Source organism: Delphinapterus leucas, chromosome 1 (assembly GCF_059928025.1).
Source record: "Delphinapterus leucas isolate spDelLeu-1000000601 "Yukka" chromosome 1, BTC_Dleu_Yukka2, whole genome shotgun sequence".
In the NCBI taxonomy this organism is placed as follows: Eukaryota; Metazoa; Chordata; class Mammalia; order Artiodactyla; family Monodontidae; genus Delphinapterus; species Delphinapterus leucas.
The window spans coordinates 2,225,149-2,297,237 of NC_143129.1; positions in this window are offsets into that span (position 1 = coordinate 2,225,149).

Sequence of the window (72,089 nt, forward strand, 5' to 3'; positions counted from 1 at the left end):
AAAAAGTGTAAAATCCAGAAAGGCAGCACAAGCCATGGAGAACAGGGAGCCTTGTTATGCTGATGGGCGGGATGTAAATTGCCAACAGCCAGTCTGGAAAAATGTATGGTGTTTCCCGGAACATCTAAAAAACAAAGCAACGGAGCCTACGGCAATTCCCCTTATGTTCCTATAGCTTAGGAAAATTAAAATCAAAAACACACAGCCACCCAAAAGTCTCGGGCGGCTCTGTTTACAAGAACCTCGTCTACGGTACAAGTTAAATATCCCAGAATGTGAAAAATGGATAAAGAAGTTGTGGTACGTACGTACAATGGAATATCACTCAGCAATGAAATCTATGTCATCAGGCCTGTCACGGCATAATGAGTGGATTCAGGTACGATGATTGTAAGTGAAATAAGTCACACAGAAAATGAAACATCATAAGATATCACTAATACATGGAATGTAAACTTGGCTACACATGAACTGAATTACAAAACAGAACAGGGTCTCAAATTTAGAAAACCAACTTATGCTTGCTTAAGGGGAAAGGTGAGTTGGGGTGCTGCATAAAACCAGAGATAGAAATTAGCACAGATACCTTTCCATAAGCCAAATATGTAATACTCAAGACCTATCCCTTGCTCAACGAAATGGACTAAACACCCCATATTCAATGCCTAGGAATACACCTGACTAGTAAGAATCTTCAAACCGATGGATTTATATGTCTCCATAAGAGAATCAAGCGTGTGTACAGCTGCATGAAGGCAGCAGAGAAAATCCGATAAATCCTATTATCAAAATGAATTACAAAAACAAAACACAATGACAGTGAAATAGTGAGCAATTCTTAAATAATTCATTCAGGGCTTGTGATGCAACCTGGATTTACCTCATCTAAACCCAGAGCTGAGTGAGACATAAAGTTGGACACTTCGGGCTGATAGCATTGGTGAGGTTCGATGAGCAAATGCAGACCATTTGAAGTCATACTGTATGGTACCCATTCCATGGGTCCCAACTCTCCAGGTTTAAGGGATTCTTCCTTCAGCTAAAACATGCATGGGAAACCCACAGTATGGTGCACCGTGTGACCGGGAAACGTTTTCAAATGCATCTCAGTTTTCGTCCCCTTTAACTCGGGTTCACAATTCCAGACCTTTTACTAACACTCTCCCCACTTGGAGAGTCAGTGCCTTTAACCTGCTGTTTGGCACAGTTTGCAATTTCTGCGCAAGATGAACAGGAATAGGGAGAACCAATGAGAGACTAGCTGTAGGTGTCTGCACGGGCAAATTTAACGCTCATTTCCCACCAGGAAGAGGAATTAACCAAACGCTCAGCATGCCATGCCGGAACCAGATTAGGGCCTGAAGCAACCCTGCGAGTTTGCGGACAGCTCACAAGAAAGCGATTTGAAGAAAGGAGCTCCGGGGCACTCTAATTCACAAACCTGCAGAGTTATAAATGACAGCTATCGTCCAAAAATATATTGAAGGTAGCCTGCGAAGAGGACTTGAAAGCGGGGCAGAATTGCAGGAAAACGATTTCAGGGGGTAGACTGGAATTGCATTTAAAGCATAGGAAAAGAGGCAGAACGTCGACAATGAGGCTCTTGGCCAAAAAGGGCGTATGCGTTTTTTCCTGAATATATTCAGGAAAAAACGCATACGCCCTTTTTGGCCAACCAAGCAAGCATGTTAAAGAAATCTGCACTACAATGAAGTCTCACTGCCCCCCGGTCAAAAGGGCCATCTGAAAAAAGTGTAAAATCCAGAAATGTAGCACAGGCCATGGAGAACAGGGAGCCTTGTTATGCTGATGGGTGGGATGTAAATTGCCAACAGCCACTCTGGAGAAGTGTATGGTGTTTCCTGAAACACCTAAAAAACAAAGCAACGGAGCCTACGGCACTTCCACTTATGGTCCTATAGCTTAGGGAAATTAAAATCAAAAACACACAGCCACCTCAAAGTTTCAGACGGCTCTGTTTACAAAACCCCGTCTACGGTACAAGTTAAATATCCCAGAAAGCGAAAAATCGATAAAGAAGTTGTGGTACGTATGTACAAAGGAATATCACTCACCAATGAAATCTATGTCACCTGGCCCGTCGTGGCATAATGAGTGGATTCAGGTACGATGATTCTAAGAGAAATAAGTCACACAGAAAATGAAACATCATAAGATATCTCTAATACACCGAATGTAATCTTGGCTACACAATAACTGAATTACAAAACAGAACAGGGTCTCAAATTTAGAAAACCAACTTATGTTTGCTTAAGGGGAAAGTTGAGTTGGGGTGCTGCATAAAACCAGAGATAGAAATTAGCACAGATACCATTCCATACGTCAAATATGTAATAGTCAAGACCTACACCTTGCTCAACGAAATGGGCTAAACACCCTATATTCAACGCCTAGGAATACACCTGACTAGTAAGAATCTTCAAACCCATGGATTTATATGTCTCCATAAGAGAATCAAACGTGTGTACAGCTGCATGAAGGCAGCAGAGAAAATCCGATAAATCCCATTATCAAAATCAATTACAAAAACAAAACACAATGACAGTGAAATAGAGAGCAATTCTTAAATAATTCATTCAGGACTTGTGATGCAACCTGGATTTACCTCATCTAAACCCAGAGCTGAGTGAGACATAAGGTTGGACACTTCGGGCTGATAGCATTGGTGACGTTCGATGAGCAAATGCAGACCATTTGAAGTCATGCTACATGGTACCCATTCCATGGGTCCCAAATCTCCAGGTTTAAGCGATTCTTCCTTCAGCTAAAGCATGCATGGGAATCCCACAATATGGTGCACCGTGTGACCGGGAAACGTTTTCAAATGCATCTCAGGTTTTGTCCCCTTTTACTCGGGTTCACAATTCCAGACCGTTTACTAACACTCTCCCCACTTTGAGAGTCAGTGCCTTTAACCTGCTGATTGGCACAGTTTGCAATTTCTGCGCAAGATGAACAGGATTAGGGAGAACCAATGAGAGACTAGCTGTAGGTGTCTGCACGGGCAAATTTAACGCTCATTTCCAACAACGAAGAGGAATTAACCAAAGGCTCAGCATGCCGTGCCGGAACCAGATTAGGGCCTGAAGCAATCCTGCAGGTTTGCGGCCAGCTCACAAGAAAGCGATTTGAAGAAAGGAGCTCTGGGGCACTCTAATTCACAAACCTGCAGAGTTATAAATGACAGCTATCGTCCAAAAATATATTGAAGGAAGGCTGCGAAGAGGACTTGAAAGCGGGGCAGAATTGCAGGAAAACGATTTCATGGGGTAGACTGGAATTGCATTTAAAGCATAGGAAAAGAGGCAGAACGTCGACAATGATGCACTTGGCCAAAAAGGGCGTATGCGTTTTTTCCTGAATATATTCAGGAAAAAACGCATACGCCCTTTTTGGCCAACCAAGCAAGCATGTTAAAGAAATCTGCACTACAATGAAGTCTCACTGCCCCCCGGTCAAAAGGGCCATCTGAAAAAAGTGTAAAATCCAGAAATGCAGCACAGGCCATGGAGAACAGGGAGCCTTGTTATACTGATGGGTAGGATGTAAATTGCCAGCAGCCACTCTGGAGAAGTGTATTGTGTTTCCTGAAACACCGAAAAAACAAAGCAACAGAGCCTACGGCACATCCACTTATGGTCCTATAGCATAGGGAAATTAAAATCAAAAACACACAGCCACCCCAAAGTTTCAGACGGCTCTGTTTACAAGGACCTCGTCTACGGTACAAGTTAAATATCCCAGAAAGCGAAAAATGGTGAAAGAAGTTGTGGTACGTACGTACAATGGAATATCACTCACCAATGAAATCTATGTCATCTGGCCCGTCGTGGCATAATGAGTGGATTCAGGTACGATGATTCTAAGAGAAATAAGTCACACAGAAAATGAAACATCATAAGTTATCTCTAATACACCGAATATAATCTTGGCTACACATGAACTGAATTACAAAACAGAACAGTGTCTCAAATTTAGAAAACCAACTTATGTTTGCTTAAGGGGAATGGTGAGTTGGGGTGCTGCATAAAACCAGAGATAGAAATTAGCACAGATACCATTCCATACGTCAAATATGTAAGAGTCAAGACCTACCCCTTGCTCAACGAAATGGGCTAAACACCCTATATTCAACGCCTAGGAATACACCTGACTAGTAAGAATCTTCAAACCCATGGATTTATATGTCTCCATAAGAGAAACAAGCGTGTGTACAGCTGCATGAAGGCAGCAGAGAAAATCCGATAAATCCCATTATCAAAATGAATTACAAAAACAAAACACAATGACAGTGAAATAGAGAGCAATTCTTAAATAATTCATTCAGGACTTGTGATGCAACCTGGATTTACCTCATCTAACCCAGAGCTGAGTGAGACATAAGGTTGGACACTTCGGACTGATAGCATTGGTGAGGTTCGATGAGCAAATGCAGACCATTTGAAGTCATACTACATGGTACACATTCCATGGGTCCCAACTCTCCAGGTTTAAGCGATTCTTCCTTCAGCTAAAGCATGCATGGGAAACCCACAGTATGGTGCACCGTGTGACCGGGAAAAGTTTTCAAAAGCATCTCAGTTTTCGTCCCCTTTTACTCGGGTTCACAATTCCAGACCCTTTACTAACACTCTCCCCACTTGGAGAGTCAGTGCCTTTAACCTCCTGTTTGGCACAGTTTGCAATTTCTGCGCAAGATGAACAGGAATACGGAGAACAAATGAGAGACTAGCTGTAGGTGTCTGCACGGGCAAATTTAACGCTCATTTCCCACCAGAAAGAGGAATTAACCAGAGGCTCAGCATGCTGTGCCGGAACCAGATTAGGGCCTGAAGCAATCCTGCGGGTTTCTGGCCAGCTCACAAGAAAGCGATTTGAAGAAAGGAGCTCAGGGGCACTGTAATTCACAAACCTGCAGAGCTATAAATGACAGCTATCGTCCAAAAATATATTGAAGGAAGGTTGCGAAGAGGACTTGAAAGCGGAGCCGAATTGCAGGAAAACGATTTCAGGGGGTAGACTGGAATTGCATTTAAAGCATAGGAAAAGAGGCAGAACGTCGACAATGATGCACTTGGCCAAAAAGGGCGTATGAGTTTTTTCCTGAATATACGCATACGCACTTTTTGGCCAACCAAGCAAGCATGTTAAAGAAATCTGCACCACAATGAAGTCTCACTGCCCCCCGGTCAAAAGGGCCATCTGAAAAATGTGTAAAATCCAGAAATGCAGCACAGGGCATGGAGAACAGGGAGCCTTGTTATACTGATGGGTGGGATGTAAATTGCCAGCAGCCACTCTGGAGAAGTGTATTGTGTTTCCTGAAACACCTAAAAAACAAAGCAACAGAGCCTACGGCACTTCCACTTATGGTCCTATAGCATAGGGAAATTAAAATCAAAAACACACAGCCACCCCAAAGTTTCAGACGGCTCTGTTTACAAGAACCTCGTCTACGGTACAAGTTAAATATCCCAGAAAGCGAAAAATGGAGAAAGAAGTTGTGGTACGTATGTACAATGGAATATCACTCACCAATGAAATCTATGTCATCTGGCCCGTCGTGGCATAATGAGTGGATTCAGGTACGATGATTCTAAGAGAAATAAGTCATACAGAAAATGAAACATCATAAGTTATCTCTAATACACCGAATATAATCTTGGCTACACATGAACTGAATTACAAAACAGAACAGTGTCTCAAATTTAGAAAACCAACTTATGTTTGCTTAAGGGGAAAGGTGAGTTGGGGTGCTGCATAAAACCAGAGATAGAAATTAGCACAGATACCATTCCATACATCAAATATGTAATAGTCAAGACCTACCCCTTGCTCAACGAAATTGGCTAAACACCCTATATTAAACGCCTAGGAATACACCTGACTAGTAAGAATCTTCAAACCCATGGATTTATATGTCTCCATAAGAGAATCAAGCGTGTGTACAGCTGCATGAAGGCAGTAGAGAAAATCCGATAAATCCCATTATCAAAATGAATTACAAAAACAAAACACAATGACAGTGAAATAGAGAGCAATTCTTAAATAATTCATTCAGGGCTTGTGATGCAACATGGATTTACCTCATCTACACCCAGAGCTGAGTGAGACATAAAGTTGGACACTTCGGGCTGATAGCATTGGTGAGATTCGATGAGCAAATGCAGACCATTTGAAGTCATGCTACATGGTACCCATTTCATGGGTCCCAAATCTCCAGGTTTAAGCGATTCTTCCTTCAGCTAAAGCATGCATGGTAAACCCACAATATGGTGCACCGTGTGACCGGGAAACGTTTTCAAATGCATCTCAGGTTTTGTCCCCTTTTACTCGGGTTCACAATTCCAGACCGTTTACTAACACTCTCCCCACTTGGAGAGTCAGTGCCTTTAACCTCCTGTTTGGCACAGTTTGCAATTTCTGCGCAAGATGAACAGGAATAGGGAGAACCAATGAGAGACTAGCTGTAGGTGTCTGCACAGGCAGATTTAATGCTCATTTCCAACCAGGAAGAGGAATTAACCAAACGCTCAGGATGCCGTGCCGGAACCAGATTAGGGCCTGAAGCAATCCTGCGGGTTTGCGGCCAGCTCACAAGAAAACGATTTGAAGAAAGGAGCTCCGGGTCACTCTAATTCAAAACCTGCAGAGTTATAAATGACAGCTATTGTCCAAAAATATATTGAAGGAAGGCTGCGAAGAGGACTTGAAAGCGGGGCAGAATTGCAGGAAAACGATTTCAGGGGGTAGACTGGAATTGCATTTAAAGCATAGGAAAAGAGGCAGAACGTCGACAATGATGCACTTCGCCAAAAAGGGCGTATGCGTTTTTTCCTGAATATATTCAGGAAAAAACGCATACGCACTTTTTGGCCAACCAAGCAAGCATGTTAAAGAAATCTGCACTACAATGAAGTCTCACTGCCCCCCGGTCAAAAGGGCCATCTGAAAAAAGTGTAAAATCCAGAAATGCAGCACAGCCATGGAGAACAGGGAGCCTTGTTATACTGATGGGTGGGATGTAAATTGCCAGCAGCCACTCTGGAGAAGTGTATGGTGTTTCCTGAAACACCTAAAAAACAAAGCAACGGAGCCTACGGCACTTCCACTTATGGTCCTATAGCTTAGGGAAATAAAAATCCACAATACACATCCACCCCAAAGTTTCAGACGGCTCTGTTTACAAGAACCTCGTCTACGGTACAAGTTAAATATCCCAGAAAGCGAAAAATGGATAAAGAAGTTGTGGTACGTACGTACAATGGAATATCACTCACCAATGAAATCTATGTCACCTGGCCCGTCGTGGCATAATGAGTGGATTCAGGTACAATGATTCTAAGAGAAAAAGTCACACAGAAAATGAAACATCATAAGATATCACTAATACACCGAATGTAATCTTGGCTACACATGAACTGAATTACAAAACAGAACAGGGTCTCAAATTTAGAAAACCAACTTATGTTTGCTTAAGGGGAAAGGTGAGTTGGGGTGCTGCATAAAACCAGAGATAGAAATTAGCACAGATACCATTCCATACGTCAAATATGTAATAGTCAAGACCTACCCCTTGCTCAACGAAATGGGCTAAACACCCTATATTCAACGCCTAGGAATACACCTGACTAGTAAGAATCTTCAAACCCATGGATTTATATGTCTCCATAAGAGAATCAAGCGTGTGTATAGCTGCATGAAGGCAGCAGAGAAAATCCGATAAATCCTATTATCAAAATGAATTACGAAAAAAACACAATGACAGTGAAATAGAGAGCAATTCTTAAATAATTCATTCAGGGCTTGTGATGCCACCTGGATTTACCTCATCTACGACCAGAGCTGAGTGAGACATAAGGTTGGACACTTCGGGCTGATAGCATTGGTGACGTTCGATGAGCAAATGCAGACCATTTGAAGTCATGCTACATGGTACCCATTCTTGGGTCCCAAATCTCCAGGTTTAAGCGATTCTTCCTTCAGCTAAAGCATGCATGGGAAACCCACAATATGGTGCACCGTGTGACCGGGAAACGTTTTCAAATGCATCTCAGGTTTTGTCCCCTTTTACTCGGGTTCACAATTCCAGACCGTTTACTAACACTCTCCCCACTTTGAGAGTCAGTGCCTTTAACCTGCTGATTGGCACAGTTTGCAATTTCTGCGCAAGATGAACAGGATTAGGGAGAACCAATGAGAGACTAGCTGTAGGTGTCTGCACGGGCAAATTTAATGCTCATTTCCAACAACGAAGAGGAATTAACCAAAGGCTCAGCATGCCGTGCCGGAACCAGATTAGGGCCTGAAGCAATCCTGTGGGTTTGCGGCCAGCTCACAAGAAAGCGATTTGAAGAAAGGAGCTCCGGGGCACTCTAATTCACAAACCTGCAGAGTTATAAATGACAGCTATCGTCCAAAAATATATTGAAGGAAGGCTGCGAAGAGGACTTGAAAGCGGGGCAGAATTGCAGGAAAACGATTTCATGGGGTAGACTGGAATTGCATTTAAACCATAGGAAAAGAGGCAGAACGTCGACAATGATGCACTTGGCCAAAAAGGGCGTATGCGTTTTTTCCTGAATATATTCAGGAAAAAACGCATACGCCCTTTTTGGCCAACAAAGCAAGCATGTTAAAGAAATCTGCACTACAATGAAGTCTCACTGCCCCCCGGTCAAAAGGGCCATCTGAAAAAAGTGTAAAATCCAGAAATGCAGCACAGGCCATGGAGAACAGGGAGCCTTCTTATACTGATGGGTGGGATGTAAATTGCCAGCAGCCACTCTGGAGAAGTGTATTGTGTTTCCTGAAACACCGAAAAAACAAAGCAACAGAGCCTACGGCACATCCACTTATGGTCCTATAGCATAGGGAAATTAAAATCAAAAACACACAGCCACCCCAAAGTTTCAGACGGCTCTGTTTACAAGGACCTCGTCTACGGTACAAGTTAAATATCCCAGAAAGCGAAAAATGGTGAAAGAAGTTGTGGTATGTACGTACAATGGAATATCACTCACCAATGAAGTCTATGTCATCTGGCCCATCGTGGCATAATGAGTGGATTCAGGTACGATGATTCTAAGAGAAATAAGTCACACAGAAAATGAAACATCATAAGTTATCTCTAATACACCGAATATAATCTTGGCTACACATGAACTGAATTACAAAACAGAACAGTGTCTCAAATTTAGAAAACCAACTTATGTTTGCTTAAGGGGAATGGTGAGTTGGGGTGCTGCATAAAACCAGAGATAGAAATTAGCACAGATACCATTCCATACGTCAAATATGTAATAGTCAAGACCTACCCCTTGCTCAACGAAATGGGCTAAACACCCTATATTGAACGCCTAGGAATACACTTGACTGGTAAGAAACTTCAAACCCATGGATTTATATGTCTCCATAAGAGAATCAATCATGTGTACAGCTGCATGAAGGCAGCAGAGAAAATCCGATAAACCCCATTATCAAAATGAATTACAAAAACAAAACACAATGACAGTGAAATAGAGAGCAATTCTTAAATAATTCATTCAGGGCTTGTGATGCAACCTGGATTTACCTCATCTAAACCCAGAGCTGAGTGAGATATAAGGTTGGACACTTCGGGCTGATAGCATTGGTGAGGTTCGATGAGCAAATGCAGACCATTTGAAGTCATACTGCATGGTACGTATTCCATGGGTCCCAACTCTCCAGGTTTAAGCGATTCTTCCTTCAGCTAAAGCATGCATGGGAAACCCACAGTATGGTGCACCGTGTGACCGGGAAACATTTTCAAATGCATCTCAGGTTTTGTCCCCGTTTACTCGGGTTCACAATTCCAGACCCTTTACTAACACTCTCCCCACTTGGAGAGTCAGTGCCTTTAACCTCCTGTTTGGCACAGTTTGCAATTTCTGCGCAAGATGAACAGGAATAGGGAGAACCAATGAGAGACTAGCTGTAGGTGTCTGCACGGGAAAATTTAACGCTCATTTCCCACCAGGAACAGGAATTAACCGAACGCTCAGCATGCCGTGCCGGAACCAGATTAGGGCCTGAAGCAATCCTGCGGGTTTGCAGCCAGCTCACAAGAAAGCGATTTGAAGAAAGGAGCTCAGGGGCACTGTAATTCACAAACCTGCAGAGTTATAAATGACAGCTATCGTCCAAAAATATATTGAAGGAAGGCTGCGAAGAGGACTTGAATGCGGGGCAGAATTGCAGGAAAACGATTTCAGGGGGTAGACTGGAATTGCATTTAAAGCATAGGAAAAGAGGCAGAACGTCGACAATGATGCACTTGGCCTAAAAGGGCGTATGCGTTTTTTCCTGAATATATTCAGGAAAAAACGCATATGCCCTTTTTGGCCAACCAAGCAAGCATGTTAAAGAAATCTGCACTACAATGAAGTCTCACTGCCCCCCGGTCAAAAGGGCCATCTGAAAAAAGTGTAAAATCCAGAAAGGCAGCACAGGCCATGGAGAACAGGGAGCCTTGTTATGCTCATGGGTGGGATGTAAATTGCCAACAGCCACTCTGGAGAAGTGTATGGTGTTTCCTGAAACACCTAAAAAACAAAGTAACGTAGCCTACGGCACTTCCACTTATAGTCCTATGGATTAGGGAAATTAAAATCAAAAACACACAGCCACCCCAAAGTTTCAGAAGGCTCTGTTTACAAGAACCTCATCTAAGGTACAAGTTAAATATCCCAGAAAGCGAAAAATGGATAAAGAAGTTGCGGTACGTACGTACAATGGAATATCAGTCACCAATGAAATCTATGTCATCTGGCCCGTCGTGGCATAATGAGTGGATTCAGGTACGATGATTCTAAGTGAAATAAGTCACACAGAAAATGAAACATCATAAGATATCACTAATACACCGAATGTAATCTTGGCTACACATGAACTGAATTACAAAACAGAACAGGGTCTCAAATTTAGAAAACCAACTAATGTTTGCTTAAGGGCAAAGGTGAGTTGGGGTGCTGCATAAAACCAGAGATAGAAATTAGCACAGATACCATTCCATACGTCAAATATGTAATAGTCAAGACCTACCCCTTGCTCAACGAAATGGGCTAAACACCCTATATTCAAAGCCTAGGAATACACCTGACTAGTAAGACTCTTCAAACCCATGGATTTACATGTCTCCATAAGAGAATCAAGCGTGTGTACAGCTGCATGAAGGCAGCAGAGAAAATCCGATAAATCCTATTATCAAAATGAATTACAAAAACAAAACACAATGACAGTGAAATAGAGAGCAATTCTTAAATTATTCATTCAGGGCTTGTGATGCAACCTGGATTTACCTCTTCTAAACCCAGAGCTGAGTGAGACATAAGGTTGTACCCTTCGGGCTGATAGCATTGGTGAGGTTCGATGAGCAAATGCAGACCTTTTGAAGTCATAATACATGACACACATTCCATGGGTCCCAACTCTCCAGGTTTAAGCGATTCTTCCTTCAGCTAAAGCATGCATGGGAAGCCCACAGTATGGTGCACCGTGTGACCGGGAAACCTTTTCAAATGCATCTCAGTTTTTGTCCCCTTTTACTCTGGTTCACAATTCCAGACCCTTTACTAACACTCTCCCCACTTGGAGAGTCAGTGCCTTCAACCTCCTATTTGGCACAGTTTGCAATTTCTGCGCAAGATGAACAGGAATAGGGAGTACCAATGAGAGACTAGCTGTAGGTGTCTGCACGGGCAAATTTAACGCTCATTTCCCAGCAGGAAGAGGAATTAACCAAACGCTCAGCATGCCGTGCCGGAACCAGAATAGGGCCTGAAGCAATCCTGCGGGTTTGCGGCCAGCTCAAAAAAAGCGATTTGAAGAAAGGAGCTCAGGGGCACTCTAATTCACAAACCTGCAGAGTTATAAGTGACAGCTATCGTCCAAAAATATATTGAAGGAAGGCTGTGAAGAGGACTTGAAAGCGGGGCAAAATTGCAGGAAAACGATTTCATGGGGTAGACTGGAATTGCATTTAAAGCAGAGGAAAAGAGGCAGTACGTCGACAATGATGCACTTGGCCAAAAAGGGCGTATGCGTTTTTTCCTGAATATATTCAGGAAAAAACGCATACGCCCTTTTTGGCCAACCAAGCAAGCATGTTAAAGAAATCTGCACTACAATGAAGTCTCACTGCCCCCCGGTCAAAAGGGCCATCTGAAAAAAGTGTAAAATCCAGAAAGGCAGCACAGGCCATGGAGAACAGGGAGCCTTGTTATGCTGATGGGCGGGATGTGAACTGCCAACAGCCACTCTGGAGAAGTGTATGGTGTTTCCTGAAACTCGTAGGAAACTAAGCAACACAGCCTATGGCACTTCCACTTATGGTCCTATAGCTTAGGGAAGTTAAAATCAAAAACACACAGCCACCCCAAAGTTTGGGTCGGCTCTGTTTACAAGAACCTCGTCTATGGTACAAGTTAAATATCCCAGAAAGCGAAAATGGATAAAGAAGTTGTGGTACATACGTACAATGGAATATCACTCAGCAATGAAATCTATGTCATCTGGCCCTTAGCGGCATAATGAGTGGATTCAGGTACAATGATTCTACGTGAAATAAGTCACACAGAAAAAGGAACATCATAAGTTATCACTAATACATGGAATGAAACTTGGCTACACATGAACTGTATTACAAAACAGAAGAGGGTCTCCAAGTTAGAAAACCAACTGATGGTTGCTTATGGGGAAAGGTGAGTTGGGGTGCTGCATAAAACCAGAGATTGATATTAGCACAGAAACTGTTCCATAAACCAAATATGTAATAGAAAAGACCTACTCCTTGCTCAACGAAATGGAGTCAACACCCCATATTCAACGCCTAGGAATATACCTGACTAGTAAGGATCTTAAAACCCATGGATTTATATGTCTCCGTAAGAGAATCAAGCGTCTGTACAGCGGCCTAAACGCACCAGTGAAAATCCGATAAATCCCATTATCAAAATAAATTTCAAAAACAAAACACAATGACACTGAAATAAAGGGCAATTCTTAAATAATTCATTCAGGGCTTGTGATACAACCTGGATTTAGCACATCTTCAACCAGAGCTGGGTGAGGCATAAGGCTGGATACTTCGGGCTGATAGCATTGGTGAGGTTCGGTGAGCAAATGCAGAACATTTGAAGTCATACTGCATGGTACCCATTCCATGGGTCCCAACTCTCCAGGTTTAAGGGATTCTTCCTTCAGCTAAAACATGCATGGGAAACCCAGAATATGGTCCACCTTGTGATTTGGATTCGTTTTCAAATGCATCTCAGTTTTTTTCCCCTGGGACTACGGTTCAATATTCCAGACCCGTCAATAACACTCTCCCCATATATATATTCAGGAAAAAACGCATACGCACTTTTTGGCCAACCAAGCAAGCGTGTAAAGGAAATCTGCACTACAATGAAGCCTCACTGCCCCCCGGTCAAAAGGGCCATCTGAAAAAAGTGTAAAATCCAGAAAGGCAGGACAGGCCATGGAGAACATGTAGCCTTGTTATGCTGATGGGCGGGATGTGAACCGCCAACAGCCACTCTGGAGAACTGTATGGTGTTTCCGGAAACACGTAGGAAACAAAGCAACACAGCCTATGGCACTTCCACTTATGGTCCTATACCTTAGGGACATTAAAATGAAAAACACAGAGCCACCCCAAACTTTGGGACGGCTCTGTTTACAAGAACCTCGTCTACGATACAAGTTAAATATCCCAGAAATCGAAATATGGATAAAGAAGATGTGGTACGTATGTACAATGGAATATCACTCAGCAATGATATCTATGTCATCAGGCCAGTAGTGGCATAATGAATGGATTCAGGTATGATGATTTTACGTGAAATAAGTCACACAGAAAAAGAAACATCATAAGTTATCACTAATACATGGAATGTAAACTTGGCTACACATGAACTGATCTACAAAACAGAACATGGTCTCAAATTTAGAAAACGAACTTACGCTTGCTTATGGGGAAAGGTGAGTTGGCGTGCTGCATAAAACCAGAGATTGAAATTAGCACAGATATCTTTCCATAAGCCAAATATATAATAGACAAGACCTACTCCTTGCTCAACGAAATGAACTCAACACCCCATATTCAACGCCTCGGAATATACCTGACAATAAGAATCTTAAAACCCATGGATTTATATGTCTCCGTAAGAGAATCAAGCGTGTGTACAGTGGCCTAAACGCAGCAGTGAAAATCGGATAACTTCCTTTATCAAAAAAAATTTCAAAAACAAAACACAATGACAGTGAAATAGAGAGCAATTCTTAAATAATTCATTCAGGGCTTGTGATGCAACCTGGATTTACCACATCTACACCCAGAGCTGGGTGAGACATAAGGCTGGACCCTTCGCGCTGATACCATTGGTGAGGCTCGGTGAGCAAATGCAGACCGTTTGAAGGCATACTGCATGGTAGCCATTCCATGGGTCCCAACTCTCCAGGTTTAAGGGATTCTTCCTTCAGCTAAAACATGCATGAGAAACGCAGAGTATATTCCACCATGTGATTGCGAAACGTTTTCAAATGCATCTCAGTTTTTGTGCCCTGGTACTCGGGCTCACCATTCCAGACCCTTTACTAACACTCTCCCCACTTGGAGAGTCAATGCCTTTAACATCCTGTTCAGCACAGTTTGCAATTTCTGAGCAAGATGAACAGGAATAGGGAGAACCAATGAGAGACTAGCTGTAGGTGCCAGCACGGGCAAGTGTAACGACCATTTCCCACCAGGAAGAGGAATTAACTAAAGGGTCAGCGTGCCCTGCCAGAAACAGATTAGCGCCTGAAGCATTCCTGCGGTTTTCGGCCAGCTCACAAGAAAGCGAGTTGAAGAAAGGAGCTCAGGGGCACTCTAATTCACAAACCTGCAGAGTTATGAATGACAGCTATCGTCCAAAAATATATTGAAGTAAGTCTGCGAAGAGGACTGGAAAGGGGGACAGCATTTGAGGAAAACTATTTCAGGGGGTAGACTGGAATTGCACTTAAAGCATAGGAAATGAGGCAGAATGTCGACAATGATGCACTTTGCCAAAAAGGGCGTATGCATTTTTTCCTGAATATATTCAGGAAAAAACGCATACACCCTTGATGGCCAACCAAGCAAGCCTGTAAAGGAAATCTGCACCAAGGGCAGAAAGCTGTTGGGGGGATGGTGGTGTGAAGAGTTGAGAGATTGGGATTGACATGTATACATTTATATGTATAAAATAGATAACCAATAAGAACCTGCTGTATAAAAAATAAGATTAAAAATCAAAAAAAATAAAATTAAAAAGTAAAACAGAAAAAATATTCTTCCCTCCACATACATGTATTTATATGAATAAATTATTTCTATGCTTATATTTGTAAATGCAAAAAAGAGGAATGAAATCTACCTTGAACCAAAAACGAAAAATAGAAAAAACAAACAGAATCCACAAGTTACACAGAGGAAAACCGTATCAGGACACTTGCTCCAGTTGTAAACAATTCTGAAGTTGGTCAGTGGTGGGGAATCATCTCCCATACAGCCAGCAGGCCCCACGCAACAAGCGTCCTCATTGCAAAGCTGGGGGACCGTGCTGAGGCATCTGTGAGTAAACGTGGTCCGAGCCCCAGGCCAGCTGCTGCTGAAATGTTCCCACCCTTCCCAGATAAAACACCTGAATATGTTCAAGGACTTGAAAGCCTAGAGGAAGGGCAATGGAGCCACACGAGTGATTGCATGCCAGCCAACTTGGTGCCTGCAGGCCAGCCAGGATGGTCCTGGCCCTGGGTGCTCTTCTGGAAGCTTTCCATTTCCCTGCCTGAGATACCCCTCCTGTCCCGGCCCCCACTGATTTCTTCCTTCCTCACGTCTGCCCAGGGAGAAATTCCAGCGCCAGGTATGGGTGACACATCCTCTTCTTTAGCAGGTGGCATCTTGACAACTGCTGCAGAAAGTCCAGCAGAGCCCCACTCACACTGGGCCACCCACAACGCCGTGACCTGTCACTCCCTCCCACCAGCCCAGCCCCGAGACTGCTGACAGGGCAGAGAAAATGGCGTCAGGCACAGCTGCAGGGGTTCTTGCTGCCTGGAGCGGTGTTTATATTGATCTCAAAACAGGCACACCTGGGGAGGGCTGGCCGGCATGGTCAGGCTGCCCAGGTCAGCCAATCATCACCCCTCAGGGTCTCACAGTTGCAGAAAATGGAACTTGCTGAATCGGCCAGGTCCAAGGAACAGGTGTGGGCTCTTGAGAGTCAGGATAGACAATGGGCTGCAGCTCTGGCTTGTATTCTAATCATTTTATCTGGCCCATGAGTGGGAGACAGCTTCAAGAAAACCCTGGCCTAATAAGAGGACCCCAGGAGTCAGGGAGAGGAGGGGTGGGTGGTGGGTGGTGGGTGGAGACAGAGGCCTGGTGCCCCGGGTGCAGTGGAAGTCTCTGGAAGACCAGGTGGTGGCAGGCCGTACAGAGTGATGCCCAGGGTCACAGACCTGTCGGAGTTGCTATTTGTTAGTTCAAGTCCTGCTCTGAGGTGCTCTGTGTCAGATCTGAGTGACAGGTGAGCTGAGAGTGCTCTGCAATGAGGGCAATGTGCACGGTTCCTGTGTGCCCTGCCCTGCCACAGTACCTGCAAGTGTAGCTCTGTATCCTGGGAGGGAGCTGACCACGAGAGCCCCATGGGCTGCAGGGGACCTGCCCAGGGAACCCCATATCCTGGGATGGGCCTGACCATGAGAGCCCCATGGGCTGGTGTGGAGGTGGGGTACCTGCCCAGGTGAGCTCCATATCCTGAGATTGGCCTGACCACGAGAGCCCCATGGGCTGCCAGGGGCCTGGTAAAGATGTCAGGATCGTCAGTGAAGCCACCGAGTATATACCTCCAGTAGTTCCTAATTCCTACACCCTGCTGGTCATTCTACCAACCACCAGGAGACGGTATTCTGTATTAGTCTTCAATGATGCCTTCTTTTGTATGCCATTAGTCCCAGAGTCACAAGAAATTTTGGCTTGTAAGTGGCAGGACTCAACATACAACTAAAACAATACATCCAGGCCGTCTTGCCCCAAGTGTTCAAAAATTCCCACACCATCTTTGGGGAAAGCTTAGCTAAAGACGTAAAAGTTCTACCTCTGGAAAAGGAAACACTCCTTCAATATGCTGACGACATTCTGATCACCAGCCCTACTAAGGAGGCCTCTGAACTACCAAGCCAATAAAGGATAGAAGTTGTCCAAGAAAAAGCTCAAATATCACAGACTACGGTGACCTGCCTGGGCTTCATTCTCACAGAAGGTCGGAGAAGCTCATCCCAGGAAAGGGAAGAAACAATTTACAGCCTTACCCCTTTCTAAAACTAGAAGACAGCTTAGGGGTTCCTGGGGAGGCCAGAGTTTGCTGCTTCTGGATCCCTAACTACAGTCTACTAGCTGGGCCTCTATATGAAACACTGAAAGGAAAAGATGATGATCCTTTTGAATAGAATCCAGAAGTGGCCTTTCAAGAATGGAAAGAGCAGTCAATTCAGACCCTTGCCCTGGAACTCCCTAATTTAGCTAAACCCTTTGACCTTTACATTCCTGGTGAAAGGTGAATTGCCATTGGAGTATTAGTGCAAAACCTGGGACCACTTGAAATGGAACAATGCAAGAATGCCATCCAGGTAGGATAAACTATAGTCACCAAGGGGCTTGGCCCACTGCAACATCTGGCCAACATACTGGCGGTATCTAAAAACCTGGAAATCAGCAGCTCAAAAGGCCACCTCCCTCCTAAGGGAAAGGGACCCCACGTGGTGTTCCTAACCCCCAACCATGCCCTGAAGTTGCAGGGTTTGCTCCGTGGGCACACTGACCTCCAGTGAGGAAGCCCTCCTACTCCAACATCCAGAGAGATATCCGGGGGCAACGGGGCACCATGACGACACATGTGACCATCACTTGACCTGGAGTTTCTCTCATAAAACAACAAGAGTGTGTCACAAAAGAGTAGACTACTGCTTGCAGGACTTACTGCACCCAGAGGGGAGGTAATAATCTTGGCAGGGGAACCGTATATCACGCTGTCACCATAGAAAAGCCTACAGACACCGTGATGATTGTGACCAGTAAGACCGGCTGGACTCCTGTTTACTTCAAAAGGCTGTTGACTCAGTGGCCATCATGGTCCTTCATCACAACTGACCCTGGACTGTCCGGGAGTTGAGCAGGCAGGGTCCTGACACCTGGTGCTGTTTTTACGTTAATTCAGAGGCCTAATTGAAAAAAGTGCAGACTACTAGTCAGAGCATCTAGGCTAGCAGAAACGGTCAGCCTAAAGTGTCTGAACAAATGTGTGGTGGGGTGAAAGTGGACCTCACAGCGTCACTGCACATTTCCTTCCCGGACCCTTAAAGGTCATTAGAATCTATAACACTTCCAATGCTCGTGCTCAGGCAGATGAACAGGGAGGCTGGAGGCCTGGGGACAATCAACGTCACCTAGAGGCTGCTGGGGAGAAGTTCTGACCCTCGCCCACGGGTATAAGGGCTCCTAACTCAGCACTCAGCAGTTACAGAAGAAGGGTCTGCACCCTCAGCACTCCAAGAATGAGGAAGAGGACAAAAGGCAGAAGAGGGGTTTGTCCCAGGCAAAGCCCATTAAAAATCCCTGGGAGATAAAAATAGAATCTGGGCAATAAAATAAAGTCTAACCTTTTTTATCCTTTGTGCTTTGTCTAATTTCATGTGCTCCTAGGGTCCCGCATACAGAGGTTCCACACCCGGCACTTCAGACCAGATTTCCTAGTACAGAATGGCTGGGTCGACACATCAGGTCCTGGGGCCCAGTGCAGACTCCGCGATATAGAGCCTGAGCTGCAGCCAACAGGGCCCTCGAGAGCTCTGCCCCCTCCCTCCCACTGAATCTGACAGGATCTCTACACAGCAGCCCAGCCCACAGCCTACGGGGTAGCACATGCTCTCACCTCTCCATTCTCTGATCAAAATATAAAGTTTCCTTTGCTTCTGAACCAAACTCAGTCTCGATCTTTTGGCTCCAATGACACTGGGCATGGGGACACTTGTTGGGGTCCACTCTGGAGGATCAGTAACAGAAATTGAGAATGTTGTAACTTCAATGAACAGATGTGTGAGCCAAACTATAATTAACATAGAACAGTGTATAAGGCTCGGGTAAAATAAGATGTTTCTAACACTTCCATTTGATATTTCCATCACTTTATTATAAGCAAGTTCAGTGAAAAGGTTTGTCTTATTTGTCAGGTCAATATTAGAGAAGCGAAGTGATTTCTTTCCAAGGACGTACATCTAAAAATCTTGGTTAAAGCTTCAATCTTGTTTTAAATGCTTTTCCATTGAAAATGATACCTCTCATTCAGCTCCCCCATTTCTGAGAAGTATAAAATCTTATAATTTATTATTACCAAAGTGGAAAGGTGGGAGGAGGGATAAATTAACAGTTTGGGATTAACACATACACACTGCTATGTATAAAATAGATCGTCAACAAGGAACTACACTATAGCACAGGGAACTACACTCAATATTTTGCAATAACCTATAAGGGGAAATAATCTGAAAAAGAATAGATATTTTTATTGACATCATCTATCAATGACAGTTAAAATGGAACCTAAGGGAAGCCGGTGGTCAGTGCTTCTGACCCTGAAGACTTCAATCATCTAAAGTTTGGACTCTGCCTACTTCCCAAGGCCCTTAATGAACATATGTGTAGCCGTAGCTTAAAAAATTCCCCAGTTTGGGTAGCGGAGAGACACTGATTTTGAAAAAGCCCTGGTGTTCTCCTCACATGAACGGGACACTTCCTACAGCTAAAACATGCCTGTCACACCCAGAGGATGGTATATCGTCTGATCGGGAAGAGTTTGGAAAAGGCATCTCATCTCCTCATCTCCTGGTGCTCGGGTTCACCACTCCGGCGTCTTTACTAACAGTCTCCCCACTTGGAGATGTCAGCACTGTCAACATCCTGTTGCACACAGTTTGGAATTTGTCCAAGGATGAAGCAGAAGGAGGAGGAACAATGAGAGACAAGTCCTAGGTTTTCGGACAGACACATGTCACTCTAATTTCCAATCAGGAAGACGAATTGACCAAAGGCTAGGGTTGCCCATGGAAACAGAATAGGGCTTGAGGAAATCCCGCTGCTTTGTGGCCAGTTCCCATAAACACAAGTTGAAAAATGGAACTCAGGGACACTAAAGTTCACGAAACTGCAGAGTTGAAAATATCTATCACTGAAAAATGTCTTGAGGAAAGTCAGAGAAAAGGACTTGTAAGCAACGGAGAATGGCAGGAAAGGGATTGGATGAGGTAGAAAGGACTCGCCATTAAGCACAAGAAAAGGGGCTGAACATTGCCAACATTGCAGTTGGCCAAAAAGGGTGTATGCATCTTTTTCTGTATATATTCAAGAAAAGGGCATACACTTTTTTAGCCAACCAAACAGGTGGGCACTGGAAATCAATACTACAAAACATATCACTTCGCATCAGTCAGAAGAGCCTTCCTCATAAAGTGTAAACACCAGAAATGCAGGACAGGGCAAGGAGAAAAGGGAGCCCTGTGAGGCTTATAGTGGAAATATATATTGCCAACGGTCACTCTGGAAAAGTGTACTGTGATTACTAAAGCATCTAAAAAATGAGCTACAGAGCACAGGGCACTTGCACTCATGGACGTATATCTTGGGAAAAAGAAAAATCGAGAGGACACAGGCACCCCAATGTTTACCGCCTCTCTGTTTAATATATCCTCGATTAGGATATAATATATATGTCTCTGGAGGGAAAAAATGGACAGAGGTGTGGCACTTATGTAGAGTGGAATATTACTCAGCCTGAAAATCAATGAAACATGGCCAGTTGTAACAACCCCAGAGGAGTTACATATGATCATTTGAAGTCACATAATTCAAAAAGACAAAGACATACGATATTACTAATACATGGAATGTAAACGTGGCTACAAATGAACTGAATTACAAAAGACAACGGGGTCTCAAATTTAGAAAACCAACTTATGCTTGCTTAAGGATCAAGGAGAGTTGCGGTGCTGCATAAAACCAGAGATTGAAATTAGCACAGATACCGTTCCATAAGCCAAATATGTAATAGAAAAAACCTACTTCCTGGTCAACGAAATGGACTCAACACCCCATATTCAGTGCCTAGGAATATACAGGATGAGTAAGAGTCTTAATACCTATGGATTTATATGTCTCTATAAGAGAATCAAGCGTGTGTACAGTGACAAAAACGCAGCAGTGAAAATCAGCTAAATCCCATTATCAAAATAAATTTCAAAAACAAAACACAATGACAGTGAAATAGAGAGCAATTCTTAAATAATTCATTCAGGGCTTGTGATGCAACCTGGATTTACCTCATCTACACCCAGAGCTGAGTGAGACATAAGGTTGGACACTTCGGGCTGACAGCATGGATGAGGTTCGATGAGCAAATGCAGACCCTTTGTAGTCATACTGCATAGTACCCATTCCATGGGTCCCAACTCTCCAGGTTTAAGGGATTCTTCCTTCAGCTAAAACATGCATGGGAAACCCACATTATGGTGCACCGTGTGACCGGAAAATGTTTTCGAATGACTCTCAGTTTTCGTCCCCTTTTACTCGGGTTCACCATTCCAGACCCTTTACTAACACTCTCCCCACTTGGAGAGTCAGTGCCTTTAACCTCCTGTTTGGCACAGTTTGCAATTTCTGCGCAAGATGTACAGGAATAGGGAGAACCAATGAGAGACTAGCTGTAGGTGTCTGCAGGGGCAAATTTAACGCTCATTTCCCACCAGGAAGAGGAATTAACCAAAGGCTCAGCATGCCGTTCCGGAATCAGATTAGGGCCTGAAGCAATCCTCCGGGTTTGTGGCTAGCTCACAAGAAAGCGATTTGAAGAAAGGAGCTCAGGGGCACTGTAATTCACAAACCTGCAGAGTTATGAATGACAGCTATCGTCCAAAAATATATTGAAGGAAGGCTGCGAAGAGGACTTGAAAGCGGGGCAGAATTGCAGGAAAACGATTTCAGGGGGTAGACTGGAATTGCATTTAAAGCATAGGAAAAGAGACAGAACGTCGTCAGTGATGCACTTGGCCAAAAAGGGCGTATACGTATTTTCCTGAATATATTCAGGAAAAAACTCATATGCCCTTTTTGGCCAACCAAGCAAGCATGTTAAAGAAATCTGCACTACAGTGAAGTCTCACTGCCCCCCGGTCAAAAGGGCCATCTGAAAAAAGTGTAAAATTCAGAAAGGAAGCACAGGCCATGGAGAACAGGGAGCCTTGTTATGCTGATGGGCGGGATGTAAATTGCCAAGAGCACTCTGGAGAAGTGTATGGTGTTTCCTCAAACACCTAAAAAACAAAGCAACGGAGCCTACAGCACTTCCACTTATGGTCCTATAGCTTAGGGAAATTAAAATCAGAAAAACACAGCCACCCCAATGTTTCAGACGGCTCTGTTTACAAGAATCTCGTCTACGGTACAAGTTAAATATCGCAGAAAGCAAAAAATGGATAAAGAAGTGGTGGTACGTACGTACAATGGAATATCACTCTCCAATGAAATCTATGTCATCAGGCCCGTCACGGCATAATGAGTGGCTTCAGGTACGATGATTCTAAGTGAAATAAGTCACACAGAAAATGAAACATCATAAGATATCACTAATATACGGAATGTAATCTTGGCTACACATGAACAGAATTACAAAACAGAACAGGGTCTCAAATTTAGAAAACCAACTTATGTTTGCTTAAGGGGAAAGGTGAGTTGGGGTGCTGTATAAAACCAGAGATAGAAATTAGCACAGATACCATTTCATATGTCAAATATATAATAGTCAAGACCTACACTTTCTCAACGAGATGGACTAAACACCCTATATTCAAAGCCTAGCAATACACCTGACTAGTAAGAATCTTCAAACCCATGGATTTATATGTCTCCATAAGGGAATCAAGCGTGTGTACAGCTGCATGAAGGCAGCAGAAAAAATCCGATAAACCCTATTATCAAAATGAATTACAAAAACAAAACACAATGACAGTGAAATAGAGAGCAATTCTTAAATAATTCAATCAGGGCTTGTGATGCAACCTGGATTTACCTCATCTAAACCCAGAGCTGAGTGAGACATAAGGTTGGACACTTCGGGCTGATAGCATTGGTGAGGCTCGATGAGCAAATGCAGACCATTTGAAGTCATATTGCATGGTACCCATTCCATGGGTCCCAACTCTCCAGGTTTAAGCGATTCTTCCTTCAGCTAAAACATGCATGGGAAACCCAGAGTATGGTGCACCGTGTGACCGGGAAATGTTTTCAAATGCATCTCAGTTTTTGTCCCCTTTTACTCGGGTTTACAATTCCAGATCCTTTACTAACACTCTCCCCACTTGGAGAGTCAGTGCCTTTAACCTGCTGATTGGCACAGTTTGCAATTTCTGCGCAAGATGAACAGGAATAGGGAGAACAAATGAGAGACTAGCTGTAGGTGTCTGCACGGGCAAATTTAACGCTCATTTCCAACCAGGAAGAGGAATTAACCAAAGGCTCAGCATGCCGTGCCGGAAACATATTAGGGCCTGAAGCAATCCTGCGGGTTTGCGGCCAGCTCACAAGAAAGCGATTTGAAGAAAGGAGATCAGGGGCACTGTAATTCACACAAATGCAGAGTTATAAATGACAGCTATCGTCCAAAAATATATTGAAGGAAGGCTGCGAAGAGGACTTGAAAGTGGGGCAGAATTGCAGGAAAACGATTTCAGGGGGTAGACTGGAATTGCATTTAAAGCATAGGAAAAGAGGCAGAACGTCGAAAATGATGCACTTGGCCAAAAAGGGCGTATGCGTTTTCTCCTGAATATATTCAGGAAAAAACGTATACGCACTTTTTGGCCAACCAAGCAAGCATGTTAAAGAAATCTGCACTACAATGAAGTCTCACTGCTCCCCGGTCAAAAGGGCCATCTGAAAAAGTGTAAAATCCAGAAAGGCAGCACAGGCCATGGAGAACAGGGAGCCTTGTTATGCTTATGGGTGTGATGTTAACTGCCAACAGCCACTCTGGAGAAGTGTATGGTGTTTCCTGAAACACCTAAAACACAAAGCAACGGAGCCTACGGCACTTCCACTTATGGTCCTATAGCTTAGGGAAATTAAAATAAAATACACACAGCCACCCAAAGTTTCAGACGGCTCTGTTTACAAGAACCTCGTCTACGGTACAAGTTAAATATCCCAGAAAGCGAAAAATGGATAAAGAAGTTGTGGTACGTACGTACAATTGAATATCACTCACGAATGAAATCTATGTCATCTGGACCGTCGTGGCATAATGAGTGGATTCAGGTACGATGTTTCTAACTGAAATAAGTCACACAGAAAATGAAACATCATAAGATATCACTAATACACGGAATGTAATCTTGGCTACACATGAACTGAATTACAAAACAGAACAGGGTCTCAAATTTAGAAAACCAACTAATGTTTGCTTAAGGGGAAAGCTGAGTTGGGTTGCTGCATAAAACCAGAGATAGAAATTAGCACAGATGCCATTCCATACGTCAAATATGTAATAGTCAAGACCTACCCCTTGCTCAACGAAATGGGCTAAACACCCTATATTCAATGCCTAGGAATAAACCTGACTAGAAAGAATTTTCACACCCATGGATTTATATGTCTCATTAAGAGAATCAAAAGTGTGTACAGCTGCATGAAGGCAGCAGAGAAAATCCGATAAATCCCATTATCAAAATGAATTACAAAAACAAAACACAATGACAGTGAAATAGAGAGCAATTCTTAAATAATTCATTCAGGTCTTGTGATGCAACCTGGATTTACCTCATCTAAACCCAGAGCTGAGTGAGACATAAGGTTGGACACTTCGGGATGATAGCATTGGTGAGGTTCGTGAGCAAATGCAGACCATTTGAAGTCATACTACATGGTACACATTCTAAGGGTCCCAACTCTCCAGGTTTAAGTGATTCTTCCTTCAGCAAAAGCATGCATGGGAAAACCATAGTATGCTGCACCGTGTGACCGGGAAACGTTTTCAAATGCATCTCAGGTTTTGTCCCCTTTTACTCGGGTTCACAATTCCAGACCCTTTACTAACACTCTCCCCACTTGGAGAGTCAGTGCCTTTAACCTCCTGTTTGGCACAGTTTGCAATTTCTGCGCAAGATGAAAAGGAATAGGGAGAACCAATGACAGACTAGCTGTAGGTGTCTGCAGGGGCAAATTTAACGCTCATTTCCAACCAGGAAGAGGAATTAACCAAACGCTCAGCATGCCGTGCCGGAACCAGATTAGGGCCTGAAGCAATCCTGCGGTTTTGCGGCCAGCTCACAAGAAAGCGATTTGAAGAAAGGAGCTCCGGGTCACTCTAATTCAAAACCTGCAGTGTTATAAATGACAGCTATCGTCCAAAAATATATTGAAGGAAGGCTGCGAAGACGACTTGAATATGAGGCAGAATTGCAGGAAAACGATTTCAGGGGGTAGACTGGAATTGCATTTAAAGCATAGGAAAAGAGGCAGAACTTCGACAATGATGCACTTGGCCAAAAAGGGCGTATGCGTTTTTTCCCGAATATACGCATACGCCCTTTTTGGCCAACCAAGCAAGCATGTTAAAGAAATCTGCACTACAATGAAGTCTCACTGCCCCCCGGTCAAAAGGGTCATCTGAAAAATGTGTAAAATCCAGAAATGCAGCACAGGCCATGGAGAACAGGGAGCCTTGTTATGCTCATGGGTGGGATGTAAATTGCCAACAGCCACTCTGGAGAAGTGTATTGTGTTTCCTGAAACACCTAAAAAACAAAGCAACGGAGCCTACGGCATTTCCCTTATGGTCCTATAGCTTAGGGAAATTAAAATAAAAAACACACAGCCACCCCAAAGTTTCAGACGGCTCTGTTTACAAGAACCTCGTCTACGGTACAAGTTAAATATCCCAGAAAGCGAAAAATGGATAAACAAGTTGTGGTACGTACGTACAATGGAATATCACTCACCAATGAAGTCTATGTCACCTGGCCCGTCATGGCATAATGAGTGGATTCAGGTACAAAGATTCTAAGTGAAATAAGTCACACAGAAAATGAAACATCATAAGATATCACTAATACACCGAATGTAATCTTGGCTACACATGAACTGAATTACAAAACAGAACAGGGTCTCAAATTTAGAAAACCAACTTATGTTTGCTTAAGGGGAAAGGTGAGTTGGGGTGCTGCATAAAACCAGAGATAGAAATTAGCACAGATACCATTCCATACGTCAAATACGTAATAGACAAACCTACCCCTTGTTCAACAAAATGGGCTAAGCACCCTATATTCAACCCTTGGAATACACCTGACTAGTAAGAATCTTCAAACCAATGGATTTATATGTCTCCTTAAGAGAATCATGCGTGTGTACAGCTGCATGAAGGCAGCAGAGAAAATCCGATAAATCCCATTATCAAAATGAATTAAAAAACAAAACACAATGACAGTGAAATAGAGAGCAATTCTTAAATAATTCATTCAGGGCTTGTGATGCAACCTGGATTTACCTCATCTACACCCAGAGCTGAGTGAGACATAAGGTTGGACACTGCGGGCTGATAGCATTGGTGAGGTTCGATGAGCAAATGCAGACCATTTGAAGTCATACTGCATGGTACCCATTCCATGGGTCCCAACTCTCCAGGTTTAAGCGATTCTTCCTTCAGCTAAAACATGCATGGGAATCCCACAGTATGGTGCACCGTGTGACTGGGAAACGTTTTCAAATGCATCTCAGTTTTCGTCCACTTTTATTTGGGTTCACTATTCCAGACCCTTTACTAACACGCTCCCCACATGGAGAGTCAGTGCCTTTAACCTCCTGTTTGGCACAGTTTGCAATTTCTGCGCAAGATGAACAGGAATAGGGAGAACCAATGAGAGACTAGCTGTAGGTGTCTGCACGGGCAAATTTAACGCTCATTTCCCAGCAGGAAGAGGAATTAACCAAACGCTCAGCATGCTGTGCCGCAACAAGATTAGGGCCTGAAGCAATCCTGCGGTTTTGCGGCCAGCTCAAAAGAAAGCGATTTGAAGAAAGGAGCTCAGGGGCACTGTAACTCACAAACCTGCAGAGTTATAAATGACAGCTATCGTCCAAAAATATATTGAAGGAAGGCTGCGAAGACGATTTGTAAGCGGGACAGATTTGCAGGAAAACGATTTCAGGGGGTACACGGGAATTGCATTTAAAGCATAGGAAAAGAGGCAGAACGTCGACAATGATGTTCTTGGCCAAAAAGGGCGTATGCGTTTTTTCCTGAATATATTCAGGAAAAAACGCATACGCCCTTTTTGGCCAACCAAGCAAGCATGTTAAAGAAATCTGCACTCCAATGAAGTCTCACTGCCCCCCGGTCAAAAGGGCCATCTGAAAAAAGTGTAAAATCCAGAAAGGCAACACAGGCCATGGAGAACAGGCAGCCTTGTTATGCTGATTGGTGGGATGTAAATTGCCAACAGCCACTCTGGAGAAGTGTATGGTGTTTCCCGGAACACCGAAAAAACAAAGCTACGGAGCCTATGGCACTTCCACTTATGGTCCTATAGCTTAGGGAAATTAAAATCAAAAACACACAGCCACCCCAAAGTGTTGGACGGCTCTGTTTACAAGAACCTCGTCTACGGTACAAGTTAAATATCCCAGAATGTGAAAAATGGATAAAGAAGTTGTGGTACGTACGTACAATGGAATATCACTCACCAATGAAATCTATGTCATCAGGCCCGTCGCAGCATAATGAGTGGATTCAGGTACGATGATTCTAAGTGAAATAAGTCACACAGAAAATGAAACATCATAAGATATCACTACTACACGGAATGTAAACTTGGCTACACATGAACTGAATTACAAAACAGAACAGGGTCTCAAATTTAGAAAACCAACTTATGGTTGCTTAAGGGGAAAGGTGAGTTGGGGTGCTGCATAAAACCAGAGATAGAAATTAGCACAGATACCTTTCCATAAGCCAAATATGTAATAGTCAAGACCTACCCCTTGCTTAACGAAATGAATTAAACACCCCATATTCAACGCCTAGGAATACACCTGACTAGTAAGAATCTTCAAACCCATGGATTTATATGTCTCCATAAGAGAATGAAGCGTGTGTACAGCTGCATGAAGGCAGCAGAGAAAATCCGATAAATCCCATTATCAAAATGAATTACAAAAACAAAACACAATGACAGTGAAATAGAGAGCAATTCTTAAATAATTCATTCAGGGCTTGTGATGCAACCTGGATTTTCCTCATCTACACCCAGAGCTGAGTGAGACATAAAGTTGGACACTTCGGGCTGATAGCATTGGTGAGGTTCGATGAGCAAATGCAGACCATTTGAAGTCATGCTGCATGGTACCCATTCCATGGGTCCCAACTCTCCAGGTTTAAGCGATTCTTCCTTCAGCTAAAACATGCATGGGAAGCCCACAGTATGGTGCACCGTGTGACCGGGAAACGTTTTCAAATGCATCTCAGTTTTCGTCCCCTTTTACTCGGGTTCACAATTCCAGACCCTTTACTAACACTCTCCCCACTTGGAGAGTCAGTGCCTTTAACCTCCTGTTTGGCACAGTTTGCAATTTCTGCGCAAGATGAACAGGAATAGGGAGAACCAATGAGAGACTAGCTGTAGGTGTCTGCACGGGCAAATTTAACGCTCATTTCCCACCAGAAAGAGGAATTAACCAAAGGCTCCGCATGCCGTGCCGGAACCAGATTAGCGCCTGAAGCAATCCTGCGGGTTTGCGGCCAGCTCACAAGAAAGCGATTTGAAGAAAGGAGCTCAGGGGCACTGTAATTCACAAACCTGCAGAGTAATAAATGACAGCTATCGTCCAAAAATATATCGAAGGAAGGCTGTGAAGAGGACTTGAAAGCGGGGCAGAATTGGAGGAAAACGATTTCAGGGGGTAGACTGGAATGGCATTTAAAGCATAGGAAAAGAGGCAGAACGTCGAAACTGATGCACTTGTTCAAAAAGGGCGTATGCGTTTTTTCCTGAATATATTCAGGAAAAAACGCATACGCCCTTTTTGGCCAACCAAGCAATCATGTTAAAGAAATCTGCACTACAATGAAGTCTCACTGCCCCCCGGTCAAAAGGGCCATCTGAAAAAAGTGTAAAATCCAGAAATGCAGCACAGGCCATGGAGAACAGGGAGCCTTGTTATGCTGATGGGTGGGATGTAAATTGCCAACAGCCACTCTGGAGAAGTGTATGGTGTTTCCTGAAACACCTAAAAAACAAAGCAACGGAGCCTACGGCACTTCCACTTATGGTCCTATAGCTTAGGGAAATTAAAATCAAAAACACACAGCCACCCCAAAGTTTCGAACGGCTCTGTTTACAAGAACCTCGTCTACGGTACAAGTTAAATATCCCAGAAAGCGAAAAATGGATAAAGAAGTTGTGGTACGTACGTACAATGGAATATCACTCACCAATGAAATCTATGTCTTTTGGCCCGTCATGGCATAATGTGTGGATTCAGGTACGATGATTCTAAGAGAAATAAGTCACACAGAAAATGAAACATCATAAGATATCACTAATACACCGAATGTAATCTTAGCTACACATGAACTGAATTACAAAACAGAACAGGGTCTCAAATTTAGAAAACCAACTTATGTTTGCTTAAGGGGAAAGGTGAGTTGGGGTGCTGCATTAAACCAGAGATAGAAATTAGCACAGATACCATTCCATTCGTCAAATATGTAATAGTCAAGACCTACCCCTTGCTCAACGAAATGGGCTAAACACCCTATATTCAACGCCTAGGAATACACCTGACTAGTAAGAATCTTCAAACCCATGGATTTATATGTCTCCATAAGAGAATCAAGCGTGTGTACAGCTGCATGAAGGCAGCAGAGAAAATCCGATAAATCCCATTATCAAAATGAATTACAAAAACAAAACACAATGACAGTGAAATAGAGAGCAATTCTTAAATAATTCATTCAGGGCTTGTTATGCAACCTGGATTTACCTCATCTACACCCACAGCTGAGTGAGACATAAGGTTGGACACTGCGGGCTGATAGCATTGGTGAGGTTCGATGAGCAAATGCAGACCATTTGAAATCATGCTGCATGGTACCCATTCCATGGGTCCCAACTCTCCAGGTTTAAGCGATTCTTCCTTCAACTAAAACATGCATGGGAAACCCACAGTATGGTGCACCGTGTGACCGGGAAACGTTTTCAAATGCATCTCAGTTTTCGTCCTTTTTACTCGGATTCACAATTCCAGACCCTTTATTAACATTCTCCCCTCTTGGAGAGTCAGTGCCTTTAACCTCCTGTTTTGCACAGTTTGCAATTTCTGCGCAAGATGAACAGGAATAGGGAGAACCAATGAGAGACTAGGTGTAGGTGTCTGCACGGGCAAATTTAACGCTCATTTCCCACCAGGAAGAGGTATTAACCAAAGGCTCCACATGCCGAGCCGGAGGAAATTTAGGGCCTGAAGCAATCCTGCGTGTTTGCGGCCAGCTCACAAGAAAGCGATTTGGAGAAAGGAGCTCAGGGGCACTGTAATTCACAAACCTGCAGAGTTATAAATGACAGATATCGTCCAAAGGTATATTGAAGGAAGGCTGCGAAGAGAACTTGAAAGCGGGGCAGAATTGCAGGAAAACGATTTCAGGGGGTAGACTGGAATTGCATTTAAAGCACAGGAAAAGAGGCAGAACGTCGACAATGATGCACTTGGCCAAAAAGGGCGTATGCGTTTTTTCCTGAATATATTCAGGAAAAAACGCATACGCCCTTTTTGGCCAACCAAGCAAGCATGTTAAAGAAATCTGCACTACAATGAAGTCTCACTGCCCCCCGGTCAAAAGGGCCATCTGAAAAAAGTGTAAAATCCAGAAATGCAGCACAGGCCATGGAGAACAGGGAGCCTTGTTATGCTGATGGGTGGGATGTAAATTGCCAACAGCCACTCTGGAGAAGTGTATGGTGTTTCCTGAAACACCTAAAAAACAAAGCAACGGAGCCTACGGCACTTCCACTTATGGTCTTATAGCTTAGGGAAATTAAAATCCACAACACACAGCCACCCCAAAGTTTCAGACGGCTCTGTTTACAAGAACCTCGTCTACGGTACAAGTTAAATATCCCAGAAAGCGAAAAATGGATAAAGAAGTTGTGGTACGTACGTACAATGGAATATCACTCAGCAATGAAATCTATGTCATCTGGCCCGTCGTGGCATAATGAGTGGATTCAGGTACGATGATTCTAAGTGAAATATGTCACACAGAAAATGAAACATCATAAGATATCACTAATACACCGAATGTAATCTTGGCTACACATGAACTGAATTACAAAACAGAACAGGGTCTCAAATTTAGAAAACCAACTTATGTTTGCTTAAGGGGAAAGGTGAGTTGGGCCGCTGCATAAAACCAGAGATAGAAATTAGCACAGATACCATTCCATACGTCAAATATGTAATAGTCAAGACCTACCCCTTGCTCAACGAAATGGGCTAAACACCCTATATTCAACGCCTAGGAATACACCTGACTAGTAAGAATCTTCAAACCCATGGATTTATATGTCTCCATAAGAGAATCAAGCGTGTGTACAGCTGCATGAAGGCAGCAGAGAAAATCCGATAAATCCCATTATCAAAATGAATTACAAAAACAAAACACAATGACAGTGAAATAGAGAGCAATTCTTAAATAATTCATTCAGGGCTTGTGATGCAACCTGGATTTTCCTCATCTACACCCAGAGCTGAGTGAGACATAAAGTTGGACACTTCGGGCTGATAGCATTGGTGAGGTTCGATGAGCAAATGCAGACCATTTGAAGTCATGCTGCATGGTACCCATTCCATGGGTCCCAACTCTCCAGGTTTAAGCGATTCTTCCTTCAGCTAAAACATGCATGGGAAGCCCACAGTATGGTGCACCGTGTGACCGGGAAACGTTTTCAAATGCATCTCAGTTTTCGTCCCCTTTTACTCGGGTTCACAATTCCAGACCCTTTACTAACACTCTCCCCACTTGGAGAGTCAGTGCCTTTAACCTCCTGTTTGGCACAGTTTGCAATTTCTGCGCAAGATGAACAGGAATAGGGAGAACCAATGAGAGACTAGCTGTAGGTGTCTGCACGGGCAAATTTAACGCTCATTTCCCACCAGAAAGAGGAATTAACCAAAGGCTCCGCATGCCGTGCCGGAACCAGATTAGCGCCTGAAGCAATCCTGCGGGTTTGCGGCCAGCTCACAAGAAAGCGATTTGAAGAAAGGAGCTCAGGGGCACTGTAATTCACAAACCTGCAGAGTAATAAATGACAGCTATCGTCCAAAAATATATCGAAGGAAGGCTGTGAAGAGGACTTGAAAGCGGGGCAGAATTGGAGGAAAACGATTTCAGGGGGTAGACTGGAATGGCATTTAAAGCATAGGAAAAGAGGCAGAACGTCGAAACTGATGCACTTGTTCAAAAAGGGCGTATGCGTTTTTTCCTGAATATATTCAGGAAAAAACGCATACGCCCTTTTTGGCCAACCAAGCAATCATGTTAAAGAAATCTGCACTACAATGAAGTCTCACTGCCCCCCGGTCAAAAGGGCCATCTGAAAAAAGTGTAAAATCCAGAAATGCAGCACAGGCCATGGAGAACAGGGAGCCTTGTTATGCTGATGGGTGGGATGTAAATTGCCAACAGCCACTCTGGAGAAGTGTATGGTGTTTCCTGAAACACCTAAAAAACAAAGCAACGGAGCCTACGGCACTTCCACTTATGGTCCTATAGCTTAGGGAAATTAAAATCAAAAACACACAGCCACCCCAAAGTTTCGAACGGCTCTGTTTACAAGAACCTCGCCTACCGTACAAGTTAAATATCCCAGAAAGCGAAAAATGGATAAAGAAGTTGTGGTACGTACGTACAATGGAATATCACTCACCAATGAAATCTATGTCTTTTGGCCCGTCGTGGCATAATGTGTGGATTCAGGTACGATGATTCTAAGAGAAATAAGTCACACAGAAAATGAAACATCATAAGATATCACTAATACACCGAATGTAATCTTAGCTACACATGAACTGAATTACAAAACAGAACAGGGTCTCAAATTTAGAAAACCAACTTATGTTTGCTTAAGGGGAAAGGTGAGTTGGGGTGCTGCATTAAACCAGAGATAGAAATTAGCACAGATACCATTCCATTCGTCAAATATGTAATAGTCAAGACCTACCCCTTGCTCAACGAAATGGGCTAAACACCCTATATTCTATGCCTAGGAATACACCTGACTAGAAAAAATCTTCAAACCCATGGATTTATATGTCTCCATAAGAGAATCAAGCGTGTGTTCAGCTGCATGAAGGCAGCAGAGAAAATCTGATAAATCCTATTATCAAAATGAATTACAAAAACAAAACACAATGACAGTGAAATAGAGAGCAATTCTTAAATAATTCATTCAGGGCTTGTTAGGCAACCTGGATTTACCTCATCTACACCCAGAGCTGAGTGAGACATAAGGTTGGACACTGCGGGCTGATAGCATTGGTGAGGTTCGATGAGCAAATGCAGACCATTTGAAGTCATACTGCATGGTACCCATTCCATGGGTCCCAACTCTCCAGGTTTAAGCGATTCTTCCTTCAACTAAAACATGCATGGGAAACCCACAGTATGGTGCACCGTGTGACCGGGAAACGTTTTCAAATGCATCTCAGTTTTCGTCCCTTTTTACTCGGATTCACAATTCCAGACCCTTTATTAACATTCTCCCCACTTGGAGAGTCAGTGCCTTTAACCTCCTGTTTCGCACAGTTTGCAATTTCTGCGCAAGATGAACAGGAATAGGGAGAACCAATGAGAGACTAGGTGTAGGTGTCTGCACGGGCAAATTTAACGCTCATTTCCCACCAGGAAGAGGTATTAACCAAAGGCTCAGCATGCCGAGCCGGAGGAAATTTAGGGCCTGAAGCAATCCTGCGTGTTTGCGGCCAGCTCACAAGAAAGCGATTTGGAGAAAGGAGCTCAGGGGCACTGTAATTCACAAACCTGCAGAGTTATAAATGACAGATATCGTCCAAAAGTATATTGAAGGAAGGCTGCGAAGAGAACTTGAAAGCGGGGCAGAATTGCAGGAAAACGATTTCAGGGGGTAGACTGGAATTGCATTTAAAGCACAGGAAAAGAGGCAGAACGTCGACAATGATGCACTTGGCCAAAAAGGGCGTATGCGTTTTTTCCTGAATATATTCAGGAAAAAACGCATACGCCCTTTTTGGCCAACCAAGCAATCATGTTAAAGAAATCTGCACTCCAATGAAGTCTCACTGCCCCCCGGTCAAAAGGGCCATCTGAAAAAAGTGTAAAATCCAGAAATGCAGCACAGGCCATGGAGAACAGGGAGCCTTGTTATGCTGATGGGTGGGATGTAAATTGCCAACAGCCACTCTGGAGAAGTGTATGGTGTTTCCTGAAACACCTAAAAAACAAAGCAACGGAGCCTACGGCACTTCCACTTATGGTCCTATAGCTTAGGGAAATTAAAATCCACAACACACAGCCACCCCAAAGTTTCAGACGGCTCTGTTTACAAGAACCTCGTCTACGGTACAAGTTAAATATCCCAGAAAGCGAAAAATGGATAAAGAAGTTGTGGTACGTACGTACAATGGAATATCACTCACCAATGAAATCTATGTCATCTGGCCCGTCGTGGCATAATGAGTGGATTCAGGTACGATGATTCTAAGTGAAATAAGTCACACAGAAAATGAAACATCATAAGATATCACTAATACACCGAATGTAATCTTGGCTACACATGAACTGAATTACAAAACAGAACAGGGTCTCAAATTTAGAAAACCAATTTATGTTTGCTTAAGGGGAAAGGTGAGTTGGGGTGCTGCATAAAACCAGAGATAGAAATTAGCACAGATACCATTCCATACGTCAAATATGTAATAGTCAAGACCTACCACTTGCTCAACGAAATGGGCTAAACACCCTATATTCAACGCCTAGGAATACACCTGACTAGAAAGAATTTTCAAACCCATGGAATTATATATCTCCATAAGAGAATCAAGCGTGTGTACAGCTGCATGAAGGCAGCAGAGAAAATCCGATAAATCCCATTATCAAAAAGAATTTCAAAAACAAAACACAATGACAGTGAAATAGAGAGCAATTCTTAAATAATTCATTCAGGGCTTGTGATGCAACCTGGATTTACCTCATCTACACCCAGAGCTCAGTGAGACATACAGTTGGGCACTTCGGGCTGATAGCATTGGTGAGGTTCGATGAGCAAATGCAGACCATTTGAAGTCATACTGCATGGTACCCATTCCATGGGTCCCAACTCTCCAGGTTTAAGCGATTCTTCCTTCAGCTAAAACATGCATGGGAAACCCACAGTATGGTGCACCGTGTGACCGGGAAACGTTTTCAAATGCATCTCAGTTTTCGTCCCCTTTTACTCGGGTTCACAATTCCAGACCCTTTACTAACACTCTCCCCTGTTGGAGCGTCAGTGCCTTTAACCTGCTGTTTGGCACAGTTTGCAATTTCTGCGCAAGATGAACAGGAATAGGGAGAACCAATGAGAGACTAGATGTAGGTGTCTGCACGGGCAAATTTAACGCTCATTTCCAACCAGGAAGAGGAATTAACCAAACGCTCAGCATGCCGTGCCGGAACCAGATTAGGGCCTGAAGCAATCCTGCGGGTTTGCGGCCAGCTCACAAGAAAGCGATTTGAAGAAATGAGCTCAGGGGCACTCTAATTCACAAACCTGCAGAGTTATAAATGACAGCTATCGTCCAAAAATATATTGAAGGAAGGCTGTGAAGAGGACTTGAAAGAGGGGCAGAATGCAGGAAAACGATTTCAGGGGGTAGACTGGAATTGCATTTAAAGCATAGGAAAAGAGGCAGAACGTCGACAATGATGCACTTGTCCAAAAAGGGCGTATGCGTTTTTTCCTTAATATATTCAGGAAAAAACGCATACGCCCTTTTTGGCCAACCAAGCAAGCATGTTAAAGAAATCTGCACTCCAATGAAGTCTCACTGCCCCCCGGTCAAAAGGGCCATCTGAAAAAAGTGTAAAATCCAGAAATGCAGCACAGGCCATGGAGAACAGGGAGCCTTGTTATGCTGATGGGTGGGATGTAAATTGCCAACAGCCACTCTGGAGAAGTGTATGGTGTTTCCTGAAACACCTAAAAAACAAAGCAACGGAGCCTACGGCACTTCCACTTATGGTCCTATAGCTTAGGGAAATTAAAATCCACAACACACAGCCACCCCAAAGTTTCAGACGGCTCTGTTTACAAGAACCTCGTCTACGGTACAAGTTAAATATCCCAGAAAGCGAAAAATGGATAAAGAAGTTGTGGTACGTACGTACAATGGAATATCACTCACCAATGAAATCTATGTCATCTGGCCCGTCGTGGCATAATGAGTGGATTCAGGTACGATGATTCTAAGTGAAATAAGTCACACAGAAAATGAAACATCATAAGATATCACTAATACACCGAATGTAATCTTGGCTACACATGAACTGAATTACAAAACAGAACAGGGTCTCAAATTTAGAAAACCAATTTATGTTTGCTTAAGGGGAAAGGTGAGTTGGGGTGCTGCATAAAACCAGAGATAGAAATTAGCACAGATACCATTCCATACGTCAAATATGTAATAGTCAAGACCTACCACTTGCTCAACGAAATGGGCTAAACACCCTATATTCAACGCCTAGGAATACACCTGACTAGAAAGAATTTTCAAACCCATGGAATTATATGTCTCCATAAGAGAATCAAGCGTGTGTACAGCTGCATGAAGGCAGCAGAGAAAATCCGATAAATCCCATTATCAAAAAGAATTTCAAAAACAAAACACAATGACAGTGAAATAGAGAGCAATTCTTAAATAATTCATTCAGGGCTTGTGATGCAACCTGGATTTACCTCATCTACACCCAGAGCTCAGTGAGACATACAGTTGGGCACTTCGGGCTGATAGCATTGGTGAGGTTCGATGAGCAAATGCAGACCATTTGAAGTCATACTGCATGGTACCCATTCCATGGGTCCCAACTCTCCAGGTTTAAGCGATTCTTCCTTCAGCTAAAACATGCATGGGAAACCCACAGTATGGTGCACCGTGTGACCGGGAAACGTTTTCAAATGCATCTCAGTTTTCGTCCCCTTTTACTCGGGTTCACAATTCCAGACCCTTTACTAACACTCTCCCCTGTTGGAGCGTCAGTGCCTTTAACCTGCTGTTTGGCACAGTTTGCAATTTCTGCGCAAGATGAACAGGAATAGGGAGAACCAATGAGAGACTAGATGTAGGTGTCTGCACGGGCAAATTTAACGCTCATTTCCAACCAGGAAGAGGAATTAACCAAACGCTCAGCATGCCGTGCCGGAACCAGATTAGGGCCTGAAGCAATCCAGTGGGTTTGCGGCCAGCTCACAAGAAAGCGATTTGAAGAAATGAGCTCAGGGGCACTCTAATTCACAAACCTGCAGAGTTATAAATGACAGCTATCGTCCAAAAATATATTGAAGGAAGGCTGTGAAGAGGACTTGAAAGAGGGGCAGAATGCAGGAAAACGATTTCAGGGGGTAGACTGGAATTGCATTTAAAGCATAATAAAAGAGGCAGAACGTCGACAATGATGCACTTGTCCAAAAAGGGCGTATGCGTTTTTTCCTTAATATATTCAGGAAAAAACGCATACGCCCTTTTTGGCCAACCAAGCAAGCATGTTAAAGAAATCTGCACTACAATGAAGTCTCACTGCCCCCCGGTCAAAAGGGCCATCTGAAAAAAGTGTAAAATCCAGAAATGCAGCACAGGCCATGGAGAACAGGGAGCCTTGTTATGCTGATGGGTGGGATGTAAATTGCCAAGAGCCACTCTGGAGAAGTGTATGGTGTTTCCTGAAACACCTAAAAAACAAAGCAACGGAGCCTACGGAACTTCCACTTATGGTCCTATAGATTAGGGAAATTAAAATGAAAAACACACAGCCACCCCAAAGTTTCAGAAGGCTCTGTTTACAAGAACCTCGTCTACGGTACAAGTTAAATATCCCAGAAAGCGAAAAATGGATAAAGAAGTTGTGGTACGTACGTACAATGGAATATCACTCACCAATGAAATCTATGTCATCTGGCCCGTCGTGGCATAATGAGTGGATTCAGGTACGATGATTCTAAGTGAAATAATTCACACAGAAAATGAAACATCATAAGATATCACTAATACACCGAATGTAATCTTGGCTACACATGAACTGAATTACAAAACAGAACAGGGTCTCAAATTTAGAAAACCAACTTATGTTTGCTTAAGGGGAAAGGTGAGTTGGGCTGCTGCATAAAACCAGAGATAGAAATTAGCACAGATACCATTCCATACGTCAAATATGTAATAGTCAAGACCTACCCCTTGCTCAACGAAATGGGCTAAACACCCTATATTCAACGCCTAGGAATACACCTGACTAGTAAGAATCTTCAAACCCATGGATTTATATGTCTCCATAAGAGAATCAAGCGTGTGTACAGCTGCATGAAGGCAGCAGAGAAAATCCGATAAATCCCATTATCAAAATGAATTACAAAAACAAAACACAATGACAGTGAAATAGAGAGCAATTCTTAAATAATTCATTCAGGGCTTGTGATGCAACCTGGATTTACCTCATCTACACCCAGAGCTGAGTGAGACATAAAGTTGGACACTTCGGGCTGATAGCATTGGTGAGGTTCGATGAGCAAATGCAGACCATTTGAAATCATGCTGCATGGTACCCATTCCATGGGTCCCAACTCTCCAGGTTGAAGCGATTCTTCCTTCAGCTAAAGCATGCATGGGAAACCCACAGTATGGTGAACCGTGTGACCAGGAAATGTTTTCAAAGGCATCTCGGTTTTCGTCCCCTTTTACTCGGGTTCACATTTCCAGACCCTTTACTAACACTCTCCCCACTTGGAGAGTCAGTGCCTTTAACCTCCTGTTTGGCACAGTTTGCAATTTCTGCGCAAGATGAACAGGAATAGGGAGAACCAATGAGAGACTAGGTGTAGGTGTCTGCACGGTCAAATTGAACGCTCATTTCCAACCAGGAAGAGGAATTAACAAAACGCTCAGCATGCCGTGCCCGAACCAGATTAGGGCCTGAAGCAATCCTGCGGGTTTGCGGCCAGCTCACAAGAAAGCGATTTGAAGAAAGGAGCTCAGGGGCACTGTAATTCACAAACCTGCAGAGTTATAAATGACAGCTCTCGTCCAAAAATATATTGAAGGAAGGCTGCGAAGAGGACTTGAAAGCGGGGCAGAATTGCAGGAAAACGATTTCAGGGGGTAGACTGGAATTGCATTTAAAGCATAGGAAAAGAGGCAGAACGTCGACAATGATGCACTTGGCCAAAAAGGGCGTATGCGTTTTTTCCTGAATATGTTCAGGAAAAAACGCATACACCCTTTTTCGCCAACCAAGCCTTCATGTTAAAGAAATCTGCACTACAATGAAGTCTCACTGCCCCCCTGTCAAAAGGGCCATCTGAAAAAAGTGTAAAATCCAGAAATGCAGCACAGGCCATGAAGAACAGGGAGCCTTGTTATGCTGATGGGTGGGATGTAAATTGCCAACAGCCACTCTGGAGAAGTGTATGGTGTTTCCTGAAACACCTAAAAAACAAAGCAACGGAGCCTACGGCACTTCCACTTATGGCCCTATAGCTTAGGGAAATTATAATCCACAACACACAGCCACCCCAAAGTTTCAGACGGCTCTGTTTACAAGAACCTCGTCTACGGTACAAGTTAAATATCCCAGAAAGCGAAAAATGGATAAAGAAGTTGTGGTACGTACGTACAATGGAATATCACTCACCAATGAAGTCTATGTCATCTGGCCTGTCGTGGCATAATGAGTGGATTCAGGTACGATGATTCTAAGAGAAATAAGTAACACAGAAAATGAAACATCATAAGATATCACTAATACACGGAATGTAATCTTGGCTACACATGAACAGAATTACAAAACAGAACAGGGTCTCAAATTTAGAAAAACAACTTATGTTTGCTTAAGGGGAAAGGTGAGTTGGGGTGCTGCATAAAACCAGAGTTAGAAATTAGAACAGATACCATTCCATAACTCAAATACGTAATAGTCAAGACCTACCCCTTGCTCAACGAAATGGGCTAAACACCCTATATTCAACGCCTAGGAATACACCTGACTAGTAAGAATCTTCAAACCCATGGATTTATATGTCTCATTAAGAGAATCAAGCGTGGGTACAGCTGCATGAAGGCAGCAGAGAAAATCCGATAAATCCTATTATCAAAATGAATTACAAAAACAAAACACAATGTCAGTAAAATAGCGAGCAATTCTTAAATAATTCATTCAGGGCTTGTGATGCAACCTGGATTTACATCATCTACACCCAGAGCTGTGTGAGACATAAGGTTGGACACTTCGGGCTGATAGCATTGGTGAGGTTCGATGAGCAAATGCAGACCACTTGAAGTCATAATACATGGTACACATTCCATGGGTCCCAACTCTCCAGGTTGAAGCGATTCTTCCTTCAGCTAAAGCATGCATGGGAAACCCACAGTATGGTGCACCGTGTGACCGGGAAACGTTTTCAAATGCATCTCAGTTTTTGTCCCCATTTTCTCGGGTTCACAATTCCAGACCCTTTACTAACACTCTCCCCACTTGGAGAGTCAGTGCCTTTAACCTCCTGTTTGGCACAGTTTGCAATTTCTGCGCAAGATGAACAGGAATAAGGAGAACCAATGAGAGACTAGCTGTAGGTGTCTGCAGGGGCAAATTTAACGCTCATTTCCCACCAGGAAGAGGAATTAACCAAAGGCTCAGCATGCCGTGCCGGAACCAGATTAGGGCCTGAAGCAATCCAGTGGGTTTGCGGCCAGCTCACAAGAAAGCGATTTGAAGAAAGGAGCTCAGGGGCACTGTAATTCACAAAAGTGCAGAGTTATAAATGACAGCTATCGTCCAAAAATATATTGAAGGAAGGCTGCAAAGAGGACTTGAAAGCGGGGCAGAATTGCAGGAAAACGATTTCAGGGGGTAGACAGGAATTGCATTTAAAGCATAGGAAAATAGGCAGAACGTCAACAATGATGCGTTTGGCCAAAAAGGGCGTATGCGTTTTTTCCTGAATATATTCAGGAAAAAACGCATACGCCCTTTTTGGCCAACCAAGCAAGCATGTTAAAGAAATCTGCACTACAATGAAGTCTCACAGCCCCCCGGTCAAAAGGACCATCTGAATAAAGTGTAAAATCCAAAAATGCACCACAGGCCATGGAGAACACGGAGCCTTGTTATGCTGATGGGTGGGATGTAAATTGCCAACAGCCACTCTGGAGAAGTGTATGGTGTTTCCTGAAACACCTAAAAAACAAAGCAATGGAGCCTACGGCACTTCCACTTATGGTCCTATAGCTTAGGGAAATTAAAATCAAAAACACCCAGCCACACCAAAGTTTCAGACGGCTATGTTTACAAGAACCTCATGTACGGTACAAGTTAAATATCCCAGAAAGCGAAAAATGAATAAAGAAGTTGTGGTACGTACGTACAATGGAATATCACTCACCAATGAAATCTATGTCATCTGGCCCATCGTGGCATAATGAGTGGATTCAGGTACGATGATTCTAAGTGAAATAAGTCACACAGAAAATGAAACATCATAAGATATCAGTAATACACCGAATGTAATCTTGGATGCACATGAACTGAATTACAAAACAGAACAGGGTCTCAAATTTAGAAAACCAACTTATGTTTGCGAAAGGGGAAAGGTCAGTTGGGGTACTGCATAAAACCAGAGTTAGAAATTAGCACAGATACCATTCCATAAGTCAAATACGTAATAGTCAAGACCTACCCCTTGCTCAACGAAATGGGCTAAACACACTATATTCAACGCCTAGGAATACACGTGACTAGTAAGAATCTTCAAACCCATGGATTTATATGTCTCCATAAGAGAATCAAGCGTGTGTACAGCTGCATGAAGGCAGCAGAGAAAATCCGATAAATCCCATCATCAAAATGAATTACAAAAACAAAACACAATGACAGTGAAATAGAGAGCAATTCTTAAATAATTCATTCAGGGCTTGTGATGCAACCTGGATTTACCTCATCTAAAGCCAGAGCTGAGTGAGACATAAGGTTGGACACTTCGGGCTGATAGCATTGGTGAGGTTCGATGAGCAAATGCAGACCATTTGAAGTCATAATACATGGTAAACATTCCATGGGTCCCAACTCTCCAGGTTGAAGCGATTCTTCCTTCAGCTAAAGCATGCATGGGAAACCCACAGTATGGTGCACCGTGTGACCGGGAAACGTTTTCAAATGCATCTCAGTTTTTGTCCCCATTTTCTCGGGTTCACAATTCCAGACCCTTTACTAACACTCTCCCCACTTGGAGAGTCAGTGCCTTTAACCTCCTGTTTGGCACAGTTTGCAATTTCTGCGCAAGATGAACAGGAATAGGGAGAACCAATGAGAGACTAGCTGTAGGTGTCTGCAGGGGCAAATTTAACGCTAATTTCCCACCAGGAAGAGGAATTAACCAAAGGCTCAGCATGCCGTGCCGGAACCAGATTACGGCCTGAAGCAATCCTGTGGGTTTGCGGCCAGCTCACAAGAAAGCGATTTGAAGAAAGGAGCTCAGGGGCACTGTAATTCACAAACGTGCAGAGTTATAAATGACAGCTATCGTCCAAAAATATATTGAAGGAAGGCTGCGAAGAGGACTTGAAAGCGGGGCAGAATTGCAGGAAAACAATTTCAGGGGGTAGACTGGAATTGCATTTAAAGCATAGTAAAAGAGGCAGAACGTCAACAATGATGCGTTTGGCCAAAAAGGGCGTATGCGTTTTTTCCTGAATATATTCAGGAAAAAACGCATACGCCCTTTTTGACAACCAAGCAAGCATGTTAAAGAAATCTGCATTACAATGAAGTCTCACAGCCCCCCGGTCAAAAGGGCCATCTGAATAAAGTGTAAAATCCAAAAATGCAGCACAGGCCATGGAGAACACGGAGCCTTGTTATGCTGATGGGTGGGATGTAAATTGCCAACAGCCACTCTGGAAAAGTGTATCGTGTTTCCTGAAACACCTAAAAAACAAAGCAATGGAGCCTACGGCACTTCCACTTATGGTCCTATAGCTTAGGGAAATTAAAATCAAAAACACACAGCCACCCCAAAGTTTCAGACGGCTCTGTTTACAAGAACCTCGTGTAAGGTACAAGTTAAATATCCCAGAAAGCGAAAAATGGATAAAGAAGTTGTGGTACATACGTACAATGGAATATCACTCACCAATGAAATCTATGTCATCTGGCCCATCGTGGCATAATGAGTGGATTCAGGTACGATGATTCTAAGTGAAATAACTCACACAGAAAATGAAACATCATAAGATATCACTAATACAACGAATATAATCTTGGCTACACATGAACTGAATTACAAAACAGAACAGGGTCTCAAATTTAGAAAACCAACTTATGTTTGCGTAAGGGGAAAGGTGAGTTGGGGTGCTGCATAAAACCAGAGTTATAAATTAGTACAGATACCATTCCATAAGTCAAATACGTAATAGTCAAGATCTACCACTTACTCAACGAAATGGGCTAAACAACCTATATTCAACGTCTAGGAATACACCTGACTAGTAAGAATCTTCAAACCCATGGATTTATATGTCTCCATAAGAGAATCAAGCGTGTGTACGGCTGCATGAAGGCAGCAGAGAAAATCAGATAAATCCCATTATCAAAATGAATTACAAAAACAAAACACAATGACAGTGAAATAGAGAGCAATTCTTAAATAATTCATTCAGGTCCTGTGATGCAACCTGGATTTACCTCACCTAAACCCAGAGCTGAGTGAGACATAAGGTTGGACGCTTCGGGCTGATAGCATTGGTGAGGTTCGATGCGCAAATGCAGACCATTTGAAGTCATAATACATGGTACACATTCCATGGGTCCCAACTCTCCAGGTTGAAGCGATTCTTCCTTCAGCTAAAGCATGCATGGGAAACACACAGTATGGTGAACCGTGTGACCAGGAAACGTTTTCAAAGGCATCTCGGTTTTCGTCCCCTTTTACTCGGGTTCACATTTCCAGACCATTTACTAACACTCTCCCCACTTGGAGAGTCAGTGCCTTTAACCTCCTGTTTGGCACAGTTTGCAATTTCTGTGCAAGATGAACAGGAATAGGGAGAACCAATGAGAGACTAGCTGTAGGTGTCTGCACGGGCAAATTAAACGCTCATTTCCCACCAGAAAGAGGAATTAACCAAAGGCTCAGCATGCCGTGCCGGAACAATATTAGGGCCTGAAGCAATCCTGCGGGTTTGCGGCCAGCTCACAAGAAAGCGATTTGAAGAAAGGAGCTCAGGGGCACTGTAATTCACAAACCTGCAGAGTTATAAATGACAGCTATCGTCCAAAAATATATTGAAGGAAGGCTGCGAAGAGGACTTGAAAGCGGGGCAGAATTGCAGGAAAACGATTTCAGGGGGTAGACTGGAATTGCATTTAAAGCATAGGAAAAGAGGCAGAACGTCGACAATGATGCACTTGGCCAAAAAGGGCGTATGCGTTTTTTCCTGAATATATTCAGGAAAAAACGCATACGCCCTTTTTGGCCAACCAAGCAAGCATGTTAAAGAAATCTGCACTCCAATGAAGTCTCACTGCCCCCCGGTCAAAAGGGCCATCTGAAAAAAGTGTAAAATCCAGAAATGCAGCACAGGCCATGGAGAACAGGGAGCCTTGTTATGCTGATGGGTGGGATGTAAATTGCCAACAGCCACTCTGGAGAAGTGTATGGTGTTTCCTGAAACACCTAAAAAACAAAGCAACGGAGCCTACGGCACTTCCACTTATGGTCCTATAGCTTAGGGAAATTAAAATCCACAACACACAGCCACCCCAAAGTTTCAGACGGCTCTGTTTACAAGAACCTCGTCTACGGTACAAGTTAAATATCCCAGAAAGCGAAAAATGGATAAAGAAGTTGTGGTACGTACGTACAATGGAATATCACTCACCAATGAAATCTATGTCATCTGGCCCGTCGTGGCATAATGAGTGGATTCAGGTACGATGATTCTAAGTGAAATAAGTCACACAGAAAATGAAACATCATAAGATATCACTAATACACCGAATGTAATCTTGGCTACACATGAACTGAATTACAAAACAGAACAGGGTCTCAAATTTAGAAAACCAATTTATGTTTGCTTAAGGGGAAAGGTGAGTTGGGGTGCTGCATAAAACCAGAGATAGAAATTAGCACAGATACCATTCCATACGTCAAATATGTAATAGTCAAGACCTACCACTTGCTCAACGAAATGGGCTAAACACCCTATATTCAACGCCTAGGAATACACCTGACTAGAAAGAATTTTCAAACCCATGGAATTATATGTCTCCATAAGAGAATCAAGCGTGTGTACAGCTGCATGAAGGCAGCAGAGAAAATCCGATAAATCCCATTATCAAAAAGAATTTCAAAAACAAAACACAATGACAGTGAAATAGAGAGCAATTCTTAAATAATTCATTCAGGGCTTGTGATGCAACCTGGATTTACCTCATCTACACCCAGAGCTCAGTGAGACATACAGTTGGGCACTTCGGGCTGATAGCATTGGTGAGGTTCGATGAGCAAATGCAGACCATTTGAAGTCATACTGCATGGTACCCATTCCATGGGTCCCAACTCTCCAGGTTTAAGCGATTCTTCCTTCAGCTAAAACATGCATGGGAAACCCACAGTATGGTGCACCGTGTGACCGGGAAACGTTTTCAAATGCATCTCAGTTTTCGTCCCCTTTTACTCGGGTTCACAATTCCAGACCCTTTACTAACACTCTCCCCTGTTGGAGCGTCAGTGCCTTTAACCTGCTGTTTGGCACAGTTTGCAATTTCTGCGCAAGATGAACAGGAATAGGGAGAACCAATGAGAGACTAGATGTAGGTGTCTGCACGGGCAAATTTAACGCTCATTTCCAACCAGGAAGAGGAATTAACCAAACGCTCAGCATGCCGTGCCGGAACCAGATTAGGGCCTGAAGCAATCCTGCGGGTTTGCGGCCAGCTCACAAGAAAGCGATTTGAAGAAATGAGCTCAGGGGCACTCTAATTCACAAACCTGCAGAGTTATAAATGACAGCTATCGTCCAAAAATATATTGAAGGAAGGCTGTGAAGAGGACTTGAAAGAGGGGCAGAATGCAGGAAAACGATTTCAGGGGGTAGACTGGAATTGCATTTAAAGCATAATAAAAGAGGCAGAACGTCGACAATGATGCACTTGTCCAAAAAGGGCGTATGCGTTTTTTCCTTAATATATTCAGGAAAAAACGCATACGCCCTTTTTGGCCAACCAAGCAAGCATGTTAAAGAAATCTGCACTACAATGAAGTCTCACTGCCCCCCGGTCAAAAGGGCCATCTGAAAAAAGTGTAAAATCCAGAAATGCAGCACAGGCCATGGAGAACAGGGAGCCTTGTTATGCTGATGGGTGGGATGTAAATTGCCAAGAGCCACTCTGGAGAAGTGTATGGTGTTTCCTGAAACACCTAAAAAACAAAGCAACGGAGCCTACGGAACTTCCACTTATGGTCCTATAGATTAGGGAAATTAAAATGAAAAACACACAGCCACCCCAAAGTTTCAGAAGGCTCTGTTTACAAGAACCTCGTCTACGGTACAAGTTAAATATCCCAGAAAGCGAAAAATGGATAAAGAAGTTGTGGTACGTACGTACAATGGAATATCACTCACCAATGAAATCTATGTCATCTGGCCCGTCGTGGCATAATGAGTGGATTCAGGTACGATGATTCTAAGTGAAATAATTCACACAGAAAATGAAACATCATAAGATATCACTAATACACCGAATGTAATCTTGGCTACACATGAACTGAATTACAAAACAGAACAGGGTCTCAAATTTAGAAAACCAACTTATGTTTGCTTAAGGGGAAAGGTGAGTTGGGCTGCTGCATAAAACCAGAGATAGAAATTAGCACAGATACCATTCCATACGTCAAATATGTAATAGTCAAGACCTACCCCTTGCTCAACGAAATGGGCTAAACACCCTATATTCAACGCCTAGGAATACACCTGACTAGTAAGAATCTTCAAACCCATGGATTTATATGTCTCCATAAGAGAATCAAGCGTGTGTACAGCTGCATGAAGGCAGCAGAGAAAATCCGATAAATCCCATTATCAAAATGAATTACAAAAACAAAACACAATGACAGTGAAATAGAGAGCAATTCTTAAATAATTCATTCAGGGCTTGTGATGCAACCTGGATTTACCTCATCTACACCCAGAGCTGAGTGAGACATAAAGTTGGACACTTCGGGCTGATAGCATTGGTGAGGTTCGATGAGCAAATGCAGACCATTTGAAATCATGCTGCATGGTACCCATTCCATGGGTCCCAACTCTCCAGGTTGAAGCGATTCTTCCTTCAGCTAAAGCATGCATGGGAAACCCACAGTATGGTGAACCGTGTGACCAGGAAATGTTTTCAAAGGCATCTCGGTTTTCGTCCCCTTTTACTCGGGTTCACATTTCCAGACCCTTTACTAACACTCTCCCCACTTGGAGAGTCAGTGCCTTTAACCTCCTGTTTGGCACAGTTTGCAATTTCTGCGCAAGATGAACAGGAATAGGGAGAACCAATGAGAGACTAGGTGTAGGTGTCTGCACGGTCAAATTGAACGCTCATTTCCAACCAGGAAGAGGAATTAACAAAACGCTCAGCATGCCGTGCCCGAACCAGATTAGGGCCTGAAGCAATCCTGCGGGTTTGCGGCCAGCTCACAAGAAAGCGATTTGAAGAAAGGAGCTCAGGGGCACTGTAATTCACAAACCTGCAGAGTTATAAATGACAGCTCTCGTCCAAAAATATATTGAAGGAAGGCTGCGAAGAGGACTTGAAAGCGGGGCAGAATTGCAGGAAAACGATTTCAGGGGGTAGACTGGAATTGCATTTAAAGCATAGGAAAAGAGGCAGAACGTCGACAATGATGCACTTGGCCAAAAAGGGCGTATGCGTTTTTTCCTGAATATGTTCAGGAAAAAACGCATACACCCTTTTTCGCCAACCAAGCAATCATGTTAAAGAAATCTGCACTACAATGAAGTCTCACTGCCCCCCTGTCAAAAGGGCCATCTGAAAAAAGTGTAAAATCCAGAAATGCAGCACAGGCCATGAAGAACAGGGAGCCTTGTTATGCTGATGGGTGGGATGTAAATTGCCAACAGCCACTCTGGAGAAGTGTATGGTGTTTCCTGAAACACCTAAAAAACAAAGCAACGGAGCCTACGGCACTTCCACTTATGGCCCTATAGCTTAGGGAAATTATAATCCACAACACACAGCCACCCCAAAGTTTCAGACGGCTCTGTTTACAAGAACCTCGTCTACGGTACAAGTTAAATATCCCAGAAAGCGAAAAATGGATAAAGAAGTTGTGGTACGTACGTACAATGGAATATCACTCACCAATGAAGTCTATGTCATCTGGCCTGTCGTGGCATAATGAGTGGATTCAGGTACGATGATTCTAAGAGAAATAAGTAACACAGAAAATGAAACATCATAAGATATCACTAATACACGGAATGTAATCTTGGCTACACATGAACAGAATTACAAAACAGAACAGGGTCTCAAATTTAGAAAAACAACTTATGTTTGCTTAAGGGGAAAGGTGAGTTGGGGTGCTGCATAAAACCAGAGTTAGAAATTAGAACAGATACCATTCCATAACTCAAATACGTAATAGTCAAGACCTACCCCTTGCTCAACGAAATGGGCTAAACACCCTATATTCAACGCCTAGGAATACACCTGACTAGTAAGAATCTTCAAACCCATGGATTTATATGTCTCATTAAGAGAATCAAGCGTGGGTACAGCTGCATGAAGGCAGCAGAGAAAATCCGATAAATCCTATTATCAAAATGAATTACAAAAACAAAACACAATGTCAGTAAAATAGCGAGCAATTCTTAAATAATTCATTCAGGGCTTGTGATGCAACCTGGATTTACATCATCTACACCCAGAGCTGTGTGAGACATAAGGTTGGACACTTCGGGCTGATAGCATTGGTGAGGTTCGATGAGCAAATGCAGACCACTTGAAGTCATAATACATGGTACACATTCCATGGGTCCCAACTCTCCAGGTTGAAGCGATTCTTCCTTCAGCTAAAGCATGCATGGGAAACCCACAGTATGGTGCACCGTGTGACCGGGAAACGTTTTCAAATGCATCTCAGTTTTTGTCCCCATTTTCTCGGGTTCACAATTCCAGACCCTTTACTAACACTCTCCCCACTTGGAGAGTCAGTGCCTTTAACCTCCTGTTTGGCACAGTTTGCAATTTCTGCGCAAGATGAACAGGAATAAGGAGAACCAATGAGAGACTAGCTGTAGGTGTCTGCAGGGACAAATTTAACGCTCATTTCCCACCAGGAAGAGGAATTAACCAAAGGCTCAGCATGCCGTGCCGGAACCAGATTAGGGCCTGAAGCAATCCAGTGGGTTTGCGGCCAGCTCACAAGAAAGCGATTTGAAGAAAGGAGCTCAGGGGCACTGTAATTCACAAAAGTGCAGAGTTATAAATGACAGCTATCGTCCAAAAATATATTGAAGGAAGGCTGCAAAGAGGACTTGAAAGCGGGGCAGAATTGCAGGAAAACGATTTCAGGGGGTAGACAGGAATTGCATTTAAAGCATAGTAAAAGAGGCAGAACGTCAACAATGATGCGTTTGGCCAAAAAGGGCGTATGCGTTTTTTCCTGAATATATTCAGGAAAAAACGCATACGCCCTTTTTGGCCAACCAAGCAAGCATGTTAAAGAAATCTGCACTACAATGAAGTCTCACAGCCCCCCGGTCAAAAGGACCATCTGAATAAAGTGTAAAATCCAAAAATGCACCACAGGCCATGGAGAACACGGAGCCTTGTTATGCTGATGGGTGGGATGTAAATTGCCAACAGCCACTCTGGAGAAGTGTATGGTGTTTCCTGAAACACCTAAAAAACAAAGCAATGGAGCCTACGGCACTTCCACTTATGGTCCTATAGCTTAGGGAAATTAAAATCAAAAACACCCAGCCACACCAAAGTTTCAGACGGCTATGTTTACAAGAACCTCATGTACGGTACAAGTTAAATATCCCAGAAAGCGAAAAATGAATAAAGAAGTTGTGGTACGTACGTACAATGGAATATCACTCACCAATGAAATCTATGTCATCTGGCCCATCGTGGCATAATGAGTGGATTCAGGTACGATGATTCTAAGTGAAATAAGTCACACAGAAAATGAAACATCATAAGATATCAGTAATACACCGAATGTAATCTTGGATGCACATGAACTGAATTACAAAACAGAACAGGGTCTCAAATTTAGAAAACCAACTTATGTTTGCGAAAGGGGAAAGGTCAGTTGGGGTACTGCATAAAACCAGAGTTAGAAATTAGCACAGATACCATTCCATAAGTCAAATACGTAATAGTCAAGACCTACCCCTTGCTCAACGAAATGGGCTAAACACACTATATTCAACGCCTAGGAATACACGTGACTAGTAAGAATCTTCAAACCCATGGATTTATATGTCTCCATAAGAGAATCAAGCGTGTGTACAGCTGCATGAAGGCAGCAGAGAAAATCCGATAAATCCCATCATCAAAATGAATTACAAAAACAAAACACAATGACAGTGAAATAGAGAGCAATTCTTAAATAATTCATTCAGGGCTTGTGATGCAACCTGGATTTACCTCATCTAAAGCCAGAGCTGAGTGAGACATAAGGTTGGACACTTCGGGCTGATAGCATTGGTGAGGTTCGATGAGCAAATGCAGACCATTTGAAGTCATAATACATGGTAAACATTCCATGGGTCCCAACTCTCCAGGTTGAAGCGATTCTTCCTTCAGCTAAAGCATGCATGGGAAACCCACAGTATGGTGCACCGTGTGACCGGGAAACGTTTTCAAATGCATCTCAGTTTTTGTCCCCATTTTCTCGGGTTCACAATTCCAGACCCTTTACTAACACTCTCCCCACTTGGAGAGTCAGTGCCTTTAACCTCCTGTTTGGCACAGTTTGCAATTTCTGCGCAAGATGAACAGGAATAGGGAGAACCAATGAGAGACTAGCTGTAGGTGTCTGCAGGGGCAAATTTAACGCTAATTTCCCACCAGGAAGAGGAATTAACCAAAGGCTCAGCATGCCGTGCCGGAACCAGATTACGGCCTGAAGCAATCCTGTGGGTTTGCGGCCAGCTCACAAGAAAGCGATTTGAAGAAAGGAGCTCAGGGGCACTGTAATTCACAAACGTGCAGAGTTATAAATGACAGCTATCGTCCAAAAATATATTGAAGGAAGGCTGCGAAGAGGACTTGAAAGCGGGGCAGAATTGCAGGAAAACAATTTCAGGGGGTAGACTGGAATTGCATTTAAAGCATAGTAAAAGAGGCAGAACGTCAACAATGATGCGTTTGGCCAAAAAGGGCGTATGCGTTTTTTCCTGAATATATTCAGGAAAAAACGCATACGCCCTTTTTGACAACCAAGCAAGCATGTTAAAGAAATCTGCATTACAATGAAGTCTCACAGCCCCCCGGTCAAAAGGGCCATCTGAATAAAGTGTAAAATCCAAAAATGCAGCACAGGCCATGGAGAACACGGAGCCTTGTTATGCTGATGGGTGGGATGTAAATTGCCAACAGCCACTCTGGAAAAGTGTATCGTGTTTCCTGAAACACCTAAAAAACAAAGCAATGGAGCCTACGGCACTTCCACTTATGGTCCTATAGCTTAGGGAAATTAAAATCAAAAACACACAGCCACCCCAAAGTTTCAGACGGCTCTGTTTACAAGAACCTCGTGTAAGGTACAAGTTAAATATCCCAGAAAGCGAAAAATGGATAAAGAAGTTGTGGTACATACGTACAATGGAATATCACTCACCAATGAAATCTATGTCATCTGGCCCATCGTGGCATAATGAGTGGATTCAGGTACGATGATTCTAAGTGAAATAACTCACACAGAAAATGAAACATCATAAGATATCACTAATACAACGAATATAATCTTGGCTACACATGAACTGAATTACAAAACAGAACAGGGTCTCAAATTTAGAAAACCAACTTATGTTTGCGTAAGGGGAAAGGTGAGTTGGGGTGCTGCATAAAACCAGAGTTATAAATTAGTACAGATACCATTCCATAAGTCAAATACGTAATAGTCAAGATCTACCACTTACTCAACGAAATGGGCTAAACAACCTATATTCAACGTCTAGGAATACACCTGACTAGTAAGAATCTTCAAACCCATGGATTTATATGTCTCCATAAGAGAATCAAGCGTGTGTACGGCTGCATGAAGGCAGCAGAGAAAATCAGATAAATCCCATTATCAAAATGAATTACAAAAACAAAACACAATGACAGTGAAATAGAGAGCAATTCTTAAATAATTCATTCAGGTCCTGTGATGCAACCTGGATTTACCTCACCTAAACCCAGAGCTGAGTGAGACATAAGGTTGGACGCTTCGGGCTGATAGCATTGGTGAGGTTCGATGCGCAAATGCAGACCATTTGAAGTCATAATACATGGTACACATTCCATGGGTCCCAACTCTCCAGGTTGAAGCGATTCTTCCTTCAGCTAAAGCATGCATGGGAAACACACAGTATGGTGAACCGTGTGACCAGGAAACGTTTTCAAAGGCATCTCGGTTTTCGTCCCCTTTTACTCGGGTTCACATTTCCAGACCATTTACTAACACTCTCCCCACTTGGAGAGTCAGTGCCTTTAACCTCCTGTTTGGCACAGTTTGCAATTTCTGTGCAAGATGAACAGGAATAGGGAGAACCAATGAGAGACTAGCTGTAGGTGTCTGCACGGGCAAATTAAACGCTCATTTCCCACCAGAAAGAGGAATTAACCAAAGGCTCAGCATGCCGTGCCGGAACAATATTAGGGCCTGAAGCAATCCTGCGGGTTTGCGGCCAGCTCACAAGAAAGCGATTTGAAGAAAGGAGCTCAGGGGCACTGTAATTCACAAACCTGCAGAGTTATAAATGACAGCTATCGTCCAAAAATATATTGAAGGAAGGCTGCGAAGAGGACTTGAAAGCGGGGCAGAATTGCAGGAAAACGATTTCAGGGGGTAGACTGGAATTGCATTTAAAGCATAGGAAAAGAGGCAGAACGTCGACAATGATGCACTTGGCCAAAAAGGGCGTATGCGTTTTTTCCTGAATATATTCAGGAAAAAACGCATACGCCCTTTTTGGCCAACCAAGCAATCATGTTAAAGAAATCTGCACTACAATGAAGTCTCACTGCCCCCCTGTCAAAAGGGCCATCTGAAAAAAGTGTAAAATCCAGAAATGCAGCACAGGCCATGGAGAACAGGGAGCCATGTTATGCTGATGGGTGGGATGTAAATTGCCAACAGCCACTCTGGAGAAGTGTATGGTGTTTCCTGAAACACCTAAAAAACAAAGCAACGGAGCCTACGGCACTTCCACTTATGGTCCTATAGCTTAGGGAAATTATAATCCACAACACACAGCCACCCCAAAATTTCAGACGGCTCTGTTTACAAGAACCTCGTCTACGGTACAAGTTAAATATCCCAGAAAGCGAAAAATGGATAAAGAAGTTGTGGTACGTACGTACAATGGAATATCAGTCACCAATGAAGTCTATGTCATCTGGCCCGTCGTGGCATAATGAGTGGATTCAGGTACGATGATTCTAAGTGAAATAAGTCACACAGAAAATGAAACATCATAAGATATCACTAACACACGGAATGTAATCTTGGCTACACATGAACTGAATTACAAAACAGAACAGGGTCTCAAATTTAGAAAAACAACTTATGTTTGCTTAAGGGGAAAGGTGAGTTGGGGTGCTGCATAAAACCAGAGTTAGAAATTAGCACAGATACCATTCCATAAGTCAAATACGTAATAGTCAAGACCTAACCCTTGCTCAACGAAATGGGCTAAACACCCTATATTCAACGCCTAGGAATACACCTGACTAGTAAGAATCTTCAAACCCATGGATTTATATCTCTCCATAAGAGAATCAAGCGTGTGTACAGCTGCATGAAGGCAGCAGAGAAAATCCGATAAATCCCATTATCAAAATGAATTACAAAAACAAAACACAATGACAGTGAAATAGAGAGCAATTCTTAAATAATTCATTCAGGGCTTGTGATGCAACTTGGATTTACCTCATCTACACCCAGAGCTGAGTGAGACATAAGGTTGGACACTTCGGGCTGATAGCATTGTTGAGGTTCGATGAGCAAATGCAGACCATTTGAAGTCATACTGCATGGTTCCCATTCCATGGGTCCCAAATCTCCAGGTTTAAGCGATTCTTCCTTCAGCTACAACATCCATGGGAAACCCACAGTATGGTGCACCGTGTGACCGGGAAACGTTTTCAAATGCATCTCAGTTTTTGTCCCCTTTTACTCGGGTTCACAATTCCAGACCCTTTACTAACACTCTCCCCACTTGGAGAGTCAGGGCCTTTAACCTGCTGTTTGGCACAGTTTGCAATTTCTGCACAAGATGAACAGGAATAAGGAGAACCAATGAGAGACTAGCTGTAGGTGTCTGCAGGGGCAAATTTAACGCTCATTTCCCACCAGGAAGAGGAATTAACCAAAGGCTCAGCATGCCGTGCCGGAACAAGATTAGGGCCTGAAGCAATCCTGTGGGTTTGCGGCCAGCTCACAAGAAAGCGATTTGAAGAAAGGAGCTCAGGGGCACTGTAATTCACAAACGTGCAGAGTTATAAATGACAGCTATCGTCCAAAAATATATTGAAGGAAGGCTGCGAAGAGGACTTGAAAGCGGGGCAGAATTGCAGGAAAACGATTTCAGGGGGTAGACTGGAATTGCATTTAAAGCATAGGAAAAGAGGCAGAACGTCAACAATGATGCGTTTGGCCAAAAAGGGCGTATGCGTTTTTTCCTGAATATATTCAGGAAAAAACGCATACGCCCTTTTTGACCAACCAAGCAAGCATGTTAAAGAAATCTGCACTACAATGAAGTCTCACAGCCCCCCGGTCAAAAGGGCCATCTGAATAAAGTGTAAAATCCACAAATGCAGCACAGGCCATGGAGAACACGGAGCCTTGTTATGCTGATGGGTGGGATGTAAACTGCCAACAGCCACTCTGGAAAAGTGTATGGTGTTTCCTGAAACACCTAAAAAACAAAGCAACGGAGCCTACGGCACTTCCACTTATGGTCCTATAGCTTAGGGAAATTAAAATAAAAAACTCACAGCCACCCCAAAGTTTCAGACGGCTATGTTTAAAAGAACCTCATGTACGGTACAAGTTAAATATCCCAGAAAGCGAAAAATGAATAAAGAAGCTGTGGTACGTACATACAATGGAATATCAGTCACCAATGAAATCTATGTCATCTGGCCCGTCGTGGCATAATGAGTGGATTCAGGTACGATGATTCTAAGTGAAATAAGTCACACCGAAAATGAAACATCATAAGATATCACTAATACACCGAATGTAAACTTGGCTACACATGAACTGAATTACAAAACAGAACAGGGTCTCAAATTTAGAAAACCAACTTATGTTTGCCTAAGGGGAAAGGTGAGTTGGGGTGCTGCATAAAACCAGAGTTATAAATTAGTACGGATACCATTCCATAAGTCAAATACGTAATAGTCAAGATCTACCACTTACTCAACGAAATGGGCTAAACAACCTATATTCAACGTCTAGGAATACACCTGACTACTAAGAATCTTCAAACCCATGGATTTATATGTCTCCATAAGAGAATCAAGCGTGTGTACAGCTGCATGAAGGCAGCAGAGAAAATCAGATAAATCCCATTAACAAAATGAATTACAAAAACAAAACACAATGACAGTGAAATAGAGAGCAATTCTTAAATAATTCATTCAGGTCTTGTGATGCAACCTGGATTTACCTCACCTAAACCCAGAGCTGAGTGAGACATAAGGTTGGACGCTTCGGGCTGATAGCATTGGTGAGGTTCGATGCGCAAATGCAGACCATTTGATGTCATAATACATGGTACACATTCCATGGGTCCCAACTCTCCAGGTTGAAGCGATTCTTCCTTCAGCTAAAGCATGCATGGGAAACCCACAGTATGGTGAACCGTGTGACCAGGAAACGTTTTCAAAGGCATCTCGGTTTTCGTCCCCTTTTACTCGGGTTCACATTTCCAGACCCTTTACTAACACTCTCCCCACTTGGAGAGTCAGTGCCTTTAACCTCCTGTTTGGCACAGTTTGCAATTTCTGTGCAAGATGAACAGGAATAGGGAGAACCAATGAGAGACTATCTGTAGGTGTCTGCACGGGCAAATTAAACACTCATTTCCCACCAGAAAGAGGAATTAACCAAAGGCTCAGCATGCCGTGCCGGAACCATATTAGGGCCTGAAGCAATCCTGCGGGTTTGCGGCCAGCTCACAAGAAAGCGATTTGAAGAAAGGAGCTCAGGGGCACTGTAATTCACAAAAGTGCAGAGTTATAAATGACAGCTATCGTCCAAAAATATATTGAAGGAAGGCTGCGAAGAGGACTTGAGAGCGGGGCAGAATTGCAGGAAAACGATTTCAGGGGGTAGACTGGAATTGCATTTAAAGCATAGGAAAAGAGGCAGAACGTCGACAATGATGCACTTGGCCAAAAAGGGCGTATGCGTTTTTTCCTGAATATATTCAGGAAAAAACGCATACGCCCTTTTTGGCCAACCAAGCAATCATGTTAAAGAAATCTGCACTACAATGAAGTCTCACTGCCCCCCTGTCAAAAGGGCCATCTGAAAAAAGTGTAAAATCCAGAAATGCAGCACAGTCCATGGAGAACAGGGAGCCATGTTATGCTGATGGGTGGGATGTAAATTGCCAACAGCCACTCTGGAGAAGTGTATGGTGTTTCCTGAAACAACTATAAAACAAAGCAACGGAGCCTACGGCACTTCCACTTATGGTCCTATAGCTTAGGGAAATTATAATCCACAACACACAGCCACCCCAAAATTTCAGACGGCTCTGTTTACAAGAACCTCGTCTACGGTACAAGTTAAATATCCCAGAAAGCGAAAAATGGATAAAGAAGTTGTGGTACGTACGTACAATGGAATATCAGTCACCAATGAAGTCTATGTCATCTGGCCCGTCGTGGCATAATGAGTGGATTCAGGTACGATGATTCTAAGTGAAATAAGTCACACAGAAAATGAAACATCATAAGATATCACTAACACACGGAATGTAATCTTGGCTACACATGAACTGAATTACAAAACAGAACAGGGTCTCAAATTTAGAAAAACAACTTATGTTTGCTTAAGGGGAAAGGTGAGTTGGGGTGCTGCATAAAACCAGAGTTAGAAATTAGCACAGATACCATTCCATAAGTCAAATACGTAATAGTCAAGACCTAAACCTTGCTCAACGAAATGGGCTAAACACCCTATATTCAACGCCTAGGAATACACCTGACTAGTAAGAATCTTCAAACCCATGGATTTATATCTCTCCATAAGAGAATCAAGTGTGTGTACAGCTGCATGAAGGCAGCAGAGAAAATCCGATAAATCCCATTATCAAAATGAATTACAAAAACAAAACACAATGACAGTGAAATAGAGAGCAATTCTTAAATAATTCATTCAGGGCTTGTGATGCAACTTGGATTTACCTCATCTACACCCAGAGCTGAGTGAGACATAAGGTTGGACACTTCGGGCTGATAGCATTGTTGAGGTTCGATGAGCAAATGCAGACCATTTGAAGTCATACTGCATGGTTCCCATTCCATGGGTCCCAAATCTCCAGGTTTAAGCGATTCTTCCTTCAGCTACAACATGCATGGGAAACCCACAGTATGGTGCACCGTGTGACCGGGAAACGTTTTCAAATGCATCTCAGTTTTTGTCCCCTTTTACTCGGGTTCACAATTCCAGACCCTTTACTAACACTCTCCCCACTTGGAGAGTCAGGGCCTTTAACCTGCTGTTTGGCACAGTTTGCAATTTCTGCACAAGATGAACAGGAATAAGGAGAACCAATGAGAGACTAGCTGTAGGTGTCTGCAGGGGCAAATTTAACGCTCATTTCCCACCAGGAAGAGGAATTAACCAAAGGCTCAGCATGCCGTGCCGGAACAAGATTAGGGCCTGAAGCAATCCTGTGGGTTTGCGGCCAGCTCACAAGAAAGCGATTTGAAGAAAGGAGCTCAGGGGCACTGTAATTCACAAACGTGCAGAGTTATAAATGACAGCTATCGTCCAAAAATATATTGAAGGAAGGCTGCGAAGAGGACTTGAAAGCGGGGCAGAATTGCAGGAAAACGATTTCAGGGGGTAGACTGGAATTGCATTTAAAGCATAGGAAAAGAGGCAGAACGTCAACAATGATGCGTTTGGCCAAAAAGGGCGTATGCGTTTTTTCCTGAATATATTCAGGAAAAAACGCATACGCCCTTTTTGACCAACCAAGCAAGCATGTTAAAGAAATCTGCACTACAATGAAGTCTCACAGCCCCCCGGTCAAAAGGGCCATCTGAATAAAGTGTAAAATCCACAAATGCAGCACAGGCCATGGAGAACACGGAGCCTTGTTATGCTGATGGGTGGGATGTAAACTGCCAACAGCCACTCTGGAAAAGTGTATGGTGTTTCCTGAAACACCTAAAAAACAAAGCAACGGAGCCTACGGCACTTCCACTTATGGTCCTATAGCTTAGGGAAATTAAAATAAAAAACTCACAGCCACCCCAAAGTTTCAGACGGCTATGTTTAAAAGAACCTCATGTACGGTACAAGTTAAATATCCCAGAAAGCGAAAAATGAATAAAGAAGCTGTGGTACGTACATACAATGGAATATCAGTCACCAATGAAATCTATGTCATCTGGCCCGTCGTGGCATAATGAGTGGATTCAGGTACGATGATTCTAAGTGAAATAAGTCACACCGAAAATGAAACATCATAAGATATCACTAATACACCGAATGTAAACTTGGCTACACATGAACTGAATTACAAAACAGAACAGGGTCTCAAATTTAGAAAACCAACTTATGTTTGCCTAAGGGGAAAGGTGAGTTGGGGTGCTGCATAAAACCAGAGTTATAAATTAGTACGGATACCATTCCATAAGTCAAATACGTAATAGTCAAGATCTACCACTTACTCAACGAAATGGGCTAAACAACCTATATTCAACGTCTAGGAATACACCTGACTACTAAGAATCTTCAAACCCATGGATTTATATGTCTCCATAAGAGAATCAAGCGTGTGTACAGCTGCATGAAGGCAGCAGAGAAAATCAGATAAATCCCATTAACAAAATGAATTACAAAAACAAAACACAATGACAGTGAAATAGAGAGCAATTCTTAAATAATTCATTCAGGTCTTGTGATGCAACCTGGATTTACCTCACCTAAACCCAGAGCTGAGTGAGACATAAGGTTGGACGCTTCGGGCTGATAGCATTGGTGAGGTTCGATGCGCAAATGCAGACCATTTGATGTCATAATACATGGTACACATTCCATGGGTCCCAACTCTCCAGGTTGAAGCGATTCTTCCTTCAGCTAAAGCATGCATGGGAAACCCACAGTATGGTGAACCGTGTGACCAGGAAACGTTTTCAAAGGCATCTCGGTTTTCGTCCCCTTTTACTCGGGTTCACATTTCCAGACCCTTTACTAACACTCTCCCCACTTGGAGAGTCAGTGCCTTTAACCTCCTGTTTGGCACAGTTTGCAATTTCTGTGCAAGATGAACAGGAATAGGGAGAACCAATGAGAGACTATCTGTAGGTGTCTGCACGGGCAAATTAAACACTCATTTCCCACCAGAAAGAGGAATTAACCAAAGGCTCAGCATGCCGTGCCGGAACCATATTAGGGCCTGAAGCAATCCTGCGGGTTTGCGGCCAGCTCACAAGAAAGCGATTTGAAGAAAGGAGCTCAGGGGCACTGTAATTCACAAAAGTGCAGAGTTATAAATGACAGCTATCGTCCAAAAATATATTGAAGGAAGGCTGCGAAGAGGACTTGAGAGCGGGGCAGAATTGCAGGAAAACGATTTCAGGGGGTAGACTGGAATTGCATTTAAAGCATAGGAAAAGAGGCAGAACGTCGACAATGATGCACTTGGCCAAAAAGGGCGTATGCGTTTTTTCCGGAATATATTCAGGAAAAAACGCATACGCCCTTTTTGGCCAACCAAGCAATCATGTTAAAGAAATCTGCACTACAATGAAGTCTCACTGCCCCCCTGTCAAAAGGGCCATCTGAAAAAAGTGTAAAATCCAGAAATGCAGCACAGGCCATGGAGAACAGGGAGCCATGTTATGCTGATGGGTGGGATGTAAATTGCCAACAGCCACTCTGGAGAAGTGTATGGTGTTTCCTGAAACACCTATAAAACAAAGCAACGGAGCCTACGGCACTTCCACTTATGGTCCTATAGCTTAGGGAAATTATAATCCACAACACACAGCCACCCCAAAATTTCAGACGGCTCTGTTTACAAGAACCTCGTCTACGGTACAAGTTAAATATCCCAGAAAGCGAAAAATGGATAAAGAAGTTGTGGTACGTACGTACAATGGAATATCAGTCACCAATGAAGTCTATGTCATCTGGCCCGTCGTGGCATAATGAGTGGATTCAGGTACGATGATTCTAAGTGAAATAAGTCACACAGAAAATGAAACATCATAAGATATCACTAACACACGGAATGTAATCTTGGCTACACATGAACTGAATTACAAAACAGAACAGGGTCTCAAATTTAGAAAAACAACTTATGTTTGCTTAAGGGGAAAGGTGAGTTGGGGTGCTGCATAAAACCAGAGTTAGAAATTAGCACAGATACCATTCCATAAGTCAAATACGTAATAGTCAAGACCTAAACCTTGCTCAACGAAATGGGCTAAACACCCTATATTCAACGCCTAGGAATACACCTGACTAGTAAGAATCTTCAAACCCATGGATTTATATCTCTCCATAAGAGAATCAAGTGTGTGTACAGCTGCATGAAGGCAGCAGAGAAAATCCGATAAATCCCATTATCAAAATGAATTACAAAAACAAAACACAATGACAGTGAAATAGAGAGCAATTCTTAAATAATTCATTCAGGGCTTGTGATGCAACTTGGATTTACCTCATCTACACCCAGAGCTGAGTGAGACATAAGGTTGGACACTTCGGGCTGATAGCATTGTTGAGGTTCGATGAGCAAATGCAGACCATTTGAAGTCATACTGCATGGTTCCCATTCCATGGGTCCCAAATCTCCAGGTTTAAGCGATTCTTCCTTCAGCTACAACATGCATGGGAAACCCACAGTATGGTGCACCGTGTGACCGGGAAACGTTTTCAAATGCATCTCAGTTTTTGTCCCCTTTTACTCGGGTTCACAATTCCAGACCCTTTACTAACACTCTCCCCACTTGGAGAGTCAGGGCCTTTAACCTGCTGTTTGGCACAGTTTGCAATTTCTGCACAAGATGAACAGGAATAAGGAGAACCAATGAGAGACTAGCTGTAGGTGTCTGCAGGGGCAAATTTAACGCTCATTTCCCACCAGGAAGAGGAATTAACCAAAGGCTCAGCATGCCGTGCCGGAACAAGATTAGGGCCTGAAGCAATCCTGTGGGTTTGCGGCCAGCTCACAAGAAAGCGGTTTGAAGAAAGGAGCTCAGGGGCACTGTAATTCACAAACGTGCAGAGTTATAAATGACAGCTATCGTCCAAAAATATATTGAAGGAAGGCTGCGAAGAGGACTTGAAAGCGGGGCAGAATTGCAGGAAAACAATTTCAGGGGGTAGACTGGAATTGCATTTAAAGCATAGGAAAAGAGGCAGAACGTCAACAATGATGCGTTTGGCCAAAAAGGGCGTATGCGTTTTTTCCTGAATATATTCAGGAAAAAACGCATACGCCCTTTTTGACCAACCAAGCAAGCATGTTAAAGAAATCTGCATTACAATGAAGTCTCACAGCCCCCCGGTCAAAAGGGCCATCTGAATAAAGTGTAAAATCCAAAAATGCAGCACAGGCCATGGAGAACACGGAGCCTTGTTATGCTGATGGGTGGGATGTAAATTGCCAACAGCCACTCTGGAAAAGTGTATCGTGTTTCCTGAAACACCTAAAAAACAAAGCAATGGAGCCTACGGCACTTCCACTTATGGTCCTATAGCTTAGGGAAATTAAAATCAAAAACACACAGCCACCCCAAAGTTTCAGACGGCTCTGTTTACAAGAACCTCGTGTAAGGTACAAGTTAAATATCCCAGAAAGCGAAAAATGGATAAAGAAGTTGTGGTACATACGTACAATGGAATATCACTCACCAATGAAATCTATGTCATCTGGCCCATCGTGGCATAATGAGTGGATTCAGGTACGATGATTCTAAGTGAAATAACTCACACAGAAAATGAAACATCATAAGATATCACTAATACAACGAATATAATCTTGGCTACACATGAACTGAATTACAAAACAGAACAGGGTCTCAAATTTAGAAAACCAACTTATGTTTGCGTAAGGGGAAAGGTGAGTTGGGGTGCTGCATAAAACCAGAGTTATAAATTAGTACAGATACCATTCCATAAGTCAAATACGTAATAGTCAAGATCTACCACTTACTCAACGAAATGGGCTAAACAACCTATATTCAACGTCTAGGAATACACCTGACTAGTAAGAATCTTCAAACCCATGGATTTATATGTCTCCATAAGAGAATCAAGCATGTGTACGGCTGCATGAAGGCAGCAGAGAAAATCAGATAAATCCCATTATCAAAATGAATTACAAAAACAAAACACAATGACAGTGAAATAGAGAGCAATTCTTAAATAATTCATTCAGGTCCTGTGATGCAACCTGGATTTACCTCACCTAAACCCAGAGCTGAGTGAGACATAAGGTTGGACGCTTCGGGCTGATAGCATTGGTGAGGTTCGATGCGCAAATGCAGACCATTTGAAGTCATAATACATGGTACACATTCCATGGGTCCCAACTCTCCAGGTTGAAGCGATTCTTCCTTCAGCTAAAGCATGCATGGGAAACACACAGTATGGTGAACCGTGTGACCAGGAAACGTTTTCAAAGGCATCTCGGTTTTCGTCCCCTTTTACTCGGGTTCACATTTCCAGACCATTTACTAACACTCTCCCCACTTGGAGAGTCAGTGCCTTTAACCTCCTGTTTGGCACAGTTTGCAATTTCTGTGCAAGATGAACAGGAATAGGGAGAACCAATGAGAGACTAGCTGTAGGTGTCTGCACGGGCAAATTAAACGCTCATTTCCCACCAGAAAGAGGAATTAACCAAAGGCTCAGCATGCCGTGCCGGAACAATATTAGGGCCTGAAGCAATCCTGCGGGTTTGCGGCCAGCTCACAAGAAAGCGATTTGAAGAAAGGAGCTCAGGGGCACTGTAATTCACAAACCTGCAGAGTTATAAATGACAGCTATCGTCCAAAAATATATTGAAGGAAGGCTGCGAAGAGGACTTGAGAGCGGGGCAGAATTGCAGGAAAACGATTTCAGGGGGTAGACTGGAATTGCATTTAAAGCATAGGAAAAGAGGCAGAACGTCGACAATGATGCACTTGGCCAAAAAGGGCGTATGCGTTTTTTCCTGAATATATTCAGGAAAAAACGCATACGCCCTTTTTGGCCAACCAAGCAATCATGTTAAAGAAATCTGCACTACAATGAAGTCTCACTGCCCCCCTGTCAAAAGGGCCATCTGAAAAAAGTGTAAAATCCAGAAATGCAGCACAGGCCATGGAGAACAGGGAGCCATGTTATGCTGATGGGTGGGATGTAAATTGCCAACAGCCACTCTGGAGAAGTGTATGGTGTTTCCTGAAACACCTAAAAAACAAAGCAACGGAGCCTACGGCACTTCCACTTATGGTCCTATAGCTTAGGGAAATTATAATCCACAACACACAGCCACCCCAAAATTTCAGACGGCTCTGTTTACAAGAACCTCGTCTACGGTACAAGTTAAATATCCCAGAAAGCGAAAAATGGATAAAGAAGTTGTGGTACGTACGTACAATGGAATATCAGTCACCAATGAAGTCTATGTCATCTGGCCCGTCGTGGCATAATGAGTGGATTCAGGTACGATGATTCTAAGTGAAATAAGTCACACAGAAAATGAAACATCATAAGATATCACTAACACACGGAATGTAATCTTGGCTACACATGAACTGAATTACAAAACAGAACAGGGTCTCAAATTTAGAAAAACAACTTATGTTTGCTTAAGGGGAAAGGTGAGTTGGGGTGCTGCATAAAACCAGAGTTAGAAATTAGCACAGATACCATTCCATAAGTCAAATACGTAATAGTCAAGACCTAACCCTTGCTCAACGAAATGGGCTAAACACCCTATATTCAACGCCTAGGAATACACCTGACTAGTAAGAATCTTCAAACCCATGGATTTATATCTCTCCATAAGAGAATCAAGCGTGTGTACAGCTGCATGAAGGCAGCAGAGAAAATCCGATAAATCCCATTATCAAAATGAATTACAAAAACAAAACACAATGACAGTGAAATAGAGAGCAATTCTTAAATAATTCATTCAGGGCTTGTGATGCAACTTGGATTTACCTCATCTACACCCAGAGCTGAGTGAGACATAAGGTTGGACACTTCGGGCTGATAGCATTGTTGAGGTTCGATGAGCAAATGCAGACCATTTGAAGTCATACTGCATGGTTCCCATTCCATGGGTCCCAAATCTCCAGGTTTAAGCGATTCTTCCTTCAGCTACAACATGCATGGGAAACCCACAGTATGGTGCACCGTGTGACCGGGAAACGTTTTCAAATGCATCTCAGTTTTTGTCCCCTTTTACTCGGGTTCACAATTCCAGACCCTTTACTAACACTCTCCCCACTTGGAGAGTCAGGGCCTTTAACCTGCTGTTTGGCACAGTTTGCAATTTCTGCACAAGATGAACAGGAATAAGGAGAACCAATGAGAGACTAGCTGTAGGTGTCTGCAGGGGCAAATTTAACGCTCATTTCCCACCAGGAAGAGGAATTAACCAAAGGCTCAGCATGCCGTGCCGGAACAAGATTAGGGCCTGAAGCAATCCTGTGGGTTTGCGGCCAGCTCACAAGAAAGCGATTTGAAGAAAGGAGCTCAGGGGCACTGTAATTCACAAACGTGCAGAGTTATAAATGACAGCTATCGTCCAAAAATATATTGAAGGAAGGCTGCGAAGAGGACTTGAAAGCGGGGCAGAATTGCAGGAAAACGATTTCAGGGGGTAGACTGGAATTGCATTTAAAGCATAGGAAAAGAGGCAGAACGTCAACAATGATGCGTTTGGCCAAAAAGGGCGTATGCGTTTTTTCCTGAATATATTCAGGAAAAAACGCATACGCCCTTTTTGACCAACCAAGCAAGCATGTTAAAGAAATCTGCACTACAATGAAGTCTCACAGCCCCCCGGTCAAAAGGGCCATCTGAATAAAGTGTAAAATCCACAAATGCAGCACAGGCCATGGAGAACACGGAGCCTTGTTATGCTGATGGGTGGGATGTAAACTGCCAACAGCCACTCTGGAAAAGTGTATGGTGTTTCCTGAAACACCTAAAAAACAAAGCAACGGAGCCTACGGCACTTCCACTTATGGTCCTATAGCTTAGGGAAATTAAAATCAAAAACACACAGCCACCCCAAAGTTTCAGACGGCTATGTTTAAAAGAACCTCATGTACTGTACAAGTTAAATATCCCAGAAAGCGAAAAATGAATAAAGAAGCTGTGGTACGTACATACAATGGAATATCAGTCACCAATGAAATCTATGTCATCTGGCCCGTCGTGGCATAATGAGTGGATTCAGGTACGATGATTCTAAGTGAGATAAGTCACACCGAAAATGAAACATCATAAGATATCACTAATACACCGAATGTAAACTTGGCTACACATGAACTGAATTACAAAACAGAACAGGGTCTCAAATTTAGAAAACCAACTTATGTTTGCCTAAGGGGAAAGGTGAGTTGGGGTGCTGCATAAAACCAGAGTTATAAATTAGTACGGATACCATTCCATAAGTCAAATACGTAATAGTCAAGATCTACCACTTACTCAACGAAATGGGCTAAACAACCTATATTCAACGTCTAGGAATACACCTGACTAGTAAGAATTTTCAAACCCATGGATTTATATGTCTCCATAAGAGAATGAAGCGTGTGTACAGCTGCATGAAGGCAGCAGAGAAAATCAGATAAATCCCATTACCAAAATGAATTACAAAAACAAAACACAATGACAGTGAAATAGAGAGCAATTCTTAAATAATTCATTCAGGTCTTGTGATGCAACCTGGATTTACCTCACCTAAACCCAGAGCTGAGTGAGACATAAGGTTGGACGCTTCGGGCTGATAGCATTGGTGAGGTTCGATGCACAAATGCAGACCATTTGATGTCATAATACATGGTACACATTCCATGGGTCCCAACTCTCCAGGTTGAAGCGATTCTTCCTTCAGCTAAAGCATGCATGGGAAACCCACAGTATGGTGAACCGTGTGACCAGGAAACGTTTTCAAAGGCATCTCGGTTTTCGTCCCCTTTTACTCGGGTTCACATTTCCAGACCCTTTACTAACACTCTCCCCACTTGGAGAGTCAGTGCCTTTAACCTCCTGTTTGGCACAGTTTGCAATTTCTGTGCAAGATGAACAGGAATAGGGAGAACCAATGAGAGACTATCTGTAGGTGTCTGCACGGGCAAATTAAACACTCATTTCCCACCAGAAAGAGGAATTAACCAAAGGCTCAGCATGCCGTGCCGGAACCATATTAGGGCCTGAAGCAATCCTGCGGGTTTGCGGCCAGCTCACAAGAAAGCGATTTGAAGAAAGGAGCTCAGGGGCACTGTAATTCACAAAAGTGCAGAGTTATAAATGACAGCTATCGTCCAAAAATATATTGAAGGAAGGCTGCGAAGAGGACTTGAGAGCGGGGCAGAATTGCAGGAAAACGATTTCAGGGGGTAGACTGGAATTGCATTTAAAGCATAGGAAAAGAGGCAGAACGTCGACAATGATGCACTTGGCCAAAAAGGGCGTATGCGTTTTTTCCTGAATATATTCAGGAAAAAACGCATACGCCCTTTTTGGCCAACCAAGCAATCATGTTAAAGAAATCTGCACTACAATGAAGTCTCACTGCCCCCCTGTCAAAAGGGCCATCTGAAAAAAGTGTAAAATCCAGAAATGCAGCACAGTCCATGGAGAACAGGGAGCCATGTTATGCTGATGGGTGGGATGTAAATTGCCAACAGCCACTCTGGAGAAGTGTATGGTGTTTCCTGAAACAACTATAAAACAAAGCAACGGAGCCTACGGCACTTCCACTTATGGTCCTATAGCTTAGGGAAATTATAATCCACAACACACAGCCACCCCAAAATTTCAGACGGCTCTGTTTACAAGAACCTCGTCTACGGTACAAGTTAAATATCCCAGAAAGCGAAAAATGGATAAAGAAGTTGTGGTACGTACGTACAATGGAATATCAGTCACCAATGAAGTCTATGTCATCTGGCCCGTCGTGGCATAATGAGTGGATTCAGGTACGATGATTCTAAGTGAAATAAGTCACACAGAAAATGAAACATCATAAGATATCACTAACACACGGAATGTAATCTTGGCTACACATGAACTGAATTACAAAACAGAACAGGGTCTCAAATTTAGAAAAACAACTTATGTTTGCTTAAGGGGAAAGGTGAGTTGGGGTGCTGCATAAAACCAGAGTTAGAAATTAGCACAGATACCATTCCATAAGTCAAATACGTAATAGTCAAGACCTAAACCTTGCTCAACGAAATGGGCTAAACACCCTATATTCAACGCCTAGGAATACACCTGACTAGTAAGAATCTTCAAACCCATGGATTTATATCTCTCCATAAGAGAATCAAGCGTGTGTACAGCTGCATGAAGGCAGCAGAGAAAATCCGATAAATCCCATTATCAAAATGAATTACAAAAACAAAACACAATGACAGTGAAATAGAGAGCAATTCTTAAATAATTCATTCAGGGCTTGTGATGCAACTTGGATTTACCTCATCTACACCCAGAGCTGAGTGAGACATAAGGTTGGACACTTCGGGCTGATAGCATTGTTGAGGTTCGATGAGCAAATGCAGACCATTTGAAGTCATACTGCATGGTTCCCATTCCATGGGTCCCAAATCTCCAGGTTTAAGCGATTCTTCCTTCAGCTACAACATGCATGGGAAACCCACAGTATGGTGCACCGTGTGACCGGGAAACGTTTTCAAATGCATCTCAGTTTTTGTCCCCTTTTACTCGGGTTCACAATTCCAGACCCTTTACTAACACTCTCCCCACTTGGAGAGTCAGGGCCTTTAACCTGCTGTTTGGCACAGTTTGCAATTTCTGCACAAGATGAACAGGAATAAGGAGAACCAATGAGAGACTAGCTGTAGGTGTCTGCAGGGGCAAATTTAACGCTCATTTCCCACCAGGAAGAGGAATTAACCAAAGGCTCAGCATGCCGTGCCGGAACAAGGTTAGGGCCTGAAGCAATCCTGTGGGTTTGCGGCCAGCTCACAAGAAAGCGATTTGAAGAAAGGAGTTCAGGGGCACTGTAATTCACAAACGTGCAGAGTTATAAATGACAGCTATCGTCCAAAAATATATTGAAGGAAGGCTGCGAAGAGGACTTGAAAGCGGGGCAGAATTGCAGGAAAACGATTTCAGGGGGTAGACTGGAATTGCATTTAAAGCATAGTAAAAGAGGCAGAACGTCAACAATGATGCGTTTGGCCAAAAAGGGCGTATGCGTTTTTTCCTGAATATATTCAGGAAAAAACGCATACGCCCTTTTTGGCCAACCAAGCAAGCATGTTAAAGAAATCTGCACTACAATGAAGTCTCACAGCCCCCCGGTCAAAAGGGCCATCTGAATAAAGTGTAAAATCCACAAATGCAGCACAGGCCATGGAGAACACGGAGCCTTGTTATGCTGATGGGTGGGATGTAAATTGCCAACAGCCACTCTGGAAAAGTGTATGGTGTTTCCTGAAACACCTAAAAAACAAAGCAATGGAGCCTACGGCACTTCCACTTATGGTCCTATAGCTTAGGGAAATTAAAATCAAAAACACCCAGCCACCCCAAAGTTTCAGACGGCTATGTTTAAAAGAACCTCATGTACGGTACAAGTTAAATATCCCAGAAAGCGAAAAATGAATAAAGAAGCTGTGGTACGTACATACAATGGAATATCAGTCACCAATGAAATCTATGTCATCTGGCCCGTCGTGGCATAATGAGTGGATTCAGGTACGATGATTCTAAGTGAAATAAGTCACACCGAAAATGAAACATCATAAGATATCACTAATACACCGAATGTAAACTTGGCTACACATGAACTGAATTACAAAACAGAACAGGGTCTCAAATTTAGAAAACCAACTTATGTTTGTGAAAGGGGAAAGGTGAGTTGGGGTGCTGCATAAAACCAGAGTTAGAAATTAGCACAGATACCATTCCATAAGTCAAACACGTAATAGTCAAGACCTAACCCCTGCTCAACGAAATGGGCTAAACAAAATATATTCAACGCCTAGGAATACACCTGACTAGTAAGAATCTTCAAACCCATGGATTTATATGTCTCCATAAGAGAATCAAGCGTGTGTACAGCTGCATGAAGGCAGCAGAGAAAATCCGATAAATCCTATTATCAAAATGAATTACAAAAACCAAACACAATGACAGTGAAATAGAGAGCAATTCTTAAATAATTCATTCAGGGCTTGTGGTGCTACCTGGATTTACCTCATCTAAACCCAGAGCTGAGTGAGACATAAGGTTGGACACTTCGGGCTGATAGCATTGGTGAGGTTCGATGAGAAAATGCAGACCATTTGAAGTCATAATACATGGTACACATTCCATGGGTCCCAACTATCCAGGTTTAAGCAATTCTTCCTTCAGCTAAAGCATGCATGGGAAACCCACAGTATGGTGCACCGTGTGACCGTCTAACGTTTTCAAATGCATCTCGGTTATTCTCCCCTTTTACTCGGGTTCACAATTCCAGACCCTTTACTAACACTCTCCCCACTTGGAGAGTCAGGGCCTTTAACCTGCTGTTTGGCACAGTTTGCAATTTCTGCACAAGATGAACAGGAATAGGGAGAACCAATGAGAGACTAGCTGTAGGTGTCTGCACGGGCAAATTTAACATTCATTTCCCACCAGGAAGAGGAATTAACCAAAGGCTCATCATGCCGTGCCGGAACCAGATTAGGGCCTGAAGCAATCCTGTGGGTTTGCGGCCAGCTCACAAGAAAGCGATTTGAAGAAAGGAGCTCAGGGGCACTGTAATTCACAAACCTGCAGAGTTATAAATGACAGCTATCGTCCAAAAATATATTGAAGGAAGGCTGCGAACAGGACTTGAAAGCGGGGCAGAATTGCAGGAAAACGATTTCAGGGGGTAGACTGGAATTGCATTTAAAGCATAGGAAAAGAGGCAGAACGTCGACAATGATGCACTTGGCCAAAAAGGGCGTATGCGTTTTTTCCTGAATATATTCAGGAAAAAACGCATACGCCCTTTTTGGCCAACCAAGCAATCATGTTAAAGAAATCTGCACTACAATGAAGTCTCACTGCCCCCCGGTCAAAAGGGCCATCTGAAAAAAGTGTAAAATCCAGAAATGCAGCACAGGCCATGGAGAACAGGGAGCCTTGTTATGCTGATGGGTGGGATGTAAATTGCCAACAGCCACTCTGGAAAAGTGTATGGTGTTTCCTGAAACACCTAAAAAACAAAGCAATGGAGCCTACGGCACTTCCACTTATGGTCCTATAGCTTAGGGAAATTAAAATCAAAAACACCCAGCCACCCCAAAGTTTCAGACGGCTATGTTTAAAAGAACCTCATGTACGGTACAAGTTAAATATCCCAGAAAGCGAAAAATGAATAAAGAAGCTGTGGTACGTACATACAATGGAATATCAGTCACCAATGAAATCTATGTCATCTGGCCCGTCGTGGCATAATGAGTGGATTCAGGTACGATGATTCTAAGTGAAATAAGTCACACCGAAAATGAAACATCATAAGATATCACTAATACACCGAATGTAAACTTGGCTACACATGAACTGAATTACAAAACAGAACAGGGTCTCAAATTTAGAAAACCAACTTATGTTTGTGAAAGGGGAAAGGTGAGTTGGGGTGCTGCATAAAACCAGAGTTAGAAATTAGCACAGATACCATTCCATAAGTCAAACACGTAATAGTCAAGACCTAACCCCTGCTCAACGAAATGGGCTAAACAAAATATATTCAACGCCTAGGAATACACCTGACTAGTAAGAATCTTCAAACCCATGGATTTATATGTCTCCATAAGAGAATCAAGCGTGTGTACAGCTGCATGAAGGCAGCAGAGAAAATCCGATAAATCCTATTATCAAAATGAATTACAAAAACCAAACACAATGACAGTGAAATAGAGAGCAATTCTTAAATAATTCATTCAGGGCTTGTGGTGCTACCTGGATGTACCTCATCTAAACCC